The sequence below is a fragment of the Salmo salar genome, chromosome ssa19, assembly GCF_905237065.1.
Source record: "Salmo salar chromosome ssa19, Ssal_v3.1, whole genome shotgun sequence".
Taxonomy (NCBI): Eukaryota; Metazoa; Chordata; class Actinopteri; order Salmoniformes; family Salmonidae; genus Salmo; species Salmo salar.
Genome location: NC_059460.1, coordinates 70,056,890 through 70,128,525, shown reverse-complemented (window position 1 = coordinate 70,128,525; position 71,636 = coordinate 70,056,890). Strand labels below are relative to the sequence as shown.

Here is a 71,636-nt window from a genome sequence, read left to right as displayed (position 1 = left end):
TTTCCTATGGAGAGGCATGTTGGTATATTTCGCCAAATATCTTGCAATGTGTATATTTCGAATTGTTCAAGTTGGACACCGTTTTAATCAGGGTATTCTCCTCTTTCTAATTACATACGATTGGGCAGCGTACTCTGCTGTCATCGATTGCCAGACCAGAAATAGTCAAAAGCTGCAATTTTTTCCAAGTACACTTGGCACGATCGAGGTGCGGATGTTTATTTCTACACAAGTTGTTATTTTTCAGTTTCGTCCTTAGAAGAGATCGTAGTGGTAAAATAAAAAGGGCAAAAAAAAATTGTGCCATTTAGGCGAAATGGAATTCCAAGCGTCACTCCAGTCAAAACATGCTTGCAAACGTATTGATTCCATTGCTATGGGCTCGCGCTAGTGTTCCAGCTTAGCCAACGTTCTTTTGGCATTTTTCAGTCTTGGGTGAATTTTGACTCGTTTTATTGTCCAGCATACAGTGAGGGAAAAAAGAAATTTGATCCCCTGCTGATTTTGTACGTTTGCCCACTGACAAAGAAATGATCAGTCTATAATTTTAATGGTAAGTTTATTTGAACAGTGAGAGACAGAATAACAACAAAAAAATCCAGAAAAACGCATGTCAAAAATGTTATAAATTGATTTGCATTTTAATGAGGGAAATAAGTATTTGACCCCCTCTGCAAAACATGACTTAGTACTTGGTGGCAAAACCCTTGTTGGCAATCACAGAGGTCAGACGTTTCTTGTAGTTGGCCACCAGGTTTGCACACATCTCAGGAGGGATTTTGTCCCACTCCTCTTTGCAGATCTTCTCCAAGTCATTAAGGTTTCGAGGCTGACGTTTGGCAACTCGAACCTTCAGCTCCCTCCACAGATTTTCTATGGGATTAAGGTCTGGAGACTGGCTAGGCCACTCCAGGACCTTAATGTGCTTCTTCTTGAGCCACTCCTTTGTTGCCTTGGCCGTGTGTTTTGGGTCATTGTCATGCTGGAATACCCATCCACGACCCATTTTCAATGCCCTGGCTGAGGGAAGGAGGTTCTCACCCAAGATTTGACGGTACATGGCCCCGTCCATCGTCCCTTTGATGCGGTGAAGTTGTCCTGTCCCGTTAGCAGAAAAACACCCGCAAAGCATAATGTTTCCACCTCCATGTTTGATGGTGGGGATGGTGTTCTTGGGGTCATAGGCAGCATTCCTCCTCCTCCAAACACGGCGAGTTGAGTTGATGCCAAAGAGCTCCATTTTGGTCTCATCTGACAACAACACTTTCACCCAGTTGTCCTCTGAATCATTCAGATGTTCATTGGCAAACTTCAGATGGGCATGTATATGCTTTCTTGAGCAGGGGGACCTTGCGGGCGCTGCAGGATTTCAGTCCTTCACGGCGTAGTGTGTTACCAATTGTTTTCTTGGTGACTATGGTCCCAGCTGCCTTGAGATCATTGACAAGATCCTCCCATGTAGTTCTGGACTGATTCCTCACCGTTCTCATGATCATTTCAACTCCACGAGGTGAGATCTTGCATGGAGCCCCAGGCCGAGGGAGATTGACAGTTATTTTGTGTTTCTTCCATTTGAGAATAATCGCACCAACTGTTGTCACCTTGTCACCAAGCTGCTTGGCGATGGTCTTGTTGCCCATTCCAGCCTTGTGTAGGTCTACAATCTTGTCCCTGACATCCTTGGAGAGCTCTTTGGTCTTGGCCATGGTGGAGAGTTTGGAATCTGATTGATTGATTGCTTCTGTGGACAGGTGTCTTTTATACAGGTATCAAACTGAGATTAGGAGCACTCCCTTTAAGAGTGTGCTCCTAATCTCAGCTCGTTACCTGTATAAAAGACACCTGGGAGCCAGAAATCTTTCTTATTGAGAGGGGGTCAAATACTTATTTCCCTCATTAAAATGCAAATCAATTTATAACATTTTTGACATTAGTTTTTCTGGATTTTTTTGTTTGTTTGTCTTTCACTGTTCAAATAAACCTACCATTAAAATTATAGACTGATCATTTCTTTGTCAGTGGGCAAACGTACAAAATCAGCAGGGGATCAAATACTTTTTTCCCTCACTGTATTTTTGGCAGCATTTACATCCTAGAGTCTTCTTGGGTATGATGCTACAAGTGTGGCACACCTGTATTTGGGGAGTTTCTCCCATTCTTCTCTGCAGATCCTCTCAAGCTCTGTCAGGTTGGATGGGGAGCGTCTCTCCAGAGATGTTCGATCGGGTTCAAGTCCGGGCTCTGGCTGAGCTGCTCAAGGACAATCAGAGAATTGTCCTGAAGCCACTCCTGCGCTGTCTTGGCTGTGTGCTTAGGGTCGTTTTCGTGTTGGAAGGTGAACATTTACTCCAGTCTGAGGTCCTGAGTGATCTAGAGCAGGTTTTCATCAAGGATCTCTCAGTACTTTGCTCCGTTCATCTTTCCCTCGAGCCTAATTAGTCTCCCAGTCCCTGCTGCTGAAAAACATCCCCACAGCATAAAACTACCATGCTTCACCGTAGGGATGATGCCAGGTTTCCTCCAGATTTGCCACTTGGCATTCAGGCCAGAGTGTTCAATCTTGGTTCCATCAGAACAGAGAATCTTGTTTCTCATGGTCTGAGAGTCCTTTTAGGTGCCTTTTGGCAAACTCCAAGCGGGCTGTCATGTGCCTTTTACTGAGGAGTGGCTTCCGTCTGGCCACTCTACCATAAAGTCCTGATTGGTAGAGTGCTTCAGAGATGGTTGTTCTTTGGAATGTTCTCCCATCTCCACAGAGGAACTCTGGAGCTCTGTCAGAGTGACCATCAGGTTCTTGGTCACCTCCCTGACCAAGGCGCTTCTCCCCTGATTGCTCAGTTTGGCCGGGCGGCCAGCTCTAGGAAGAGTCTTGGTGGTTCCATATTTCTTCCATTTAACCTCTATGGGCTAGGTGGGACGCTTGCCTACTCAACAGCCAGTGTAATCCCGTTATTCAAATTCCTAAAAAATGCAAAAACTTCAATTTTTCAAACATATGACTATTTTACACCATTTTAAAGACAAGACTCTCGTTAATCTAACCACACTGTCCGATTTCAAAAAGGCTTTACAACGAAAGCAAAACATTAGATTATGTCAGCAGAGTACCCAGCCAGAAATAATCAGACACCCATTTTTCAAGCTAGCATATAATGTCACATAAACCCAAACCACAGCTAAATGTAGCACTAACCTTTGATGATCTTCATCAGATGACAACCCTAGGACATTATGTTATACAATACATGCATGTTTTGTTCAATCAAGTTCATATTTATATCAAAAAACAGCTTTTTACATTAGCATGTGACGTTCAGAACTAGCATACCCCCCGCAAACTTCTGGTGAATTTACTAAATTACTCACGATAAACGTTCACAAAAAACATAACAATTATTTTAAGAATTATAGATACAGAACTCCTCTATGCACTCGCTATGTCTGATTTTAAAATAGCTTTTCGGTGAAAGCACATTTTGCAATATTCTCAGTAGATAGCCCGGCATCACCGGGCTAGCTATTTAGACACCCACCAAGTTTAGCACTCACCAAAATCAGATTTACTATAAGAAAAATGTTATTACCTTTGCTGTCTTCGTCAGAATGCACTCCCAGGACTTCTACTTCAATAACAAATGTTGGTTTGGTTCAAAATAATCCATAGTTATGTTCAAATATCCTGTTTTGTTTGTGCGTTCAAGACACTATCCGAATGGTAAAGAAGGGTGACGCGCATGACGCATTTCGTGACAAAAAAATTCTAAATATTCCATTACCGTACCTCGAAGCATGTCAACCGCTGTTTAAAATCAATTTTTATGCCATTTTTCTCGTAAAAAAGCGATAATATTCCGACCGGGAATCTGTGTTTAGGTTCAAAGACGAAAGAAAATAAAAACATGGGGTCGACTCGTACACGCGCCTCAGCCCATTGTCCTCTGATAGAGCACTTGCCAAAAGCGCTAATGTGTTTCAGCCAGTGGCTGGAATTACATCATTCAGCTTTTTCCCGCTTTCTGAGAGCCTATGGGAGCCGTAGGAAGTGTCACGTTACAGCAAAGATCCTCAGTCTTCAATAAACAGAGTCAAGAAGCTCCAGGAATGGTCAGAGAGGGCACTTCCTATACAGAACCTTCTCAGGTTTTTGCCTGCCATATGAGTTCTGTTATACTCACAGACACCATTCAAACAGTTTTAGAAACTTTAGGGTGTTTTCTATCCAAAGCCAATAATGATATGCATATTCTAGTTTCTGGGCAGTAGTAATAACCAGATTAAATCGGGTACATTTTTTATCCGGACGTGTAAATACTGCCCCCTACCCCCAACAGGTTAAACTCTTAGATATTGATACCGACAGAATAATAACAAGTCTTTGATATTAATTACTAGTCTGCAGCTAGGAATTCGGTATCATTGAACGCGAAGACCAACGAAACACCCGTCCTATAACGACATTAATGAATGTCACTTTGAAATTACCATTCTAACCGAGAGAGAGAGAGAGAACGCGAGGACAAAACTCTCCAACAGAGAGTTAAACTCTTAGATATTGATACCGGCAGAATAATAACAAGTCTTTGATATTAATTACTAGTCTGCAGCTAGGAATTCGGTATCATTGAACACGAAGACCGACGAAACACCCGTCCTATAACGACATTAATGAATGTCACTTTGAAATATCCATTCTAACCGAGAGAGAGAGAACGCGAGGACAAAACTCTCCAACAGAACAGAACTTTTCAACAAAGATCCCGACGACACACTGAGTGTAAATATATATATTGATTGCAATTGTTCCCGAATGAGTGAGCGTTCATGTGCAAAGGATTAGCATTTAAATTGTTAATATTTATCAACTCTGTAGTGCCTTCTCAGCTGACCCACACTCCCCTTTTGTCTAACAAGCCGCCATGCCGGTTTAGCCCACTAGGGCACATTCTCCTATAATTTCCTTTTAACCATATCTGTGTTATGCATTTCTGTGAATTATTTAGTTAGTAAATAAATGATTTTAAGACAATTGATGTATGGATGACTCATAGTGAAGACTGGGTTCATGCAGATAACCAACAATTTACGACGTTTGGAATGAGACTGACGAGGTAAAGAATACGTCATTAAATCAGAAAACTCAGAGATCAGATATTATGATATCTGAAAGTTATATTAGGAAAATTATAACTTTGTAATCTGAATATTTTCCTTGGTGCCCCGACCTCCTAGTTAATTACAGTTACACAATTAATCAGTTTAATCGCGTAATAATAATTACAGAGAGTTATTTGATAAACATGTCTTCTGTTTTAATGATGCCAAAGACACGACAATTGGAAAAACGCTGGTTGACTTGGAAACATACAAGACCAACTGGCACAGAGAGACAGGAAACACAGGGATAAATACACTGGGGAAAACAAGCGGCACCTGGAGGGGGTGGAGACAATAACAAGGACAGGTGGTACAGATCAGGATGTGACAGTCACCATCAGTCCAAACGATTAGCCAAACAAGGGAAGTTCGCAACGTAAGTTCCTCAACCCTTGTTTTTGATCGAGTTTGCGAGTGTACAGTTATGTTCACTTCAGGGTTCTGAAACGCCCCATAATTCAATTTGCGATGATTGTACATCCACTAACAAAAGTGAGCCAAAACTTAAAACCTAAACATCAATATGGAGAAGTCAACATACAAGTGTAAGTAAAAACGAATGTAAATAAGTTAGAAATTGTGCTACTAATGCACGACAGCACAAACACATCTCATAAAAGTAATTATGTTTTTGTTCGGTTATCTTTTGTAAATTGTATAAATAAAACATTTTCCTGGTTTACGGTCGGATATACCACAGCTGTCAGCCAATCAGCATTCAGGGCTCGAACCACCCAGTTTATAATAATAATTATATAGTTAATATAAGTAGACATGCAATCATAATTGACTGTAGCGCATATAAAGCACCCACAAGCTACCGGTGGCTGAAAACACATGAACGGATGATGAATTTCCAGGCAAGGGCGGTCCATTTAAAATGAATTCCTTCCTCCCTCCCCCCTTGCCCCCATGATATGTCATCAGAAGTGTCCACTTAATTTGAAGGCTGAGGGGAAAGGGTGTGTCTTCTCAGTGTTTGTAATGCAGCTATAGTGTTTGTTGTAAATGCAGTTAGACGGTTGAGCCCTCAGGCTGTCAACCTTGTGCTATCTTAAGTCTACACAGACAACGAATTACCTTTTACACACTATCTGCTGACTGCCACGTATACAGAAAGGGGTTGTATTTTCTCTATAAAAGCAGACTCGGCTATGTTTGTTAAGCTTTCAACTCCGAGCCATTCTTGGTGATGGTTGATATGCTTCATTTTTGCAAATCGTGTAATAAAGTGTTGTTTGAAAGAATCTGCAGTCTCTCTTCCCTTTTGATTAGATATTCCACGACACGTCTTATTTTACATTTTCGTAGCAGATTAGGAGAATTTAAGCAGCAGGTTAGGAGAATTAGGTTAAGGTTATGAAAGGGTTAGGGTTTGTTAAAATGAAAAACAATTACTTTTGACAATTTGACCAAAGCTGGATCCCTTTTAGCTAGGACCCCTTTTTCAGAGACGTTTCCTTTGCACAGGACAAATGTGGCCTTTGATAACATTTAATGGAATTCTACTACACATTATATGACTGGAGAAATTAGCTGAATCTCTTTTAATACGATGGTAGCATATGCCACTAAATTAAGCGCTTAGTGATAATTTAGGCTATTAATATCTAATCTATTCATAACATTAAGAATAGTAGGCTTACATTTGTCTGCAAATGCAATGATAGAGGCACGCAATCCGTTCTTATAAAGGTGCATTTTAATGGTGAAAAATAGCTTCCCCAAAACTTTAAACTCACACGACACATGCTAATTGCTAGACTACAAGCTATCTAGCTAATTTGGTGTACAAAAGGCTGTGAAGTATTTGGAGATAATCATATCAGTAATATTAATTCATCATATGAGAGTTGTAGCTCCGCCCACCGGTGAAGTGGAGCAGAGCATGCTTGGGGATCTCCAGCTCAGAGAAGAAGATTAGCTCGAGAGAAGTCAAGTGAGACAAAGTTCTAGCCATCCTTGTGTTTTCCCACCAGTTATCTTTCATTGTGTTAGCCAAGGCCAGTGTGCATCCTTGTTGATATTTAAGTACATATTTCATATCTTTCAGGTGTTTATGTCTGAAAATGCACTGTGACATTGTCATATTTATGGTTATTGTAGTTTCTACTGCTAGCTGTTGTGAGCTGGCTAGCTCTGTAATGCTTGTCTTATCATTTCGGACATTTAATCCAGTATTTGTTTAGGATAATGTCCCCCGGTGCGTCGTTTATATGCCCTGTAATTGTATATGTGTATGCTAAATCATTATTTTTTTTATTTTATTTTACCTTTATTTAACCAGGTAGGCAAGTTGAAACCAAGTTCTAATTTATAACTGCGACCTGGCCAAGATAAAGCAAAGCAGTTCGACACATACAACAACACAGAGTTACACATGGAGTAAAACAAATATACAGTCAATAATGCAGTCCAAAAACAAGTCTATATACAATGTGAGCAAATGAGGTGAGATAAGGGAGGTAAAGGCAATAAAAAGGCCATGGTGGCGAAGTAAATACAATATAGCAAATAAAAACACTGGAATTGTAGATTTGTAGTAGGTGAATGTGCAAAGTAGAAAGTAGAAATACTGGGTTGCAAGGGAGCAAAATAAATAAATACAGTAGGGGATGAGGTAATGTAATGGAAATTCTATGATTAAAGGTTTGACTAAATGATTTCACCCTGAAAATGTATAACCGAGTGATTATAAGATGAATGTACTAATGTGTGTGTGTGTATAGGAAAAGTTTAAGCTTAATGATTTAGCAATGTAAGCAAGACATTCAAGGAAAAGGAGAACTGTTAACAGACAGCAGACAACTTGTGACTACTGTGAAACTGATAAGCCGGAAGGTCTCCCCACCCAGGGACAGAACCAAATTGTGAAGTGTTTGAATTGGCAACCATTGATTTGGCATGACAACAGGAACAGAAACCACATTTGATATTGACGGTAATGGGAAAGAAAATAAAATGTCTTTGTGACACAGGAGCATGCCATACAGCGATCTGTGCTGCTGATAAACCTGAGGGAGTAAGAATAGATGGGGAAAAGATTATAGTTCGCTCAGCTTCAGGACATCAATTCATGGAAAGGTTCTCCTCACCAATCAATTTAAAACATGAGCAGTCTGGAGGGGAGGCAACCGTCCCTGTCTTGATATCCAAATTGTGCTCTGTGAACCTGCTGGGACGTGATGTAATGACCAAATTAAATGTAGCCGTCACTCACATTGAACGGGGAATGATGGCATACATTGTTCAAGATAACATGGTAGTTTGTGGGGATGGGAAACCGTGCTATTGGTATAGTCAAGATCTGTTAAGGGGGGGAGTAACGGATATTCCTAAAACCTTGATGGAACTTGCGGATGATGTAGTACCAGGCCTCACTACGATGCCTCCCGATGACTTACACTGTACTCTCTGGTATAATAGACACCCAGGCCCCGATCCAGTCTATGAGGAAGCATTACTTAAAACCACAGAGAGAATTATAGGGCTAAAGTGGTTTCACTATGACAGTACACACGCCGCAGTGGAAGTAGAGCTACAGCCTCAGACACAAAGACTGTTCAGGGAAAGGTGTGGCCCCCATGTCTCTCTTGCGAAATAACCTTCAGAAGGGTGGGAGGACATGGGTCAGTGGATATCTAAGGGAAAGAGAATCACAGACTGGGTAGACATGATGAGTGGAGATCAGCATAGTCCATCAACCGATAGATATCGTAGGAAGCTAAATTGGAGAGCAAATAGTGTTCCTGGGGTACATCTGAGTGAATGTGGGAAGTACTAAGGAGAGGCATACCTGTTAACAGAAGAACAGGAATTAGAATTACAAATAGTCCCTGAGCACAAGGTCCAGCAGATGTAGGATTAATTAAAGGGGTAATTCCAATACAGGTAGTGCCGAAATCTAATCATGGACCATACCAGAAGTAAAATGTAATGAAGCCCGAGGTTATAAAAGGTATTACTCCCAGATTTGAGGAATTGGTAAAAGGGGGAGTAATCAGAGAAGGAGATGAAGCATAGTGCAATTCTCCAATGTTTTTCGTATAGAAAGCAGCGCCGAGTAATGACTGGAGGATGTTATATCTACTCGGCTACTATAAGAGGTGATTTAGAGTGTAATACCTGGATCATTATGTTACCAGATTTTGGTTAATTTATTTTTATTTTAGTATAAGTAGTATATCCTGATAGCCAAGGTTGGTTTGGCTTTACCTTTTAACCTGTTATGGATAGGGGGCAGTATTTTCACGGCCGGATAAAAAACGTACCCAATTTAATCTGATTATTACTCCTGCCCAGAAACTAGAATATGCATATAATTATTAGCTTTGGATAGAAAACACTCCAAAGTTTCTAAAACTGTTTGAATGGTGTCTGTGAGTATAACAGAACTCATTTGGCAGGCCAAAACCTGAGAAGATTCCAAATAGGAAGGGCCCTCTCTGACCATTTCTTGGCCTTCTTGATCATCTCTATCCAAAACAGGGGATCTCTGCTGTAACGTGACATTTTCTAACGCTCCCATAGGCTCTCAGAAGGCGGCAAAAAGCTGAATGATGTCTTTGCAGGCCCAGGCTGAAAAACAGTAGCGCATTTAGATAGTGGTCGATCAGAGAACCATGAGACTGAGGCGCGTGCACGAGGCGACACCACGTTTTTATTCTTTCGTCTTTGAACGAAAACAACGACTCCCGGTCGGAATATTATCGCTTTTTTATGAGAAAAATAGCATAAAAATTGATTTTAAACAGCGATTGACATGCTTCGAAGTACGGTAATGGAATATTTAGAATTTTTTGGTCACGAAACGCATCGGGCGCGTAACCCTTCGTCACCCTTCGGATAGTGTCTTGAACGCACAACAAAACGCCGCTATTTGGATATAACTATGGATTATTTGGAACCAAACCAACATTTGTTATTGAAGTAGAAGTAGAGTGCATTCTGACGAAAAACAACAAAGGTAATCCAATTTTTCTTATAGTAAATCTGAGTTTGGTGAGGGTCAAACTTGGTGGGTGTCAAAATAGCTAGCCTGTGATGGCGGGCTATCTACTCAGAATATTGCAAAATGTGCTTTCACCGAAAAGCTATTTTAAAATCGGACACCTCGATTGCATAAAGGAGTTCTGTATCTATAATTCTTAAAATAATTGTTATATTTTTTGTGAACGTTTATTGTGAGTAATTTAGTAAATTGTTAGTAAATTCCCCGGAAGTTTGCTAGTTCTGAACATCACATGCTAATGTAAAAAGCAGTTTTTTGATATAAATATGAACTTGATTGAACAAAACATGCATGTATTGTATAACATAATGTCCTAGGCGTGTCATCTGATGAAGATCATCAAAGGTTAGTGCTGCATTTAGCTGTGGTTTGGTTTTTTGTGACATTATATGCTAGCTTGAAAAATGGGTGTCTGATTATTTCTGGCTGGGTACTCTGCTGACATAATCTAATGTTTTGCTTTTGCTGTAAAGCCTTTTTGAAATCGGACAGTGTGGTTAGATAAAGGAGAGTCTTGTGTTTAAAATGGTGTAAAATAGTCATATGTTTGAAAAATTGAAGTTTTCGGATTTTTGAGGAGTTTGTATTTCGCGCCACGCCTATCATTGGATATTGGAGCAGGTGTTCCGCTAGCGGAACGTCTAGATGTAAGAGGTTTTAAGGGAGGGAATGGATATATACTAGGGTATTATATGATTTTTTTAAGTAATTAGGAGTAATTTAGGAAGATTTGACCCTCCAGAGGAGAGACAAATTTTAATATATGAAGATGACATATTGGTGGCGAATCCCTCCCAGGGGGGCTGTAAAGCGGACACTCTAGCTCTGTTAGTGTTCTTAGCAGAACAAGGTCATAAAGTTAATAAGAGGAAGTTACAGCTCTGGCAGGAACAGGTCATTTATTTAGGACACACCATAAGACAGGAAGGGAGAACACTTAATTCCACCAGAAAGACAGCCATTCTAGAAGCACCTAAACCACTCAATAAGAAACAGATGAGTTTTCTTGGAATGATTAACTATTGTCGTGCGTGGATTCCCCACTTTGCATTACATACAGGGAAGCTCAGTGAGTTGATATATGGTAAAGCTATGGCAGCAAAAGATAAGATCAAGTGGACAGATGAGGCTGAAAACCAGTTTGTAAACATTAAAAAGTTATTAACCTCTATGGGCTAGGCGGGACGAATTCGTCCCACCTACGTAACAGCCACTTGAAGCCTGTGGCGCGATTGTCAAAACCTTAAAAATGCAAAAACTTCAATTTCTCAAACATATGACTATTTTACAGCTATTTAAAGACAAGACTCTCGTTAATCTAACCACACTGTCCGATTTCAAAAAGGCTTTACAACGAAAGCAAAACATTAGATTATGTCAGCAGAGTACCAAGCCAGAAATAATCAGACACCCATTTTTCAAGCTAGCATATAATGTCACATAAACCCAGAAGACAGCTAAATGCAGTACTAACCTTTGATGATCTTCATCAGATGACAACCCTAGGACATTATGTTGTACAATACATGCATGTTTTGTTCAATCAAGTTCATATTTATATCAAAAACCAGCTTTTTACATTAACATGTGACGTTCAGAACTAGCATACCCCCCCGCAAACTTCCGGAGGAATTCGCTAACATTTTACTAAATTACTCACTATTTAGACACCCAGCAGGTTTAGCCTTCACCAAAATCAGATTTACTATTATAAAAGTTTGATTACCTTTTGTTGTCTTCGTCAGAATGCACTCCCAGGACTGCTACTTCAATAACAAATGTTGGTTTGGTCCAAAATAATCCATCGTTATATCCAAATTGCGGCGTTTTGTTTGTGCGTTCCAGACACTATCTGAAAGGGTAAATAAGGGTCGTGCGCATGGCGCAATTCGTGACAAAAAAAATCTAAATATTCCATTACCGTACTTCGAAGCATGTCAACCGCTGTTTAAAATCCATTTTTATGCCATTTTTCTCGTAAAAAAAGCGATAATATTCCGACCGGGAATGTCCATTTAGCTAAACAGAGGAAAGTAAACAAAGCTTTCGGTCGACGCGGGCACGAGCCTGAGTCTCACAGTACTGTAACCAGCCACTACCCAAACGCGCTAATTTTTTTCAGCCAGAGCCTGCAAAGCCACGATTCAGCTTTTTACCGCCTTCTGAGACCCTATGGCAGCCGTAGGAAGTGTCACGGGACAGCTAAGATCCTCACTCTTCAATAAACAGAGACAAGAAGAACGACACCTTGTCAGACGGGCCACTTCCTAAATGAAACCTTCTCAGATTTTGGCCTGCCATATGAGTTCTGTTATACTCACAGACACCATTCAAACAGTTTTAGAAACTTTAGGGTGTTTTCTATCCATATGTAATAAGTATATGCATATTCTAGTTACTGGGTAGGAGTGGTAACCAGATTAAATCGGGTACGTTTTTTATCCAGCCGTGAAAATACTGCCCCTAGCCATAACAGGTTAAGAAAGACTCACATAAGCACAGGTAGAAATTGGGTACAATGCTTACCCATAGTGTTAATGACCATAAGGATAACCCCTGATAAAGATGGATTATCCCCATTTGAGAAGGTGTTTGGAAGGCCTTATAGAATGCCAGAACTAGGAGGACCGGAACAAGGTGATGTAGAAGCAGAAAATACTATAACAGAACACATGAGAAAGTTGTTTAGTAACCACACCTGTATGTCAAAGATTTTATGCCCAACAGGAGAACTACAGAAGGAGGTAACACACAAGATTCGGCCAGAAGACTGGGTCTGGGTCCAATCCCTAAAGAAAAAGGACTGGAAGCAGCCACGATGGGAGGGGCCATACCAAGTACTTCTGGTGACAGCCTTCGCGGTGAGAATAGCTGAAAGAGCTACCTGGGTTCATATCACACATTGTAAGAGGGTAAGACACACTGACACTGTCGAACAATCACAGAGTTAGGAGAAGAACCGAATACCAATAAGGTTCGGGGGTTACCTCTCTAACGAAGATTCCCTAACCCGCCCGATCCTCACTGTGTATGTTCATAGAAGTGAAAGTATGGGTTGGCCTCTAGCCAATGATATGTTCTCCGGGAGGGGGTGCGGCTTTACAGAGGTACTGGTCGGTCTGAGCTGTCTGATTGTGGGAGCCATATTCCTAATACACCATGCACCACTCGAGAAGTAAGAAGGTGGTAACTTAACCCATAGTGTAGAAAAGGAGGATTTTGTATTACCTAAGTTCAAAAGGTCACTCAATCTGGATAAAAAGGAAGTGAGAGTAGAGTTAGGGAAGGATGTCTCAATAGAGTTCTATGTAGACCAAATGGGGTCCCTAACCTCCTGGCAGTCTAGGACTCTGACTTCATGGGGAAGATATCTGTGCAAACCCCCGTGTAACTCATGGAATCAGGTCATAGCTCACACAGAAAGAGAGGGCTATGTCAATCCACACACCCAATATAGAAACAGATGGAGCATCGTAAAGGTCAGGGTTTTTGACCGTAATCCGGAACGAGGGAAGTATTGCATAAAGGTACGAATAGCCATTAAAAGTGTAAAGAAAGAGGATTTAGGGTTATGGTATGTTGGATTTGACCAGACTTCGGTTGACACTATGGTACCATTCAGAGTAGCAAAGCTTGAGGTAGGAGATGGTTCCATGACTAGCCAGAATACAAGCACAACCCCTGAGGACATTGACGTCCCCCATGGTGCTGTCCAGAGTCAAGGACCTGTAAGGATAATTTAGACGAAAAATCTTAAGGAAGTGATTGAGGTGGAAACTGGGTTTGGGGATTCCAACCTATGGTTGGAATGGATTCAGTATACAGCTAGATCAGTAGCCAAAGAAGAATGTTATGCCTGTGCCACAGCCAAACCTCAGTTGACAACCATCCACTTTCCACTCGATGGAATTAATTTATCCAGGTGAATGGCCTGTATGGTAAAGCTGTTCATGATAGCAGGGAAGCCAGACAATAACAGTAACTGATCTGCATTATCTGTATCCCCATGTGCCCATTAGATCCAGACTTCCCCTTTCACTGTCACAGGAGGAGACTATTATTGTATGACTCGACACAAGACACACGGACGGGACGTAGGGGAAGTAAGAACATGCAATAGGACAGAGAATGTTACAACTGACGAGACAATGAGGGACCTGACTGGGTGGTTGAGTTCCAAGGACTTTAGTAAGATAAAAAGGCCTAGAGTGGATGTCTGGTGGTTGTGTGGAGGTATGAAGCTGTGGCCTAACCTGCCTGCAAATTGGACCGGTATTTGTGCATTGGTACAGTTAGGCATGCCCTTCACCCTTATACAACACAAAGACCTAGTGCCAGGTAAAAGAGAGAGGAGGAGTGCTCCGTCAGGGTCCTTCAACGATAGAATTTACATTGATAGCATTGGGGTTCCAAGGGGGGTGCCTGATGAGTTCAAAGCTAGGAATCAGATATGGGCTGGATTGGAATCAAGTCTTTTTTGGTGGTCAACTATCAATAAGAATGTGGACTGGATAAATTACATCTATTATAACCAGCAGCGTTTCATCAACTATACCAGAGATGTGATTCAAGGGTTAGCAGAACACACAGCTGTGACTACTTTGATGGTATTACAGAATAGAATAGCTTTGGATATGCTTCTGGCTGAGAAGGGTGGTGTGTGTGTGATATTCGGGCCTGAGTGCTGTACTTTCATCCCCGATAACACAGCTCCAAATGGATCAGTGACCAAGGCCCTGGCCGGTCTAAATAATTTAGCTCAAGAGTTAGCAGAAAACTCCGGGGTGGACACTGCACTCACGGGGTGGTTCAAGAGTACCTTTGAAAAATTGAAAAATGTTGTAATCACTGTGGTGTGGGCTGCTTTCACCTGTATGAGTGTGTTCGTATTGTGTGGTTGTTGTTTAGTCCCTTGTGCGAGAGGTCTCATTTCTAGGGTTCTGGAGAGATCGATAACGGAGCAGATGGTGAGATACGGACCGATTCCAAGTTCAGACCAATGGGACGACAAATACCTACTGCCGAGCCTAGTGGAGGATTCATTCAATTATGAGGAACCCATGTTAGATGAGACCATCTTTAGTGTTTAGGAAGACTGTTTCTCTAAATGAAAGTCATAGCGAAAATCCTAATCCGAAGAGTTATGACTGGATATAGGCCTAGAACAGTCATTGATAAGTATGTGATGAAAGTACATGTATTTGTTTTCTTTTATCTAGTTTGATTTTGTGTGACATTTCTGAATCCAATAAAAATAGATGTGTTATAGTGTATGTGAAATATTTAGCCAATAGGGTGGATTGTAATGGAAATTCTATGATTAAAGGCTTGACTAAATGATTTCACCCTGAAAATGTATAACCGAGTGATTATAAGATGAATGTACTAATGTGTGTGTGTAGGAAAAGTTTAAGCTTAATGATTTAGCAATGTAAGCAAGACATTCAAGTAAAAGGAGAACTGTTAACAGACAGCAGACAACTTGTGACTACTGTGAAACTGATAAACAGGAAGGTCTCCCCACCCAGGGAGTAGATTATGTAACATGGGGCAAGATATGATTAGCAATGTATGTGATGGAGAAGACTTGTAAATAAGCATTGACAGTGTTAAAGAAGAGGAGGGGCATTTGTAAGGGGTATGACATATGGTATGACCAAATGTTAGGTATAAAAGGCTGTGTACATTGTATGATATGGAGAGCTCTCTGAAAAAAGAACTAACCTTTTGCAGACTTCTGGGATTTTGTCAAATTCGTCTATTAACCAGGGCCTTACAACCCCCGGGGAATTGGTCAAAGCATATAGTGAGTTTTAAGTTAATAACATTGGGATGAAAATTCTCGTGACAGGTAATTGTTTGGGCTATTTATAGATGGGCTATGTACAGGTGCAGTGATCTGTGAGCTGCTCTGACAGCTGGTGCTTAAAGCTGGTGAGGGAGATAAGTGTTTCCAGTTTGAGATTTTTGTAGTTCGTTCCAGTCATTGGCAGCAGAGAACTGGAAGGAGAGGCGGCCAAAGGAGGAATTGGCCCTGGGGGTGACCAGTGAAATACACCTGCTGGAGCGCGTGCTACGGGTGGGTGCTGCTATGGTGACCAGCGAGCTGAGATAAGGCGGGACTTTACCTAGCAGGGTCTTGTAGATGACCTGGAACCAGTGGGTTTGGCGACGAGTATGAAGCGAGGGCCAGCCAACGAGAGCGTACAGGTCGCAGTGGTGGGTAGTATATGGGGCTTTGGTGACAAAACGGATGGCACTGTGATAGACTGCATCCAATTTGTTGAGTAGGGTGTTGGAGGCTATTTTGTAAATGACATCACCGAAGTCGAGGATCGGTAGGATGGTCAGTTTAATGAGGGTATGTTTGGCAACATGAGTGAAGGATGCTTTGTTGCGAAATAGGAAGCCAATTCTAGATTTAACTTTGTATTTCACTGTTTAGAGGTATTCAAGTTCATTGTGCATTTGTTGCCCTGTACTGAAGATGATGGTGCTATGCTTTGTAGTACATGTGCGGCAGCACCCCTTAGATCTAAAATTAGAGTCATGTTGTATTGCGCTGTATGGTCCTGTATAACATTGTCATCATAGTCATGTTCTAGCCATGCATATTGTTTATAAGAGATGTGAATTGGAGATTATATTCTGTCATTCACTATTTATCTTTATTTCTCTCTTGCAGACCACACACACACTTTGGTTGAAGCATGTTGCCAGACCACTAAGTGCCTTCGCCCATCCATACTACATACACTGTGCAGTGCTGTTCCGTGCCTGTGCATCTTCAGCGTTATTAAACCACCTCAACTGGAATCCTACCTGTCTGTCATCTGTGCCCTTACCAGCACATGGGAGCGAACACATGAAGTAAAACCTAACCTAAAGAATATACAGTTCATCAAGTCCTCACTTACACCTGGTTAGCATAACAGCTTAACTAAACTCGAAATCGATCAGACTTGACTTACCAGTGATGAAATGAATGTAGCAGACCCGTTATTGACAGCTGTCTGGGTTCAGGTCTTGACGGGCAAATAGGTTTCTTTGCTTTTCTGACAATTCTTGAGTCTTATCTTGGTTTCACCAACGGTGTTTCATGATTGCGGGGAATCTGTAAACATATTTTTTCCCCGTTGTCTGTCCTGCCTTGTTAGAGCAGCCAAATACTTTACAGAAAGTTACCGTGGTGACGAATCAACTCGTTTTAGGCACTGTTATCATGCTGTTTGGGGTAGCCACTCGGCTGTTATTGTCAGAAGAATTAATGCGGGGGTCTTCCAACATGGCTGCCAGGAGGCGTCGTACGTCAACTGCAAGCCCTCTAAAGTCACTCTAGTAGCTAAAGATCCTAAAAGCACATTATCAGGGTGGTGTGTGGGGAGGGGAAGGGGAGCCTGGGAGGAGGCTGCTACCACAGATAGAACAATGAGACAGATGTTTCACTTGATGTATAAATCTAAAACACCCTGTTGGCATTTCCACTCACCCCAGATATGGTGATGAGAGAAAGCTCAGTGCCAAGCAGTGTGAGAAGATGGAGCGAGATGGCATTTGCCCGACATTCTGCACATTTTATCATCATGGAACATTTGAATTTCGTTATTGCACATGCGCACATAGTAGGCATTCCTTAACGGAAAAAAGCTAATACATGCTCGAACGCGCCAATAGGATCTTGCTAACTCGTGCATGGCTCTGCCCACTTCCTTGCTTGTTCTGCCCACTATGATGTATTTGCTCCGCTGTGCTCTATCTTCAGATAATTATAAAACATATTTTTTTCCACTAACCTCATTGTTCTATCTGTGGTGGTACCAAAGATTTTTATAACTAAAAGACAATTTATAACTGGGCTCATCTGCATATATCCGTTAGGGAACGCCTACTCTGTGAAATGTGCGCAATAACTCAATTCACCTTTGCACTCCTGAACAACGTGATTTTTTTAAACTTGCAAAAGGTAAAGTCTACAAACTTTAGTCCACTCTGTACATAACATATTTTAGTTTTGGGAACAGAAAACTATTGACATCAAATGTTTGATCGATGAGAGAATTTGCAGAATGTCAACCAAAATCCATTTCGTCCCATAATTTTTTGGCGGTAGCGGTACTGTACAACATACCGGAAGTACGACATAGCGGAAGTACCGCTAGGCACTCATCCAGTGAAGGTTGCCAGTTCGGGTGAAGAGGGCAGAGCACGTGGATAGGAGGAGAGAGGTGAGAATATGACTGTAGCAAGCTAGCTAACTAAATATAGTTTTATTCAACAGTCACTTTTATTGCTTTGTTTTTATCTACTGATAAGCTGTAGATAGCTGAGCTGATTTATCTATAAATTAGCTTCGATGCAACCGTGAGGGTTTTTACATTGTCCTGGACTGTAAAAACCATTGGTTGCATCGAGGTTAGCTACTGTGTCTGTCTACAACGTTAGCTAGTTAAAGTTAACTATAGCTAGCTAGCATTTTATCGATAAGTCCATTTCAAGTTGTCATAATGACAGGCATGAAAATAATAATGTAGCTAGCTGTCTATGCTATGGTTATTATTAGCCATAAAAGCAACATGGTCGCTTAGGCAGGCCTGCCAGTCAATGTCCTTGCCATAGACGTTTTAAACCGTCTCAGCCTCTAATCAAACTAGGTACGTCTTTTAGCTAGCTCCTACTACAGTATTTCAATCTGCACTGTTAAATTGTAGATTGGTGTAGAAGTCTTTCTATGGACATCTGGCAGATTAATTTTATAGCAATGGCTTCCTCTATGTGCACAGTCATTGACGATCAGGAAGTGACAGCTCTGACCTTGATGGTATAGTTAAGGCGTGTCAAAGCCATACCATAGATTATCTCAGCTGACGTGCAGTGTTAGCTTGTTAGCAACCATAGGAAATATCATACATAATGTAGCCATGAGAGAGACATCTCAATTTAATTATTATTAGCTAACATAAACTGGTTTAGCTGGACATGATGAAGATGGGGATTACTGTGTTTTAACTCCTCATGATTCAAATAAGTGCGTCTGTATATTTGGTATAGGGGTCCTGGTTCTCTAAAGCCTCTAATCCCTGAGCCGACTAGGTGAAAAATGTGTAGATGTGCCCTTGAGCAAGGCACTTACAAAAAAAAAAAAAGTTTTACCTATATTTAACTTGTAAGTCGCTTTGCATAAGAATGTCTGCTAAATGAGTAAAATGTAAACATTTCTTATGTGTGCTATACTTGTGACACTGGATGTGTGTGTTGGGGTGTAGAACTGTTTCTGATGGGTGTGTGTGTTCTCTCTTGCCAACCACAAGGAAACGGCGGGAGAAATGTATGTATAGTTTCCTGGTTCTGACTTGGCTACGCCCCCCCTCAGAGGCAGATTAAAGAAACATAATTTTCAGTTGATGCAGTGAGTTTCTTAGCCTTGCCCCAGATCTGTTTGTGCTGTACGGACTTTGATGCTGTGACTATCAGTTTCTCAAGTTTAGTTATTTGTGTGTGTGTGTGTGTGTGTTTTGTCTCCAGTGTGAGAGGTCTAGTGTTGAGGGAGAGAGGAGAAGGGATAGGGAGGTCTGCCTGCATGTCTGTGTGTGATCATTTCTTGTGTTGGTTGGTAGCAGAAGTATTTCTGTGTCCGTTTGTGGCTTTGATTGTAACTTCCTGCCTGAAGCAACCTGTGCTTGACACAGCTAAACTGTATTTGCACAACAAATATTCCTTGGCCTGATACGCATCACTGGTTCAGTGAATGACTGATCTGTTTTGTGTCTACAGTACAGCCCCATTCTCCATGAAGGGTTTATTCATTCCCTCCACCTTAAAGTGTTAAACATGATGGAAATTCTATATTGCCTATTACTTACACCAATCCAATGATTTTAAACCATGAGGGGGAGTGAAGAGGTGCAGACTAGAAGTCTTCATGGATCCACCTGTACTCGAATACCCAGACCCAATCCGGGACTCAAGCGGGTCTGGATCCAGAATTCTAAAGAATGTTGTGGTTCTGGGTTGGATCTGATATGATTGTCACACATCTCGGGTATATGTCGTTTTAGCTGACTTGTCCGGAAGGGCCTTTACAGATCAGAGAGAGAGAGAGAGATTTATGCAATTGCTTTTCACGAGAGTGGAGCATAGTAGCTTGTTGTTGGCCAATCATGAGTTATCATATTGGAATTAAAAGGAGAAGAATAGGCTACAATGACCAAGAGCCAACAGGCAGGCTACTTAATATTCAGAATGGAGTTCTTGTTATTTGTACCCGTATGGATCAGAAAGCGCAGGCACTGCAGCCTCAGCTAGCCTAGCTTGCCTACGTTAGCTACCGTAACTAACTTCTCCCGGTTTGATGCAGTCAAGATGGGTACTACATAATCATATTTGATGATAAATAACCTAGCTATGGCAGCTATTAGTTTACTATAGCACGAGTTGGCTTGTTGGTTGCTGTCTTTTGTCTCTCGCTTGTATGGCACGTCTCACGCTTTATCAGCTCCGGTTAACAAAGTAGTTTATAAAATTACTTTTCTGCAGCTTCCCTCACTCTGATCGGGTCTGGATCCAACCGGGCCTCGTTGTCCTCAGGTTCCTTTGGGTCTTTTTATATTTTATGATTTTTATTTATGCATATTGGGTCCGGGTGAGAAAGCCCCGGGTTCTTATTGGAACGGCTCCAACTTTCTTTTTGGACCCGTGGACACCTCTAATGCAAACTTCAGGGAGAAGGGAGAGGAACGGAATGAGGATATAAGCTCAAAAATGACTTTAGACTAACCTTCCCTGTTTCTTTCAACTCCCTTCTCACCCTCTGTCTTCTACCTCCCTCTCATTGCTTCTCTCTCCTCCAGATTTACCATGGCAGCAACTATTAATCAAGTGAGGTCGTCGCTTTCCAAAATGGTGAGCATCTCTCTAATACGCGCACACAATATTGGCCTCAGACCCCAACAAACACATAATTTCTCAATTTTCTCTCCCCCACTTTCTTTTGTGTGTGTAGTTTAAGAGTGAGCGGTACAGCCCCTTCACTCTGCAGTCAGACGGAGAGAGCCACGTGGAGGTGAAGCTGTCTGATGACATAGATGTCCACGCCCCCTCTGAGCAGGCAGGCCAACCAGGGGGCTCGCCCTCCTACAGGCCCCGCCCCAAGCGGAACTACCACAACGTGTGTTACCTGGCCCTTGGAATCCTCTTTATCTTCATCATCGGTGCATAGTCTTCTTCACTCTCTCATGTCTTTGTCACACTTGCCCTCGCTCCCTTGGCGAATTCGTCTGGCATTGCCCGGTGCCCAGGGTGGGCGGAGTTTGCGTGTTTTAGACCATTCCATTGGTCCTAAAGTAAAATCTTCACCCACCCAGGGAACTGGGTGATGCAAAACAAACCTTTTCTCTCTCTTTAACCAATCCCTGCCTTGTCTCTGTTTCAGGTTATCTGATTGGCTATGTGAGCCACCGTTCTCCTCTCCAGGAGCCAATCCCTTGTGATCCTGAGCAGGAAGAGGGCGTGGCTAAGGAGGCTGTAGTAGAATACTCTCTATCCTGGACCAACATCATCGGCCTGCTGGCACAGAGACTGACTCCTGATGCCTTCAACAGCAGACTGAGGTACACACACCTGAAAAGACTGACTAAACTGTCCTGTCTGTCTCTCTCTTTGTCTGTTTCTTTCTGTGGGTTTCTCTGTCTCTCTCTGACTTTCTCTGTCTGTCTCTCTGTCTCTGTGCAGTGGTGTTGAACAGACAGATCACACAGCAGGGAGCCCTGGAGACAACATTCTGGGAAATCATGTGTTGGACAGCTTTAAGAGTCTGGAGATGGAGCCCTGGACTGACATGCACTATGTCCAACTACAGACGCCCAACAGGTACACACACATACTCTGTCTCGTACACACACACGCAAAATTCCACTTTGCTTCTAACGGTCTCCCCTCCAATCCCCTTTCCCCACAGTGAGAAGCCAAACCGTGTACTGATTGGCCAAGATGAGGTGTGCCAACCTAAGGGCTACCTGGCCTATAGCGCCACAGGAAAAGCTAAGGTCAGCCAATCAATGTCCACATTGACTGATGATCTTTTGGCCCAATATAATCTAAGGTTAAATGCTTGGAAAGGGACATGTTGTAACTAGAGGTCGACCGATTATTGGAGGACCAAAAAAAGCCGATACCGATCAATTGGCCATTTTTTTGGTTTATTTATTTATTTATTTTTTTAAATATATATTTATATTTTTAACTTTTTTTTGTAATTATAATTTATTTGTAATAATGACAATTACAACGATACTGAATGAACACTTATTTTAACTTAATATAATACATCAATAAAATCAATTTAGCCTCAAATAAATAATGAAACATGTTCAATTTGGTTTAAATAATGCAAAAACAAAGTGTTGGAGAAGAAAGTAAAAGTGCAATATGTGTCATGTAAAAAAGCTAACGTTTAAGTTCCTTGCTCAGAACATGAGAACATATGAAAGCTGGTGGTTCCTTTTAACATGAGTCTTCAATATTCCCAGGTAAGAAGTTTTAGGTTGTAGTTATTATAGGAATTATAGGACTATTTTTCTCTATACCATTTGTATTTCATATACCTTTGACTATTGGATGTTCTTATAGGCACTTTAGTATTGCCAGTGTAACAGTATAGCTTCCGTCCCTCTCCTCGCCCCTACCTGGGCTCGAACCAGGAACACATCGACAACAGCCACCCTCGAAGCAGCGTTACCCATGCAAAGCAAGGGGAACAACTACTCCAAGTCTCAGAGCGAGTGACGTTTGAAACGCTATTAGCGTGCACCCCGCTAACTAGCTAGCCATTTCACATCGGTTACACCAGCCTAATCTCGGGAGTTGATAGGCTTGAAGTCATAAACAGCACAATGCTTGAAGCATTGCGAAGAGCTGCTGGTGCCTACCATCGCTCAGTCAGACTGCTCTATCAAATCATAGACTTAATTATAACGTAATAACACACAGAAATACGAGCCTCTGGTCATTAAAATGGTAGAATCCGGAAACTATCATTTCGAAAACAAAACGTTTATTCTTTCAGTGGAATACGGAATCGTTCCGTATTTTATCTAACGGATGGCATCCCTAAGTCTAAATATTGCTGTTACATTGTACAACCTTCAATGTTATGTCATAATTAATTACGGCCTTTGTTAGGAATAAATGGACTTCACACGGTTCGCAATGAGCCAGGCGGCCCAAACTGCTGCATATACCCTGACTGCTTGCACGGAAAGCAAGAGAAGTGACACAATTTTCCTAGTTATAAGAAATTCATGTTAGCCGGCAATATTAACTAAATATGCGGGTTTAAAAATATATACTTGTGTATTGATTTTAAGAAAGGCATTGATGTTTATGGTTAGGTGAACCCGTTTGGCGAAGTAGGCTATGATTCAATGATAAATGAACAGGCACTGCATCGATTATATGCAACGCAGGACACGCTAGATAAACTAGTAATATCATCAACCATGTGTAGTTAACTAGTGATTATGTTAAGATTGAGTGTTTTTTATAAGATAAGTTTAATGCCAGCTAGCAACTTACCTTGGCTTCTTGCTGCCCTCGCGTAACAGGTAGTCAGCCTGCCACGCAGGCTCCTCGTGGAGTGCAATGTAAGGCAGGTGGTTAGAGCGTTGGACTAGTAACCGGAAGGTGCAAAAACGAATCCCCGAGCTGACAAGGTAAAAATCTGTCGTTCTGCCCCTGAACAAGGCAGTTAGCCCACTGTTCCTAGGCCGTCATTGAAAATAAGAATGTGTCTTTAACTGACTTGCCTAGTTAAATAAAAAAACAAAAATGGCAAATCGGTGTCCAAAAATACCGATTATCGGTTGTTATGAAAACTTGAAATCGGCCCTAATTAATCGTCCATTCCGATTAATCGGTCGACCTCTAGTTGTAACATATTTTCTGCCACTTAATGTTTGCAATCACAGTTGTTGCCTGAATCTCACAAGGGGGAATTGTTTTGTGTGTCTGCAGGGCAAGGCAGTGTATGGTAACTATGGGAGTCAGGAGGACTTGGCACTGCTACAGACTCTGAAGGTTGAGCTGAACGGCACCGTGATTCTACTGAGAGCTTCAGGACAGATCAGCCTGGCACAGCAGGTATTGTGTGTGTGTGTGTGTGTGTGTGTGTGTGTGTGTGTGTGCGCGTGCGAGCGAGCGATACAATATGTAACAGTGGATTTTGGTGTTCTTACCTGCGTTTGTGTTTCAGGTGGCTAATGTAGCTGCATTGGGAGTATCTGCTGTGTTGATTTACCCTGAACACAAGAATCAAACTACTGAACTATATGGACATGTGAGCACACACACACACACACACCACTCCAGGGTGAATCTTATTTAGTGATGATTACTGAGCCTGATCCAGAGGTGCTGCTTCAACTGCAGCCCTTTAGTTCTGATGTCGTAGCTCTGATTGTGTGACTTTCTCCTGTAGGTCCATCTAGGTTCTGGAGACCCCTATACTCCAGGGTTCCCCTCCTTCAACCACACCCAGTTCCCTCCCACCCAGTCCTCTGGTCTGCCCAATGTACTGGCCCAAAGCATTACTGTTCAGGCTGCTGTCAAGATACTAAAGTAAGATCTCTCTCTCACTCTCTCACACACACACACACACACGTGCACACTTACGCCTAACTGTGTGTCTGTCTCTCCCCAGACGTATAGGTGGGCCTGATTGTCCTCCCAGTTTTAAAGGAAATCTGGACAATGTGAAGTGCACCCTGGGAGGGGCCAGTAGTGAGGATGTCACAGTGGAGGTGAACAACATGCTGCAGGACACCGAGATCCACAACGTCTTTGGAGTCATCAAGGGCTTCATTGAGCCAGGTACGTGTGTGACCCCAGCAGGAATGGAGCCTAGGACCCTGGCGTGGCTAACACCATGCTCTTTCCAACTGAGGCACACAGTCTTTGAGTGGTCTATCTATGAACGCTACAGTTTTAGGAGCAATGTTTCATCTCTATGCACAGTGTTTGTACTAGTGACAGGGTTTTGTGTTTATTTTCTTGTGTGTAGATCGGTACGTGGTACTGGGGGCTCAGAGGGATGCGTGGGGTCCAGGCTACGCTAAAGCCACTGTCGGGACCACACTGCTGCTGGAGCTGGCTAGAGCTGTGTCTGAGATGGTGCACATAGGTAACACACACCAATGCATTAACCTCTCTGGGACATGTGGCGTCGCACCCGCGGTACACACTATTCAACAGCCAGTGAAATAGCAGGGCGGCAAATTCAAAACAACAAAAATCTCATCATTCAAATTTCTCAAACACACAACTATTATATCCCATTTTAAAGTTAATCTTCTCATTAATCCAACCACATTGTCCGATTTCAAAAGGCTTTACGGCGAAAGCATAACATTAGATTATGTTAGGACAGCACCTAAACAAGAAAAACCACACAGCCATTTTACAAACAAGGAGAGGCGTCACAAAAACCAGAAATACAGCTAAAATGAATCACTAACCTTTGATCTTCATCAGATGACACTCCTTGCTTGGAAAATGGCTGTGGTTTTTCTTGTTTAGGCGCTGTCCTAACATAATCTAATGTTATGCTTTCGCCGTAAAGCCTTTTGAAATCGGACAATGTGGTTGGATTAACGAGAAGTGTATCTTTAAAATGGGATATAATAGTTGTATGTTTGAATGATGTTACGCTAGCGTCCCACATAACCTCTCTGGGGTAACACACACACACACACACCAATGCATTAACACACACACCAATACACACACACACACACACCAATACACACACACCAATGCATTAACACACACACACACACACCAATGCATTAACACACACACCAATGCATTAACACACACACACACACACCAATGCATTAACACACACACACATTCTGACATCTGTGTGTAGATGGTTTCCGTCCCAGGAGGAGTCTGGTGTTTGCCAGTTGGAGTGCAGGAGAGTACGGCAGTGTTGGAGCTACAGAATGGCTGGAGGTGAGCCCTGCACACATGCACTATGGGTGGAAAGTTCCTCATCAGGACAAGGCAGTGTTTCAGCTAACGGCATTTGATGAGAAAAATATGTCGCTGGACGGCACTGATTGGACCAGCCTCTAAAGTAGCAGTGTGTGATATTTAACGTGGTGTGTTCCTCTCCAGGGTTACCTCTCCTCTCTGGACAGAAGAGCTATCACCTACATCAGCCTGGACGGAGTAGTCACAGGTGAGTGTGTACACACACACACCACCAAAATACTTCATAAAGTATATTTTTAATATACGTGTGTGGATGTGATCCTCAGGAAATTATGCCGTCAACGCGTCTGCCAGCCCCTTGCTCTACAGCCTTCTGGAAAGAACCATGAAGGAGGTGAAGAATCCCATTGGTTTTGGAGAGTCTGGGAAGTCTCTGTATGATCAGGTGTCTGGAGTCAACTTTGAGAGGGCAGTGTGAGTACAACTCGCATATCACTCCAATGATATATCACACCAAACATGTGTACAGTAGGTCTAATGTGTGGTGTGTGTGATATCAGGTTTAAGCCCATGCAGATGGAAGACTCTGCATATCCGTTCCTGGCCTTCTCTGGAATCCCCTCTCTCTCCTTCCGCTTCGTCTCTCAGGAGGTGAGACACACACTGTCAGGTTTGGATGTTTACAGATGGTTCTCAAACCATCTGTAATACAGGGGTGGGTAACCTAGATAGATGTAACATTGTCTGTCTCCATGTGTGTCTATGTTGTAGGTCTACCCTCACTACGGCACCTCTTTTGACAACAAGGAATACCTTGGTTTCACCACCGCCCATCACCTTGGTTCCATAGCCACTGGGGCGGGATTGGTCGCAGGTCAGCTGGCGTTACGACTGGTCCACGATCACGTGCTGTGTCTGGACGTGCAACGCTACAGGAAGGTTCTCACCCAATCGGTGGTCAACATCATCCAGCGCCTCAAACAAGTCACCCGGGTTTGTTTCCATGGTTGATTTTGTTGACATTGTAGTTGTTTTTGCGCACAGCCCTAATTATGTTGTTGTGTTACAGGATGGTTCTGCCGAGGGTCTGTCAGCTCGTTGGCTCATCATGGCCTTAGGGTCCTACAGTAGAGCTGCTACTGACCTCAACACTGAGCTACTCAACACCGACCTCACTGACACACTGGCCTGCCACAACATCAACGACCGCATCATGAGGGTGAGACACACAAACCCGTGTCATCTAAACCGATCAAGGCCATACGGCTCCCGTTTTATAGTGAACACAAGTCAATCAGTAGTGGTTCTGTCTTGATTCATAAACTAACATTGGATTCTCCTCTCTCTGCCCAGGTGGAACACAACCTCCTGTCTCCGTATGTCTCCCCCAAGGAGGTTCCGTTCCGCCACCTGCTGTTTGGCCGTGGTTCCCACACCCTGGCAGCCCTGTTGGAGGGGGAGGACAGGGAGGCGCTGCGGACCCAGCTGGCCCTGGCCACCTGGACGCTACAGGGTTGTGCCAACGCTCTCTCTGGAGACGTCTGGGACAGAGACAACCAGATCTAACGCGGTCTAAGTGTGTGTGTGTGTGTGTGTGTGTGTGTGTCAGGGGGTTCAGCCTCATCCTTGTTCACTTTAAAACCCAGGATTAGATAATGAGGGATTTGTCGGGGGATTATGTCATAACGGAGACCAGGAAGTACTGTTTTCAAGTTGATCCTTCCAGTGTCAGTCACTGGGTTGTCACTATTATCACAGCCACAAAGTCAATTGTCCTGCATAATGTTAGCAGTGTGGTTAGGTTTAAAATCAGATGTTAAGAAGACAAATTATAGAAATAGGTGGGGTTTAGCCGTAATTACGGCCATGTGACTGTAGTAACGAGTGATGACCCAGTCACTGGACTTCCTGAAGAATGTTGAGATTGGTGACATCACTGTCTGATCCCTCTTCATCTCACCCCCCCCCAAAACTAAAGCCTTGTTCACTACCACAGAGACGACCTCTAACCCCTTGGAGCCTATTTATATTTTATTTATCAGTGGCAGAGACCACTATAAATGTTATCAGTTTAAAGATATTGTTTATATTTATGACGTTATCGGAAGCAGTGCCTTCCAGATGTATGGCAGTTTCATGTCGTTAGTTTGGGTTAAGAGTTTATTTATTTATTTATCAGTGCCAGTGCTCACTATAAATGTTTAAATGTCGTTTCATTTTTTATAAAAGTTATCGGGAGCTGTGCCTTCCAGACTTATGACGGGTAGGCGTTTGTTTGGCTTTTGATGAATTTATCGTTTAATTTGATAAAGTTATCGGAAGCAGTGCCTTCCATACTTATGACGGTTATACTGTCTCCTACTACGGCAGCATCTGCTGAAGCAACAGAGTCACGTAAACACAGTCTGACCACCATGACAGTTGGTTTAAATGTTCAGTTTGCCTTGCCGTTTAATATTGAGACCGACACGGAACCGCTTTAATACGGATGAAACATTCTGAAAACTGTCCAGATGGTCAGACTTTCTCTGTATACACAACTCTGTTAACAGAAATACACCACCTGCTGCTACCACGCTACTATGGAAACAGAAACCCGCAGCAACAGGGCATCACCACGGAAACGTTGGGTACCCGACAGCGGCGGTTGTCATGACTGTCACATTTTGATTGGCTGAAATGCATGCACTTAAATTCAGAGTGTTGAATTTGGCATGTTTATAAATGTCTAGCTGCTTGGGCCACATCTGAGATGTCTCCCTGTTTTATATATGGCCTTAAGACTGGTTGAAAGTAGTGAACTGAATAGGGTGTCATTTGAGATGCAACATGAAGGAAAACAGGCTGAAATCTCAGCTCTCAGAGATGAACTTGTTAAAGGAGCTTTATGTAGGTTATATAGAGCTTTATATCCTGAAATAATATCACTCAGACAGCGAAAGAGCTTTATGTAGGTTATATAGAGCTTTATATCCTGAAATAATATCACTCAGACAGCGAAAGAGCCATTTCTGTTAACCAGTCTTATTTTGGAGCGGTTTATATTTCTGATCTCAACCATTATCGGGGGCAGTGTCTTCCATAATGACAAGCATTGATGGTAGTTTTTGCCTACCAGTGTGTGTTTTGTATGTATCGGGGGCAGTGACTCCCATATTTCACTGAAGGGTGGAGTAACTTATCGGGAACAGTGTTTCCCAGAGTTTTATAACTCTTTTTCTTTGTGTTCAGTCTTTCTGTGTGTGACCTGCTACTGCTCTTGTTCCCCTCTGAACTACTTGTAATGGATAGGGCCCACCTACCAGTGGAGGTTGCTGAGGGGGGCCGGCTCATAATAATGGAGCGAATGGAATGGCATCAAACGCATAGAAACCATGAGCCCGTCCTCCCCAATTAAAGTCCCACCAACCTCCTGTGCGTCCTACGGCATGTTACTGTATTTTCCCTTAGAAATGCAAATCCCTACGACAGGTATTCCCATTCAGGCCAACAGGATTCTATTCCTGTGTATTTTCCCATGCAGTGAATTATCAGACAAACTCCTGTTGTAGCCGTCCACTAAATATTATTCTTCTTTAGATTATTGATCACACTGTCAATCAGGTAACTAGTAACATTTGTGTTAGACTTGTCAGTGCTAGTCTGAACTCATACATGTTCGTCTGACTTCTACTACTCACTTGGTGTGTGTTACAATGCTGTAGAGGACAGAGTATGGGTGCTTTTAGACGTTTTGGTACTATTGAGTTATATTTTCCTGTTGTGCTTCAATAAACCTTTTGGCTTAGCATACGGGACTGTGTGTGTGTGTGTTTATTGATCATTAATTGTGGTTGTTAGCTAACTATCAAATCATGACTAGCCTAGCTGCTTTTAGCAACGCTAGTATTTACACACTGTTGCTGGGAATTGGCAACAAACAAAATTATATTTCAACTTAATCTGTCGATTGTGTGTGGGCTTGGTCCTTATGCAGTGGGGAATTTGAGAAAACATCTAATGGAACATAAAACTGAATTTCTAAACCTGGGTCTGTTGTAAACCCATGCAGTTCTTTTCTGTTTACCTTGTCAAAATAAAAATCCCTCACAAATTCTTGCTTTTTTTTTTTATGCAGATATGGCGCACGTTTGATTTTATTTTTACAGGGACAGTGCACATTAATCAACGTTTCATTAAATGTGCCGGTTTTAGTCAGCCGGCTAATTTTCAACCGCAGTCAGGTTGTTTAAAACAATTACAATATAGACAATCATTGAGCAGTGAGCACACGCAGAGCAACATAGGACAAGCAAGACGTAGCATACAGACAGAGCAACATAGGACAAGCAAGACGTAGCATACAGACAGAGCAACATAGGACAAGCAAGATGTAGCATACAGACAGAGCAACATAGGACAAGCAAGATGTAGCATACAGACAGAGCAACATAGAACAAAAAGCAACAAGACAAAATCCATAAAAGCAAAGTGTTTCCACACCTCACAAGCTACAGACATGGAAAGCGGCAATACACAGCTAGGGATTATGTTCACAAATCTGATTGACCTTTAGCCATGTCTTCATGCATTTTGTGAAATTGTGATATGTGGTGCAGTTATGTGTGTCTGATGGCAGTGTATTCCAGACATGGGAAGCTCTCACAGAAAGCAGATTTACTAAAGGTGCTTTTCCTTAAGGGAACTATAGTCACCTCTCATGACAGACCTTGTGGATCTGCTGCCATATGTTTGGGTTTTCTGTAAAAGTACTGAGTGGAGGGGGAGCCAGGCCATTTAGGATCTTGAATACAAGACATGCGTCGGTGTATTGCACAAGATTTTCCCAACTCAGGAGCTCATGCTTTCTGAGGATGTAACAGTGATGATCCTATCAACCACTTTGAGAGCCTGTTTGTAGACAGACTGAATAGGTTTTAATGTTGTACAGCAAGCTTGGGCCCAACTAGTCAAGCAGTATGTTAAGTGGGGGAGTATCATAGATTTGAAGTACAGTTTTGATATCTCTAGTCTGTAGTTTTGCTATCTCTGCAGGACTTTTCTTTTGACGAGGTAAACGGAGAGGAAGTGGGTCTACAACAGACCCACATTTGGAAAGGCCGTTGAATTTACATTCTGTTACATGTTTTTTTTTAATCAATTTACCCCCTGCTAAAGGACCAACCTTACAGACAATCAGCAGAGTAAAATGCAATGTTACTTAATTTCTGGCTTCCGGCGGGCTATTCCGTTTACATTCAAACTAATTCCTAGCAACACTAGTATGTAAATCATAGCAACGCGTAAATACTAGCGTTGCTAAAAGCAGCTAATTTCTACCCAATCGATCATTTGTGCAGCGCGCTGGCCGCTGCAATGTTTGCGGCCTGGAACGTACCGTCTCTGACGCGGTGACGCAACGCCTGTAATCCCAGCAGTACGCTACCAGGAATTAACGGAGAGAAGAGAAAACCGACAGGAATCAACTGGGTGCTTCTGTTACCAAGGTGAAAACAACCGATTAATGCGAGTTTTGGCGAGGTTGAGAAAATAGGGAGACTCTCTTTCTCCATCTCTGAGTGCCGGCATGAACTACACCGTTATCTTCATTCAGATCTTTGTCACTAATTAGGTTACCTTTAGTAGGCTAATCAGTGTCTGTATGGTCCACTGATGCGACATGTTATGTTTAACACTTCAGTCGATTAGTTGAAAAGCAGAAGTGTACGTGTTAGATTCGATGCGCATGTCTGTTATTTAGCCTAGGGTCATGTATGGGTATTTAACAAGAGAGAAGGTAGAGTACTGTATTTTCCCTATAGCAACAGAAGTCTGCACTGCAGTGCTGTTTGATAATCCAGAGAGAAGAGGAATACGGGCTATATTTAGCTTTCGATATTCAGAGTGCCCTCAATAAAACAGAGACAGAGAGTAAGCACTGTTTCTCCTCTCATTTAGTGTGTGTGTGTTCATACCTCACAAGTGTTGAGCTGAATGAGTCCAACAGGGGAGAGTCATTGGCACCATCTTCTTCCATATCTCAGTCTCCCTCTTACCCTCTGATATGCACAGTACTCACTTGTCACTCACTGGTCCTGTCAGCTGTCATCACTCAGGATGGTAATAGCTCACTGAGTTGTCATGGTTACCTGGTCTCTGCATCAACTGCATCTCTCTCCTCTCTCCTCTCTCTCCAGAGATGTTGTCTTATTCAGCAGTAGACAGAGGATGCTAAGAGTCAGAGGGAGAGGAGTATAACGGATAGAGGGTAGGGAGGAATAGAGAGGAGGGAGGGTAGGGAGGAATAGAGAAGAGGGAGGGTAGGGAGGAGGAGAGAGGGTAGGGAGGAATAGAGAGGGTAGGGAGGAATAGAGAGGGTAGGGAGGAATAGAGAGGGTAGGGAGGAATAGAGAGGAGGGGGGAATAGAGAGGAGAGAGGGTAGGGTGGAATAGAGAGGGTAGGGAGGAGGAGAGAGGGTAGGGAGGAATAGAGAGGAGGGGGGAATAGAGAGGAGAGAGGGTAGGGTGGAATAGAGAGGGTAGGGAGGAATAGAGAGGAGGGGGGAATAGAGAGGAGAGAGGGTAGGGTGGAATAGAGAGGGTAGGGAGGAGGAGAGAGGGTAGGGTGGAGGAGAGAGGGTAGGGAGGAATAGAGAGGAGGGAGGAATAGAGAGGGTGGGGAGGTAGGGAGGAGGAGAGAGGGTAGGGAGGAATAGAGAGGAGGGAGGAATAGAGAGGGTAGGGAGGAATAGAGAGGAGGGGGAATAGAGAGGGTAGGGAGGAATAGAGAGGAGGGGGGAATAGAGAGGAGGGAGGAATAGAGAGGGTAGGGAGGAATAGAGAGGAGAGGGGAATAGAGAGGAGGGGGGAATAGAGAGGGTAGGGAGGAATAGAGAGGAGGGAGGAATAGAGAGGAGGGGGGAATAGAGAGGGTAGGGAGGAATAGAGAGGAGGGAGGAATAGAGAGGAGGGAGGAATAGAGAGGAGGGAGGAATAGAGAGGGTAGGGAGGAATAGAGAGGAGGGGGGAATAGAGAGGGTAGGGAGGAATAGAGAGGAGGGAGGAATAGAGAGGAGGGAGGAATAGAGAGGGTAGGGAGGAATAGAGAGGGTAGGGAGGAATAGAGAGGAGGGAGGAATAGAGAGGAGGGAGGAGGAGAGAGGGTGGGGAGGTAGGGAGGAGGAGAGAGGTTAGGGAGGAATAGAGAGGGTAGGGAGGAATAGAGAGGAGGGAGGAATAGAGAGGAGGGAGGAATAGAGAGGGTAGGGAGGAATAGAGAGGAGGGAGGAATAGAGAGGAGGGAGGAATAGAGAGGAGGGAGGAATAGAGAGGAGGGAGGAATAGAGAGGAGGGAGGAATAGAGAGGGTAGGGAGGAATAGAGAGGAGGGAGGAATAGAGAGGAGGGAGGAATAGAGAGGGTGGGGAGGTAGGGAGGAGGAGAGAGGTTAGGGAGGAATAGAGAGGAGGGAGGAGGAGAGAGGGTGGGGAGGTAGGGAGGAGGAGAGAGGGTAGGGAGGAATAGAGAGGGTAGGGAGGAATAGAGAGGAGGGAGGAATAGAGAGGGTAGGGAGGAATAGAGAGGAGGGAGGAATAGAGAGGAGGGAGGAATAGAGAGGAGGGAGGAATAGAGAGGGTAGGGAGGAATAGAGAGGGTAGGGAGGAATAGAGAGGGTAGGGAGGAATAGAGGAGGGAGGAATAGAGAGGAGGGAGGAGGAGAGAGGGTGGGGAGGTAGGGAGGAGGAGAGAGGGTAGGGAGGTGTGCTGTGCAGGGGTGAGTCAGTATAGAGGGAGAAAGGGAGAGTGTATAGATAGATAGCTTAGCTTGGCTGTTAGAAACAGATATAGAGAGGAGAGAGTGGAGTCTCCTTGTGTGTGTGAGGGGCGATCAACACTGGGCAGACTTGGAGCAGAATGACGCAGAGAGGAACTTAGACTTAACACTGCTCTAATACAGACACATACTCACACACGGCTGAAGCCAGGACAAAATCAAAGAGGACCGAGAGAGAGGGTGAGGGAGAGATTGTAGGACGAGTGTGGGGTGAGCAGCAGCCATGGCAGAGAACTCTATGTATCAGCGTCTGTCCTACGAGAGAGAAGAGGAGGAGGAGGAAAAGAAGGAAGAGAGAAAGGAGGGATTAATGAAGGAGAGAGGGGAAGAAGAGATGGTAAAGTATTTTATATACTGTGTAAGAGACTGGTTGATTTAGTTGTTAGTTTATTGACTGTGTGTGTGTGTAGATGACGGAGGAGGGGACAGAGTGGTTGGTAGATCTGTTAACAGACGTTCAGCTGCAGCAGTACTTCCTGCGTATTCGTGATGAGCTGAACGTGACGCGCCTGTCACACTTCGACTACGTGAAGAATGAAGACCTGGAGAAGATCGGCATGGGGCGCCCAGGTATGTAAAATATATCCTATTTTAAAAATCAAGGAAAGTTCAAAGTCTATTCCTCCAGAAACGGTAATAACAATCACAACATAGTCATAACACGGTCACAACGAGGTCATAACACGGTCAAAACGAGGTCATAACACGGTCACAACATAGTCATAACACGGTCACAACGAGGTCATAACACGGTCACAACATAGTCATAACACGGTCACAACATAGTCATAACACGGTCAAAACGAGGTCATAACACGGTCACAACATAGTCATAACACGGTCACAACGAGGTCATAACACGGTCACAACATAGTCATAACACGGTCAAAACGAGGTCATAACACGGTCACAACATAGTCATAACACGGTCACAACGAGGTCATAGACGGTCACAACAAGGTCATAACACGGTCACAACCAGGTCATAACACGGTCAAAACGAGGTCATAACACGGTCACAACATAGTCATAACACGGTCACAACGAGGTCATAACACGGTCACAACATAGTCATAACACGGTCACAACGAGGTCATAACACGGTCACAACATAGTCATAACACGGTCAAAACGAGGTCATAACACGGTCACAACATAGTCATAACACGGTCACAACGAGGTCATAACACGGTCACAACGAGGTCATAACACGGTCACAACGAGGTCATAACACGGTCAAAACGAGGTCATAACACGGTCACAACATAGTCATAACACGGTCACAACGAGGTCATAACACGGTCACAACATAGTCATAACACGGTCACAACGAGGTCATAACACGGTCACAACATAGTCATAACATGGTCAAAACGAGGTCATAACACGGTCACAACATAGTCATAACACGGTCACAACGAGGTCATAACACGGTCACAACGAGGTCATAACACGGTCACAACGAGGTCATAACACGGTCACAACGAGGTCATAACACGGTCACAACGAGGTCATAACACGGTCACAACGAGGTCATAACACGGTCACAACGAGGTCATAACACGGTCACAACGAGGTCATAACACGGTCACAACATAGTCATAACACGGTCACAACGAGGTCATAACACGGTCACAACATAGTCATAACACGGTCACAACGAGGTCATAACACGGTCACAATATAGTCATAACACGGTCACAACATAGTCATAACACGGTCACAACGAGGTCATAACACGGTCACAACGAGGTCTTAACACGGTCACAACATAGTCATAACACGGTCACAACGAGGTCATAACACGGTCACAACAAGGTCATAACACGGTCACAACGAGGTCATAACACGGTCACAACATAGTCATAACACGGTCACAACGAGGTCATAACACAGTCACAACGAGGTCATAACACGGTCACAACGAGGTCATAACACGGTCACAACATAGTCATAACACGGTCACAACGAGGTCAATATGCCTTATTGCATCTCCTCTACACCCTGTTCTGTTCTCTGTCCTTTAACCAGGGGATGGGGTGGCAGTATGCCAGAGGAGGCTGACGGTGTGTAATGTATTCTCTGTGTGTTGCAGGACAGAGGAGGCTGACAGTGTGTAATGTATTCTCTGTGTGTTGCAGGCCAGAGGAGGCTGACAGTGTGTAATGTATTCTCTGTGTGTTGCAGGACAGAGGAGGCTGACAGTGTGTAATGTATTCTCTGTGTGTTGCAGGCCAGAGGAGGCTGACAGTGTGTAATGTATTCTCTGTGTGTTGCAGGCCAGAGGAGGCTGACAGTGTGTAATGTATTCTCTGTGTGTTGCAGGACAGAGGAGGCTGACAGTGTGTAATGTATTCTCTGTGTGTTGCAGGACAGAGGAGGCTGACAGTGTGTAATGTATTCTCTGTGTGTTGCAGGACAGAGGAGGCTGACAGTGTGTAATGTATTCTCTGTGTGTTGCAGGACAGAGGAGGCTGACAGTGTGTAATGTATTCTCTGTGTGTTGCAGGACAGAGGAGGCTGACAGTGTGTAATGTATTCTGTGTGTGTTGCAGGACAGAGGATGCTGACAGTGTGTAATGTATTCTCTGTGTGTTGCAGGACAGAGGAGGCTGACAGTGTGTAATGTATTCTGTGTGTGTTGCAGGACAGAGGATGCTGACAGTGTGTAATGTATTCTCTGTGTGTTGCAGGCCAGAGGAGGCTGACAGTGTGTAATGTATTCTCTGTGTGTTGCAGGACAGAGGAGGCTGACAGTGTGTAATGTATTCTCTGTGTGTTGCAGGACAGAGGAGGCTGACAGTGTGTAATGTATTCTCTGTGTGTTGCAGGACAGAGGAGGCTGACAGTGTGTAATGTATTCTCTGTGTGTTGCAGGACAGAGGAGGCTGACAGTGTGTAATGTATTCTCTGTGTGTTGCAGGACAGAGGAGGCTGACAGTGTGTAATGTATTCTCTGTGTGTTGCAGGACAGAGGAGGCTGACAGTGTGTAATGTATTCTGTGTGTGTTGCAGGCCAGAGGAGGCTGACAGTGTGTAATGTATTCTCTGTGTGTTGCAGGCCAGAGGAGGCTGACAGTGTGTAATGTATTCTCTGTGTGTTGCAGGCCAGAGGAGGCTGACAGTGTGTAATGTATTCTCTGTGTGTTGCAGGCCAGAGGAGGCTGACAGTGTGTAATGTATTCTCTGTGTGTTGCAGGACAGAGGAGGCTGACAGTGTGTAATGTATTCTCTGTGTGTTGCAGGACAGAGGAGGCTGACAGTGTGTAATGTATTCTCTGTGTGTTGCAGGCCAGAGGAGGCTGACAGTGTGTAATGTATTCTCTGTGTGTTGCAGGCCAGAGGAGGCTGACAGTGTGTAATGTATTCTCTGTGTGTTGCAGGCCAGAGGAGGCTGACAGTGTGTAATGTATTCTCTGTGTGTTGCAGGCCAGAGGAGGCTGACAGTGTGTAATGTATTCTCTGTGTGTTGCAGGACAGAGGAGGCTGACAGTGTGTAATGTATTCTCTGTGTGTTGCAGGACAGAGGAGGCTGACAGTGTGTAATGTATTCTGTGTGTGTTGCAGGCCAGAGGAGGCTGACAGTGTGTAATGTATTCTCTGTGTGTTGCAGGACAGAGGAGGCTGACAGTGTGTAATGTATTCTCTGTGTGTTGCAGGACAGAGGAGGCTGACAGTGTGTAATGTATTCTCTGTGTGTTGCAGGACAGAGGAGGCTTTGGGAGGCAGTCAAGAGGAGGAGAGCTCTCTGTAAACGCAAGTCCTGGATGAGCAAGGTACAGCACACAGTGAGTTTGAATCCCTCTTAGCTGTACTGTGTGTATGTATGTATGTATGTATGTATGTATGTATGTATGTATGTATGTATGTATGTATGTATGTATGTATGTATGTATGTATGTATGTATGTATGTACAGTTGAAGTCGTAAGTTTACATACACTCAGGTTGGAGTCATTAAAACTTGTTTTTCAACCACTCCACAAATTCCTTGGTAACAAACTATAGTTTTGGCAAGTCAGTTAGGACATCTACTTTGTGCATGACACAAGTCATTTTTCCAACAATTGTTTACAGACAGATTATTTCAATGTGCCACAATTCCAGTGGGTCCGAAGTTTACATACACTAAATTGACTCGGCCTTTAAACAGCTTGGAAAATTCCAGAAAATGATGTCATGGCTTTAGAAACTTCTGATAGGCTATTTGACATCATTTGAGTCAATTGGAGGTGTACCTGTGGATGTATTTCAAGGCCTACCTTCAAACTCAGTGCCTCTTTACTTGACATCATGGGAAAATCAAAAGAAATCAGCCAAGACCTCAGAAAAGAAATTGTAGACCTCCACAAGTCTGGTTCATCCTTGGGAGCAATTTCCAAACGCCTGAACGTACCACGTTCATCTGCACAAACAATAGTACGCAAGTATAAACACCATGGGACCACGCAGCCGTCATACCGCTTAGGAAGGAGACGTGTTCTGTCTCCTAGAGATGAACACACTTTGCTGCGAAAAGTGCAAATCAATCCCAGAACAACAGCAAAGGACCTTGTGAAGATGCTGGAAGAAACAGGTACAAAAGTATCTGTATCCACAGTAAAATTAGTCCTATATCAACATAACCTGAAAGGCCACTCAGCAAGGAAGAAGCCACAAAACCAGCCATAAAAAAGCCAGACTACGGCTTGCAACTACACATGGGGACAAAGATCGTACGTTTTGGAGAAATGTTCTCTGGTCTGATGAAACAAAAATATAACTGTTTGGCCATAATGACCATCGTTATGTTTGGAGGAAAAAGGCGGAGGCTTGCAAGCCGAAGAACACCATCCCAACCGTGAAGCACGGGGGTGGCAGCATCATGTTGTGAAGGTGCTTTGCTGCAGGAGGGACTGGTGCACTTCACAAAATAGATGGCATCATGAGGGAGGAAAATTATGTGGATATATTGAAACAACATCTCAAGAGATCAGTCAGGAAGTTAAAACTTGGTCACAAATGGGTTTTCCAAATGGACAATGACCCCAAGCATACTTCCAAAGTTGTGGCAAAATGGCTTAAGGACAACAAAGTCAAGGTATTGGAGTGGCCATCACAAAGCCCTGACCTCAATCCTATAGACAATTTGTGGGCAGAACTGAAAAAGCATGTGCGAGCAAGGAGGCCTACAAACCTGACTCAGTTACACCAGCTCTGTCAGGAGGAATGGGCCAAAATTATCCCAGCTTATTGTGGGAAGCTTGTGGAAGGCTACCCAAAACGTTTGACCCAAGTTAAACAATTTAAAGGCAATGCTACCAAATACTATTTGAGTGTATGTACATTTCTGACCCACTGGGAATGTGATGAAATAAATAAAAGCTGAAATAAATAATTCTCTCTACTATTATTCTGATATTTCACATTCTTAAAATAAAGTGGTAATCCAAACTGACCTAAAACAGGGAATTTTTACTAGGATTAAATGTCAGGAATTGTGAAAAACTGAGTTTAAATGTATTTGCCTAAGGTGTATGTAAACTTCAGACTTCAACTGTATGTATGTATATATATAGTCACTCTGAGCAGTAGTCTCTGTGTTTGGGCCAGCAGGTGTTTCCAGGGAAACGAACTGACTCTGACTCGGACCCCCAGCAGCTCCGGGGGACGTTGCCCATCTTAACAACTCCAGGGTGTGTGTGTGTGTGTGTGTGTGTGTGTGTGTGTGTGTGTGTGTGTGTGTGTGTGTGTGTGTTTGATATGTTACTTACTCAAGATTAGTTTTATCATTGATAGGATTCTGACCTACTCATGCTTATTTGTGAACTACAGTATAAACAGTATTGTTGTACGGAGTTATAATTGGAGTATGCTAACTCGCATAATTCTATTATATTAACTGTTATTGTGCCTGGTGTTTGAAGGGTTAACCCCGTCCAGCGATGGGATGGGGGCAGCCCTGACCTGTCTGATCCGAGAGGCGGAGCTACAGCTGTGTGAACGACTGGGAGACGGAACCTTCGGAGTCGTCAGGAGAGGAGAGTGGACTGGAACCACTGGTCAAATGGTGTGTGTGTGTGTGTGTGTGTGCGTGCGTGCCCAGGAAACCGGAAAATACAAGTATTTGAACAACAATAGGAGAGGATTTCATCTGAGAGCTGGTTCAAAAAGTAACGTCTTTCTCTTCTCTCTCCCTCCGTCCGTCCCTCCGTCTCTCCCTCCGTCCCTCCCTCTCCCGCCGTCCCTCCCTCCCTCTCCCTCCGTCCCTCCCTCCCTCCCTCTCCTGCCGTCCCTCCCTCCCTCTCCCTCCGTCCGTCCTTCCCTCTCTCTCCCTCCGTCCGTCCCTCCGTCTCTCCCTCCGTCCCTCCCTCCCTCTCCCTCCGTCCCTCCCTCCCTCCCTCTCCCGCCGTCCATCCCTCCCTCCCTCTCCCACCGTCCCTCCCTCCCTCCCTCTCCCTCCGTCCCTCCCTCCCTCTCCCTCCGTCCCTCCCTCCGTCCGTCCCTCCCTCCCTCCCTCTCCCGCCCTCCCTCCCTCCTTCCCTCTCCTGCCGTCCCTCTCTCCCTCCGTCCGTCCTTCCCTCCCTCTCCCGCCGTCCGTCCCTCCCTCCCTCTCCCGCCGTCCGTCCCTCCCTCCCTTCCTCTCCCGCCGTCCCTCCCTCCCTCCCTCTCCCGCCGTCCCTCCCTCTCCCTCCCTCCGTCCCTCCGTCCCTCCCTCCCTCCCTCTCCCACCGTCCCTCCCTCCCTCTCCCTCTGTCCGTCCCTCCCTCCGTCTCTCGCTCCATCCCTCCCTCTCCCGCCGTCCCTCCCTTCCTCTCCCTCCGTCCCTCCCTCTCCTTCCGTCCGTCCCTCCCTCCCTCCCTCCCTCTCCCTCCATCTCTCGCTCCGTCCTTCCATCCCTCCCTCCGTCCCTCCCTCTCCCTCCGTCCCTCTCTCTCCAGCTGTCAGTAGCAGTGAAGTGTCTAAAGACAGACAGTGTGTTGGACACTGAGGGGTTGGATGATTTCATCAGAGAGGTGAACGCCATGCACTCCCTCAACCACCAGAACCTCATACGGCTCTATGGAGTGGTGCTCACACACCCCATGAAGATGGTGAGACATACACACACACACACAGATACACATACACATACTCCATTAAGATGGTGAGACACACACACACATACATGCATACACACACAGATACATATACATATACACATACACACACAGATATACATATACACACACACACATATACACAGATACACATAAACACTCACATACATATACACACACATACACACACTTACCATACATGGTATTACTTAATGTATCTCTAACGTGTGTGTAGGTGACGGAGCTGGCTCCTCTTGGTTCTCTGTTGGATCGTCTGAGGAAACGACAGGGACACATCCTCATCTCCTCTCTGTGTGGCTACGCTGTACAGGTCAGTGTGGGGGGGGGGACATCCTCATCTCCTCTCTGTGTGGCTACGCTGTACAGGTCAGTGTGGGGGGGGGACATCCTCATCTCCTCTCTGTGTGGCTACGCTGTACAGGTCAGTGTGGGGGGGGACATCCTCATCTCCTCTCTGTGTGGCTACGCTGTACAGGTCAGTGTGGGGGGGGACATCCTCATCTCCTCTCTGTGTGGCTACGCTGTACAGGTCAGTGTGGGGGGGGACATCCTCATCTCCTCTCTGTGTGGCTACGCTGTACAGGTCAGTGTGGGGGGGGACATCCTCATCTCCTCTCTGTGTGGCTACGCTGTACAGGTCAGTGTGGGGGGGGACATCCTCATCTCCTCTCTGTGTGGCTACGCTGTACAGGTCAGTGTGGGGGGGACATCCTCATCTCCTCTCTGTGTGGCTACACTGTACAGGTCAGTGTGGGGGGGACATCTCCTCTCTGTGTGGCTACGCTGTACAGGTCAGTGTGGGGGGGGACATCCTCATCTCCTCTCTGTGTGGCTACGCTGTACAGGTCAGTGTGGGGGGGGGACATCCTCATCTCCTCTCTGTGTGGCTACGCTGTACAGGTCAGTGTGGGGGGGGGACATCCTCATCTCTCTGTGTGGCTACGCTGTACAGGTCAGTGTGGGGGGGGACATCCTCATCTCCTCTCTGTGTGGCTACGCTGTACAGGTCAGTGTGGGGGGGGACACATCCTCATCTCCTCTCTGTGTGGCTACGCTGTACAGGTCAGTGTGGGGGGGGACACATCCTCATCTCCTCTCTGTGTGGCTACGCTGTACAGGTCAGTGTGGGGGGGGGACATCCTCATCTCCTCTCTGTGTGGCTACGCTGTACAGGTCAGTGTGGGGGGGGGACATCCTCATCTCCTCTCTGTGTGGCTACGCTGTACAGGTCAGTGTGGGGGGGGGACATCCTCATCTCCTCTCTGTGTGGCTACGCTGTACAGGTCAGTGTGGGGGGGGACATCCTCATCTCCTCTCTGTGTGGCTACGCTGTACAGGTCAGTGTGGGGGGGGACATCCTCATCTCCTCTCTGTGTGGCTACGCTGTACAGGTCAGTGTGGGGGGGGACATCCTCATCTCCTCTCTGTGTGGCTACGCTGTACAGGTCAGTGTGGGGGGGGGGGGACATCCTCATCTCCTCTCTGTGTGGCTACACTGTACAGGTCAGTGTGTGTGTGTATGTGTGTGAAGCTACTACATGATTAGCTAGTGCTCACTAGCTAGTTAGTTCACATCTGCTAAGGTGTGTGTGTGTGTGTGTGTGTGTGTGTGTGTGTGTGTGTGTGTGTAGGTGGCGTGTGGCATGGCATATCTAGAACAGAGGCGATTCCTCCACAGAGACCTGGCGGCGAGGAACGTCCTGCTATCAACCAATGAGATGGTGAAGATTGGTGACTTTGGCCTAATGAGAGCACTGCCATCACACCAGGATACATACGTCATGGAGGAGAGCCACAAAGTGCCCTTTGCATGGTAGGTTGGTGACTGTGTGGGTGTGTGTGCATTCTCACCGCATGATCCTTTTCTAAACAATATGATCTCCTTCTATCCTTACCCCCATCTCTCTATGTCTCTCTCTCTCATTGTCTCTCTCTCATTCTCTCTCTCTCATTGTCTCTCTCTCTGATTGTCTCTCTCTCTCATTATCTCTCTCTCTCTCCCTCATTGTCTAACTTTCTCTCCCTTATTGTCTAACTTTCTCTCTCTCATTGTCTAACTCTTTCTCTCTCTCATTGTCTCTCTCTTTGTCTCTCTCTCTCCCATTGTCTCTCTCTCTGATTGTCTCTCTCTCTCATTATCTCTCTCTCTTTCTCATTGTCTCTCTCTCCCATTGTCTCTCTCTCATTGTCTCTCTCTCTCATTGTCTCTCTCTCTGATTGTCTCTCTCTCTCTCATTATCTCTCTCTCTTTCTCATTGTCTCTCTCTCTGATTGTCTCTCTCATTGTCTCTCTCTCTCATTATCTCTATCTCTCATTGTCTCTCTCTCTCTCTCTCCCTCATTGTCTAACTTTCTCTCTCTCATTGTCTCTCTCATTGTCTAACTCTCTCATTGTCTAACTCTCTCTCTCTCTCATTGTCTAACTCTCTCTCTCTCTCGCTCTCATTATCTCTCTCTCTTTCTCATTGTCTCTCTCTCTGATTGTCTCTCTCATTGTCTCTCTCTCTCATTATCTCTATCTCTCATTGTCTCTCTCTCTCTCCCTCATTGTCTAACTTTCTCTCTCTCATTGTCTCTCTCATTGTCTAACTCTCTCATTGTCTAACTCTCTCTCTCTCTCATTGTCTAACTGTCTCTCTCTCTCTCTCTCTCTCTCTCTCATTGTCTAACTCTCTCATTGTCTCATTGTCAAACTCTCTCATTGTCTCATTGTCTAACTCTCTCATTGTCTCATTGTCTAACTCTCTCATTGTCTCATTGTCTAACTCTCTCATTGTCTCATGGTCTAACTCTCTCATTGTCTAACGCTCTCATTGTCTAACGCTCTCTCTCTCTCATTGTCTAACTCTCTCTCTCATTGTCTCTCTCTTTGTCTCTCTCTCTCTCTCTCATTGTCTAACTCTCTCTCTCTCTCTCTCTCTCATTGTCTAACTCTCTCTCATTGTCTCTCTCATTGTCTAACTCTCTCATTGTCTCTCTCTTTGTCTCTCTCTCTCTCTCTCTCTCTCATTGTCTCTCTCATTGTCTCTCTCTCTCTCTCTCTCTCTCTCTCATTGTCTCTCTCATTGTCTCTCTCTCTCTCTCATTGTCTCTCTCTTTGTCTCTCTCTTTGTCTCTCTCATTGTCTCTCTCTTTGTCTCTCTCTTTGTCTCTCTCTCTCTCTCTCATTGTCTAACTCTCTCTCTCTCTCATTGTCTCTCTCATTGTCTAACTCTCTCATTGTCTCTCTCTTTGTCTCTCTCTCTCATTGTCTAACTCTCTCTCTCTCTCTCTCTCTCTCTCATTGTCTAACTCTCTCTCTCTCTCGCTCTCATTATCTCTCTCTCTTTCTCATTGTCTCTCTCTCTGATTGTCTCTCTCATTGTCTCTCTCTCTCATTATCTCTATCTCTCATTGTCTCTCTCTCTCTCCCTCATTGTCTAACTTTCTCTCTCTCATTGTCTCTCTCATTGTCTAACTCTCTCATTGTCTAACTCTCTCTCTCTCTCTCATTGTCTAACTGTCTCTCTCTCTCTCTCATTGTCTAACTCTCTCATTGTCTCATTGTCAAACTCTCTCATTGTCTCATTGTCTAACTCTCTCATTGTCTAACTCTCTCATTGTCTCATTGTCTAACTCTCATTGTCTCATGGTCTAACTCTCTCATGGTCTAACTCTCTCATTGTCTAACGCTCTCATTGTCTAACGCTCTCTCTCTCTCATTGTCTAACTCTCTCTCTCTCATTGTCTCTCTCTTTGTCTCTCTCTCTCTCTCTCTCATTGTCTAACTCTCTCTCTCTCATTGTCTCTCTCATTAACTAACTCTCTCATTGTCTCTCTCTTTGTCTCTCTCTCTCTCTCATTGTCTAACTCTCTCTCTCTCTCATTATCTAACTCTCTCTCTCATTGTCTCTCTCATTGTCTAACTCTCTCATTGTCTCTCTCTCTTTGTCTCTCTCTCTCTCTTTGTCTCTCTCATTGTCTCTCTCTTTGTCTCTCTCTTTGTCTCTCTCTCTCTCTCTCTCTCATTGTCTAACTCTCTCTCATTGTCTCTCTCATTGTCTAACTCTCTCATTGTCTCTCTCTTTGTCTCTCTCTCTCTCTCTCTCTCTCTCTCATTGTCTCTCTCATTGTCTCTCTCTCTCTCTCTCTCTCTCATTGTCTCTCTCATTGTCTCTCTCTCTCTCATTGTCTCTCTCTTTGTCTCTCTCTTTGTCTCTCTCATTGTCTCTCTCTTTGTCTCTCTCTTTGTCTCTCTCTCTCTCTCTCATTGTCTAACTCTCTCTCTCTCTCATTGTCTCTCTCATTGTCTAACTCTCTCATTGTCTCTCTCTTTGTCTCTCTCTCTCATTGTCTAACTCTCTCTCTCTCTCTCTCTCTCTCTCTCATTGTCTAACTCTCTCTCTCTCTCGCTCTCATTATCTCTCTCTCTTTCTCATTGTCTCTCTCTCTGATTGTCTCTCTCATTGTCTCTCTCTCTCATTATCTCTATCTCTCATTGTCTCTCTCTCTCTCCCTCATTGTCTAACTTTCTCTCTCTCATTGTCTCTCTCATTGTCTAACTCTCTCATTGTCTAACTCTCTCTCTCTCTCTCATTGTCTAACTCTCTCATTGTCTCATTGTCAAACTCTCTCATTGTCTCATTGTCTAACTCTCTCATTGTCTAACTCTCTCATTGTCTCATTGTCTAACTCTCTCATTGTCTCATGGTCTAACTCTCTCATGGTCTAACTCTCTCATTGTCTAACGCTCTCATTGTCTAACGCTCTCTCTCTCTCATTGTCTAACTCTCTCTCTCTCATTGTCTCTCTCTTTGTCTCTCTCTCTCTCTCTCTCTCTCATTGTCTAACTCTCTCTCTCTCATTGTCTCTCTCATTAACTAACTCTCTCATTGTCTCTCTCTTTGTCTCTCTCTCTCTCTCTCATTGTCTAACTCTCTCATTGTCTCATTGTCAAACTCTCTCATTGTCTCATTGTCTAACTCTCTCATTGTCTAACTCTCTCATTGTCTCATTGTCTAACTCTCTCATTGTCTCATGGTCTAACTCTCTCATGGTCTAACTCTCTCATTGTCTAACGCTCTCATTGTCTAACGCTCTCTCTCTCTCATTGTCTAACTCTCTCTCTCTCATTGTCTCTCTCTTTGTCTCTCTCTCTCTCTCTCTCTCTCTCATTGTCTAACTCTCTCTCTCTCATTGTCTCTCTCATTAACTAACTCTCTCATTGTCTCTCTCTTTGTCTCTCTCTCTCTCTCTCATTGTCTAACTCTCTCTCTCTCTCATTGTCTAACTCTCTCTCTCTCTCATTGTCTCTCTCATTGTCTAACTCTCTCATTGTCTCTCTCTCTCTTTGTCTCTCTCTCTCTCATTGTCTCTCTCTTTGTCTCTCTCTTTGTCTCTCTCTTTGTCTCTCTCTCTCTCTCTCTCTCATTGTCTAACTCTCTCTCATTGTCTCTCTCTTTGTCTCTCTCTCTCTCTCTCTCTCTCTCATTGTCTCTCTCATTGTCTCTCTCTCTTTGTCTCTCTCTTTGTCTCTCTCATTGTCTCTCTCTTTGTCTCTCTCTCTCTCTCTCATTATCTCTCTCTCTCTCATTGTCTCTCTCATTGTCTAACTCTCTCATTGTCTCTCTCTTTGTCTCTCTCTCTCTCTCTCTCTCATTGTCTAACTCTCTCTCTCTCTCTCATTGTATCTCTCTCTCTCTCTCTCTCTCTCGTCTCTCTCTTTGTCTCTCTCATTGTCTCTCTCTGTCTCTCTCTTTGTCTCTCTCTCTCTCTCTCTCTCTCTCATTGTCTAACTCTCTCTCTCATTGTCTCTCTCTTTGTCTCTGTCTTTTTCTCTCTCTCTACATCTCTCTCTCTCTCCATCTCTCTCTCTCCCTCCATCTCTCTCTCTCTCTCTCTCTCCATCTCTCTCTCTCTCTCTCTCTCTCCTCTCTCTCTCTCTCTCTCCCTCCATCTCTCTCTCTCTCTCTCTCTCTCCCCATCTCTCTCTCTCTAGGTGTGCTCCAGAGTCATTGAGGAGCAGAAGTTTCTCTCATGCTTCAGACACTTGGATGTTTGGAGTCACTCTGTGGGAGATGTTTACACACGGACAGGAGCCATGGCTAGGACTCAACGGCAGCCAGGTACACACACAGACACACACATACACACACAATGTGTCTGTCGGCAGTGCTTGATAAGTTTGTGTGTGCAGATTCTCCATAAGGTGGATGTGGAGGGGGAGAGGCTGGTGAAGCCAGAAGACTGTCCCCAGGATGTTTACAACGTGATGCTGCAGACCTGGAGCCCTCAGCCTGATGACAGACCAACATTCACCGCCCTCAGAGACTTTCTATTGGAGGTAGGGACCAGACTAGAGATGCGCAGGTTGACCTATAACCCACAGTTATATCCGCAGTGCGGGTAGGCAGGTTTAGGGTTGGGTGACCACATCTCCCGGATTGTGCGGGACAGTCTCATATTTTGGCCCTTTGTCCTACAACAAAACAATCTTGTCCCGTATTTTAGAAAATACAGTTGATTTGTAATGTATTTCAGTCACATTCCAACCTGTTACTTGCAGTCACGTTGCGCTTATGATTTTAAAAAAAAATTGTATATATATACATACATATACACTACCGTTCAAAAGTTTGGGGTCACTTAGAAATGTCCTTGTTTTTGAAAGAAAAGCTAATTTTTGTCCATTAAAATAACATCAAATTGATCAGAAATACAGTGTAGACATTGTTAATGTTGTAAATGACTATTGTAGCTGGAAATGGCTGATTTTTTTTAATGGAATATCTACAGATCTTCAGTTTCTTGGCAATTTCTCGCATGGAATAGCCTTCATTTCTCAGAACAAGAATAGACTGACGAGTTTCAGAAGAAAGTTATTTGTTTCTGGCCATTTTGAGCCTGTAATCGAACCCAGAAATGCTGACGCTCCAGATACTCAACTAGTCTAAAGAAGGACAGTTTTATTTCTTCTTTAATCAGAACAACAGTTTTAAGCTATGCGAACCTAATTGCAAAAGGGCTTTCTCATGATCAATTAGCTTTTTAAAATGATAAACTTGGATTAACTAACACAACGTGCCATTGGAACACAGGAGTGATGGTTGCTGATAATGGTCCTCTGTATGCCTATGTAGATATTCCATAAAAAATCTGCCGTTTCCAGCTACAATAGTCATTTACAACATTAACAATGTCTACACTGTATTTCTGATCAATTTGATCTTATTTTAATGGACAAAAAATGTGCTTTTCTTTCAAAAACATGGACATTTCTAAGTGACCCCAAACTTTTGAACGGTAGTGTATGTATACAGTACCAGTGAAACGTTTGGACACACCTACTCATTCAAGGGTTTTTCTTTATTTTCACTATTATCTACATTGTAGAATAATAGTGAAGACGTCAAAACTATAAAATAACATATGGAATCATTTAGCTGTCTTCTGTATACCACCCCTACCATGTTACAGCAAAAGTGATTGGCTCAAACGCATTAAAAACGAAAGAAATTCCACAAATGAACTTTTAACAAGGCATATCTGTTAATTGAAATCCATTTCAGGTGACTACCTCATGAAGCTGGTTGAGAGAATGCCAAGAGTGTGCAAAGCTGTCATCAAGGCAAAGGGTGGCTGTTTGAAGAATCTAAAATATAAACTATATTTTGATTTGTTTAACACGTTTGGTTACTACATGATTCCATATGTGTTATTTTCGACAATGTAGAAAATAGTAAAAACAACAACAACAACAAAAATACTTGAATGAGTAGGTGTGTCCAAACGTTTTGACTGGTACTGTATATGTCCATATACTGCATATGTCATAAGGATGTGGTACCGGTGATTTTAAACACTTCTCAAATCTTTGTTGAGATCTGATATTCTGCGCAGCGCAAGACGGAGACATAGACCAATATCATTGGCTTATCGTCAACCAGTCATGTTTCTCAAATCCTTTTGGGCTAAATTCCAGCTAAACTTGGAGAGAACAGTTTTTTTTAATTTTTTATTTATTTCACTTTTATTTAACCAGGTAGGCAAGTTGAGAACAAGTTCTCATTTACAATTGTGACCTGGCCAAGATAAAGCAAAGCAGTTCGACAACATACAACAACGCAGAGTTACACATGGAGTAAAACAAATATACAGTCAATAATACAGTAGAAAAATAAGTCTATGTACAATGTGAGCAAATGAGGTGAGATAAGGGAGGTAAAGGCAAAAAAAGTCCATGGTGGCAAAGTAAATACAATATAGCAAGTAAAACACTGGAATGGTAGATTTGTAGTAGAAGAAAGTGCAAAGTAGAAATAGAGATAATGGGGTGCAAAGGAACAAAATAAAATAAATAAATACAGTAGGGGAAGAGGTAGTTGTTTGGGCTAAATTATAGATGGGCTATGTACAGGTGCAGTGATCTGTGAGCTGCTCTGACAGCTGGTGCTTAAGGCTAGTGAGGGAGATGTGTTTCCAGTTTCAGAGATTTTTGTAGTTCGTTCCAGTCATTGGCAGCAGAGAACTGGAAAGAGAGACGGCCAAAGGAGGAATTGGCTTTGGGGGTGACCAGAGAGATATACCAGCTGGAGCGCGTGCTACAGGTGGGTGCTGCTATGGTGACCTGTGAGCGGAGATAAGGGGGGACTTTACCTAGCAGGGTCTTGTAGATGACCTGGAGCCAGTGGGTTTGGCGACGATTATGAAGCGAAGGCCAGCCAACGAGAGCGTACAGGTCGCAGTGGTGGGTAGTATATGGGGCTTTGGTGACAAAACGGATGGCACTGTGATAGACTGCGTCCAGTTTGTTGAGTAGGGTATTGGAGGCTATTTTGTAAATGACAACGCCAAAGTCAAGGATCGGTAGGATGGTCAGTTTTACGAGGGTATGTTTGGCAGCATGAGTGAAGGATGCTTTGTTTCGAAATAGGAAGCCAATTCTTGATTTAACTTTGGATTGGAGATGTTTGATGTGAGTCTGGAAGGAGAGTTTACAGTCTAACCAGACACCTAGGTATTTGTAGTTGTCCACATATTCTAAGTCAGAACCGTCCAGAGTAGTGATGCAGGACAGGCGGGCAGGTGCAGGCAGCGATCGGTTGAAGAGCATGCATTTAGTTTTACTTGTATTTAGGAGCAGTTGGAGGCCACAGAAGGAGAGTTGTATGGCATTGAAGCTCGTCTGGATGGTTGTTAACACAGTGTCCAAAGAAGGGCCAGAAGTATACAGAATGGTGTCGTCTGCGTAGAGGTGGATCAGAGACTCACCAGCAGCAAGAGCGACATCATTGATGTATACAGAGAAAAGAGTTGGCCCAAGAATTGAACCCTGTGGCACCCCCATAGAGACTGCCAGAGGTCCGGACAACAGGCCCTCCGATTTGACACACTGAACTCTATCAGAGAAGTAGTTGGTGAACTAGGCGATGCAATCATTAGAGAAACCAAGGCTATTGAGCCTGCCGATGAGGATGTGGTGATTGACAGAGTCGAAAGCTTTGGCCAGGTCAATGAAAACGGCAGCACAGTATTGTTTCTTATCGATGGCGGTTACGATATCGTTTAGGACCTTGAGCGTGGCTGAGGTGCACCCATGACCTGCTCTGAAACCAGATTGCATAGCGGAGAAGGTGCGGTGGGATTCGAAATGGTCGGTAATCTGTTTGTTGACTTGGCTTTCGAAGACCTTAGAAAGGCAGGGTAGGATGGATATAGGTCTATAGCAATTTGGGTCAAGAGTGTCCCCTCCTTTGAAGAGGGGGATGACAGCAGCTGCTTTCCAATCTATGGGAATCTCAGACGACACGAAAGAGAGGTTGAACAAGCTGGTAATAGGGGTTGCAATAATTTCGGCAGATAATTTTAGAAAGAAAGGATCCAGATTGTCTAGCCCGGCTGATTTGTAGGGGTCCAGATTTTGCAGCTCTTTCAGAACATCAGGATTTGGGAGAAGGAGAAATGGGGAAGGCTTGGGCGAGTAGCTGTGGGGCGTGCAGTGCTGTTGACTGCAGTAGGGGTAGCCAGGTGGAAAGCATGGCCAGCTGTAGAAAAATGCTTATTGAATTTCTCAATTATAGTGGGTTTATCGGTGGTGACAGAGTTTCCTATCCTCAGTGCAGTGGGCAGTTGGGAGGAGGTGTTCTTATTCTCCATGGACTTTACAATGTCCCAGAATTTTTTAGAATTTGTGTTGCAGGAAGCAAATTTCTGCTTGAAAAAGCTAGCCTTAGCTTTTCTAACTGCCTGTGTATATTGGTTTCTAACTTCCCTGAAAAGTTGCATATCACGGGGGCTGTTTGATGCTAATGCAGAACGCCATAGGATGTTTTTGTGTTGGTTAAGGGCAGTCAGGTCTGGGGAGAACCAAGGGCTATATCTGTTCCTGGTTCTACATTTCTTGAATGGGGCATGCTTATTTAAGATGGTGAGAAAGGCATTTAAAAAAAATAACCAGGCATCCTCTACTGATGGGATGAGGTCAATATCCTTCCAGGATACCAGGGCAAGGTCGATTTAGAAAGGCTTGCTCGCTGAAATATTTCAGGGAGCGTTTGACAGTGATAAGTGGAGGTCGTTTGACCGTAGACCCATTACGGATGCAGGCAATGAGGCAGTGATCGCTGAGATCTTGGTTGAATACAGCCGAGGTGTATTTAGAGGGCAAATTGGTTAGGATGATATCTATGAGGGTACCAGTGTTGTATCTGGTGGGTTCATTAATAATTTGTGTGTAATTGAGGGCGTCAAGCTTGGATTGTAGGATGGCTGGGGTGTTAAGCATGTCCCAGTTCAGGTCACCTTGTAGCACGAGCTCTGAAGATAGATGGGGGGCAATCAGTTCACATATGGTGTCCAGAGCACAGCTGGGGGCCGAGGGTGGTCTATAGCAGGCGGCAACGGTGAGAGACTTGTTTTTAGAGAATTGTTTGGGTACAGACCTGGATAGTAGGACAGAACTCTGCAGGCTATCTCTGCAGTAGATTGCAACACCGCCCCCTTTGGCCGTTCTATCTTGTCTGAAAACGTTGTAGTTAGGGATGAAGATTTCAGAGTTTTTGGTGGACTTCCTAAGCCAGGATTCAGACACGGCTAGGACATCACTGCTAAAGCAGTGAATAAAACAAACTTAGGGAGGAGGCTTCTAATGTTAACATGCATGAAACCAAGGCTATTACGGTTACAGAAGTCATCAAATGAGAGCGCCTGGGGAGTAGGAGTGGAGCCAGGCACTGCAGGGCCTGGATTCACCTCTACATCACCAGAGGAGCAGAGAAGTATGAGGATAAGGGTACGGCTAAAAGCTATAAGAATTGGTCGTCTGTGACGTCCGGAATAGAGAGAAAAAGGAGCAGGTTTCTGGGGGCGATAAAATAGCTTCATGGTATAATGTACAGACAGGTATGGTTGGATGTGAGTACAGTGGAGGTAAACCTAGGCATTTAGTGATGATGAGAGAGATATTGTCTCTAGAAACAGCATTGAAACCAGAAGATGTCATAGCATGTGTGGGTGGAGGAACTGAGAGGTTGGATAAGGTATAATGAGCAGGGCTAGAGGCTCTACAGTGAGTTAGGCCTAACTACTAACCAAAATCCTGCTTCAGACGAGGAGCTACAAAGTAGTATTAAACTAAAAGATATCAGGTAATTTCGTCAAACTTGTGAGGCTCTCCATGCTCATTAGTTGCTCATTCAACATACTTTCTGCTACTTCACTCAATTCCGTTTGAACAAAAGGCTCCTTTAGCAGTAGCAGACCACTGTTTTACGATCCCTGAGACCAACCAGAAATGTTTTCTTGGCCAAATATTCCAAAGTGTTCATAAAACAGCCACACATGTGGTCTCTAGTTTCTGAATCACCACATTTTGCGTGAGGCCAAAGAGTAGACTAGGTGCGCTTCAATTTTCCTGTTGGGTGCAGTGGACTGCAGCGGTGTAATGCTGCCGGAACGCACCAGAGCGTTGCTCTGCCAGTTCGCACTATGGTGCTCATTTAGTAAAGTTAGATTAGATCAAACCTGAATCAATGTCTTGCAAGATCACATAATGATTAATTAGTATATTACATTACAGACCCAAATATAATAGCATAGTAGCCTATACCATTACTGTTATACCAAGAACACCACATTAGTAATTTATTTTCTTATGAGATTTTAGGAATGGTTAGCTTAAAACAGAAATGATCATGCTGGCAAAACTCAACAGATTGCGCCACTAGGCAGAAATATGCTTAGAATGAAACAAAATACAGGAAGGCTATTTACTGTATATTGAACAAAAATATAAACTGAGTTACAGTTCATAAAAGGAAATCAGTCAATTGAAATACATTCATTTGTCCCTAATCTATAGCTTTCACATGACTGGACAGCCATGGTGGGCCTTGGAGGGCATAGGCCACCCACTTGGCAGACAGGCCCAACCACTGGGGAGCCAGGCCCAGCCAATCAGAAGTGGCTTTATTACAGACAGAAATACTCCTCAGCACACCCCAACCCCCCTCAGATGATCCCGTAGGTGAAGAAGCCGGATGTGAAGGTCCGGGGCTGGCGTGGTTACACGTGGTTTGTGGTTGTGAGGCCGGTTCGACGTACTGCCGAATTCTCTAAAACAATGTTGGCAGCAGCTTATGGTAGATAAATTAACATTCAGTTCTCTGGCAACAGCTGTGGTGGGCATTCCACGCTCCCTCAAAACTTGAGACATCTGTAGCATTGTGTTGTGTGACTAAACTGCACATTTTAAAGTGGTATTTTATTGTCCCGAGCACAAGGTGTACCTGTGTAATGGTCATGCTATTTAATCAGTTTGGATGGATTATTTTGGAAAAGGAGAAATGCTCACCAACAGAGATGTAAACAAATTTGTGCACAAAAATTAAGCTTTTTGTGCGTCTGGTAAATATCTGTGATTTTTATTTCAACTCATGAAACATGGGACCAACACTTTACATGTTGCGTTTTATATTTTACTTCAGCGTAGTATATTAACACCATCTGCTCTAATCTGCTCACAAGAAATGTCATTGAAGACAATATAAATGCATATTCACATGAAACTGATTGTGGTTAAATGATTGGCATGCAGATGGATTTTTGGATATTTCACCGGTAAAATGTGAGTAATTATCATTCACGATGGACAGTGATGATGGCCTATTTTGAAATTAAGTAGGTATGCCTAATTTATAGACCTCTGCTACCCGACCCGAGCCCGACGAACCCTGACATTTTACATTGGGTTAGGGCAGGAAGGGCCTGTTTTTCATCAATAACTAGGGTAACTCAGGGCGGCAGGTAGCCTAGTGGTTAGAGCGTTGGGCCAGTAACCGAAAGGTTGTTAGATCGAGTTCCCGAGTTAACCCACTGTTCCTAGGCCGTCATTGTAAATAAGAATTTGTTCTTAACTGACTTGCCAAGTAAAATAAAAAGGGTATGGACAGGGCTCGATCCATAACTAGGGTCCAGACAGGGCTCAGGTTTCACTAAATTGATCACTGACATTTTGAAGCTGAGCCGTTTGTTCGTGCTCTGATGCGCAGCACAGTTATATCTGACTAAGATCATAAGATGGTCAGAAGTCCTTCAACCTCATCAAATATAAACAGGAGAGATTATTTCACAGAAAATAATAATGTTCCTTGAGTTTTGTCTGAGTTTAGAGTGACGAAAAGTAGCTAAAAGTCCACTGCTCTCTCATGTCTCGTCATTGAGCAGAGCAGGCCAAGCGGAGCCGTTGGATACTCTCAAATCAAATGTTATTGGTCAGATACAGGTGTTTAACAGATGTTATTGTTGGTGTAGCGAAATGTTCTCAGACGCCACGAGCAGAGTGCATGCAGAGCGAGCTGCGAGTAGGGAATGCGTGACAGACAGAGGAGCAGCTAATGGATTTACTAATGGAGGAAGTTATTTCGAGTTTCGAGCAGTGTCGGGCCTGGGTAGGGTAGGTCCTGAACATTGTGGGCATGGGTAGGGCTCGGCATTAGCGGTGTGTGGGTGAAATCACTGGGGAAGCCAAGCCAGAAAAAAATGGCCATATTACAACCTAATTGCAATGTTTACTCTGTAACCCGTTAGTTCAAATGCCGTGCGACCGTGATATATAGGCCTAAGGCCGAGACAATAAGAAGACGCAGTGGCAGAATAAATTCAACCACACCTTACTTTCATCACAAAACCAGAGAGTAAGCGCTGTCCAGTGAAGTCCACAAACCACATTGCATGTAACAAACAGTCGAATAAGTTAATGTTTCTGGCATTTTCGGACCACTAAACAACTATTGATTTAGAACTACGGAGAGTTACCGCAAGTCGCAAAGAAAACAGGAGCTGCCTCCACTATTCCAGCACCATTTCAGCTTCAACATCATCAAATCACCTCTGCTTTGTCTAATACAGTGACAACTAAAAGATACAAAAAAATTATTTGGTCCAATCAAAGTAAGCTAAATATGATTTGGCTGTCCATGGTTCTGATTTGTGTGTGTGTGTGTGTGTGTGTGTGTGTGTGTGTGTGCGCGTGTGTGTGTGTTCAAGTAGAAAATATATGTTGACACCCTACTTGTAGAGAAACACCAATTCCATCATCTTCTCTTTCATGTTGAGGAAATGGTCTATGACTCAGTCATACAGCACGTTTTTAGTTTTTGTGGTCATAGGCTACCTGGCTAAAATGCTTGTTCACTAGCCTAACTTCCTTTCATGGGCAATGATGAGCCAGCTAGCCAGCTTCCATCCTCTCAGGTCAGGGGCACAATGTATGAATTTATGGTTGAGTCAGAATCACCATTATAATCATTGGCCAGTACGGAGAATTAGGTAAAACCACAAGTTCAAATCCCTATGTCCATCCATGGCTCATTTAGGAAAGGGACCATTTTAGCTAGCTAGCTAGCCACCGGAGGACAACAACACAACAAGATGCAACAATTCAAGTTTTTTCTGTAAATTATGTTTTGCTCTCAATGTGATTGGTGTGAAGACAAATCCAAACAGGTTTCCCTTGACACTTTTTGTTGTTGCGCCAGGACCATTCACAGTTGAGCTCACTCAGTTTAGCTCAACGCTGATTTGCTATTAATTTATACTTTTTTTAATCAAGAGAGGCCAAATGCTCGCTGGGTTCCCTTGCATTCAATGCTACGGGCGGCAACAATGTCATACTTTTTTTGACCAGACAGCATCAGATAGATGGGCGACACATACAGAGACATGCTGTTTCGCTCGCTTGGATGCTTTCTCCGGTGAGATACATTCAGCCTCTTGCGAATTGAAGGAAACTGATGAAACAGAGAGATGAAATATACATTATTTTATTTTTTTATTTTATTGGTAAATGTTTTGGGGAAGCCTGTCTTCCCTTGGCATCCATGAATACACACCACTGGGGCTCGGACTCAAAATTCATGCCCGTGCAGGGCTCTACTAACTTGTTGTTGAAGGGGATTAACTTGTTTGGGGTAGGGGGCAGTATTTTCACGTCTGGATGAAAAGCGTGCCCAGAGTAAGCTGCCTGCTACTCAGGCCCAGAAGCTAGGATATGCATATTATTAGTAGATTTGGATAGAAAACACTCTGAAGTTTCTAAAACTGTTTGAATGATGTCTGTGAGTATAACAGAACTCATATGGCAGGCGAAAACCTGAGAAAATCCAACCAGGAAGTGGGAAATCTGAGGTTTGTAGTTTTTCAAGTGATTGCCTATCCAATATACAGTGTCTGTGGGGTCATATTGCACTTCCTAAGGCTTCCACTAGATGTCAACAGTCTTTAGAACATTGTTTCAGGCTTCTACTGTGAATGGGGAGAGAATAAGAGCTATTGGAATCAGGTGTCTGGAAAATTGGCATGAGCTCAGTCATGCGCACGGCCGTGAGAGCGAGCTGAGTTCCTTTTCCGGTTGGAATATTATTGAAGATTTATGATAAAAACATCCTAAAGATTGATTCTATACATAGTTTGACATGTTTCTACAAACTGTAATGCAACTTTTTTGACTTTTTGTCTGGCCTTGTGCATGCGCCTTCTGCATTTGGAATAGTGAACTGAACGCGCGAACAAAAAGGAGGTATTTGGACATAAATATGGACTTTATCGAAACAAAACGAACATTTATTGTGGAACTGGGATTCCTGGGAGTGCATTCTGATGAAGATCATCAAAGGTAAGTGAATATTTATAATGCTATTTCTGACTTTTGTTGACTCCACAACATGGCGGGTATCTTGTTTTGGTGACTGAGCGCTGTACTCAGATTATTGCAAAGTGTGCTTTCGCCGTAAAGCTTTTTTGAAATCTGACACAGCGGTTGCATTAAGGAGAAGTGTATCTTTAATTCTATGCATAACAGTTGTATATTTTATCAACGTTTATGATGAGTATTTCTGTAAATTGATGTGCTCATTCACCGGAAGTTTTGGAGGCAAAACATTTCTGAACATTACATGCCAATGTAAAATGTTTTTTTGTTGTTGATATAAATATGAACATTATCGAGCAAAACATACATGTATTGTGTAACATGAAGTCCTATGAGTGCCATCTGATGAAGATCATCAAAGGTTAGTGATTAATTTTAGCTGTATTTCTGGTTTTTGTGACGCCTCTCCTTGATTGGAAAATGGCTGTGTGGTTTTTCTTGTCTATGTGCTGTCCTAACATAATTTAATGGTATGCTTTCGCCGTAAAGCCTTTTTGAAATCGGACACTGTGGTTGGATTAACAAGAAGTTAATCTTTAAAATGGTGTATAATACTTGTATGTGTGAGAAATTTGAATTATGAGATTTTTGTTGTTTTGAATTTGGCGCTCTGCTATTTCACTGGCTGTTGGCGAGTGGGACGCTCCCACATACCCCAGAGAGGTTTTAATAGAGGGTTCTGACAAATTATTTAATTTTATGGAGGCTACACTGTCCTGAGAATGTCCCACAAAATCATCCTGTTGTCCCGCATTTAGGTATTTTAAATGTGGTCACCCTAGTTTAGTGTCATGAAATATTGTGTGGATGAAGGGCGGGTTGTTGGCGGGCAGGTTGAATAAAGAGAAAACAATGCGTTAAAAAAACATAAATGTTTCACTCTTGTGCAATTCATATCTATAGGCTACATTATTTTCATCGCGAGTTAGTGTGCAGCCTAAGCTTTAGGGCCTAACTGTAGCGCGCCAAATACACGCCAATCGCCAAATGCTTTTGGGAACTTGGCCAGAAAAGGTTAACGTTGATCCACTGAGGTGAAAATGACAATGTTGGAGTTTAATTCAATAAGAGAAAAGCTCCGAAATAGAGAGTTGAAAATAAATAGGAGGGCCAGAACAGTAGTCTAACGTTTGGGAAAGATTTGGTGAATTGGTAAAAGAGGATGATAGCAGTGCTAACTATGTTACGTGTGATGATTGTGAGGCGCTATACGAATTCTACAGTCACAGGACGGAGACTTCGAAATTACTGTTCAGATGGGTTAAATGGAACAGTAGCCTGAAATCTGGACTGACTGTAGGTCTATAACCTCTCACATAGTCTAATATAATATAATATTAACTCCTGTAGAATTAAGCATTTCTTGCACTAAAATGATACATCAAATGTAAAACAGGAGTGGAGAAATCTTGAGAGAATGAATGCGTGGTTAGGGACTGTGTGTAAAGGTGTTATCTTTATCAGCATCATAAAATCTGATAGTATTTCAACCACATAAAATAGGCATCCAAACCAAACTGAAATCTTATCCGAAACATGTTAGGTAGTTTTCGCCGCTTTTAATTTCCTTAAACCGGTCAAACTGATGTTGTGAAAATGTTGCAATAATCAGTATTATTGCATTTTCTCCCCGGTCCTTAAACCTTGTTGTGCGAGAGAAAACTAGATTGAAGTATTCATTCTATCGATTTAAGACATTCTATAACCTAATTATCCTACTCCTGTCTATAGCTTACAAAAATAAATAAAATCATTCAAAATAGGCTACTACACCAAAAATCATGATTTGGCCAAAAAGGATCGGAAGGGCCTGCAGTTTGGGTAGGCTGCGCAGCAAATACCGAATAGATGTTTGTTGAGTTGCGACTGTCAGTGAAAAGTAGAGGCACAGCCAGGCATATGGCATTATTTCAAAATACAGAAACATAGTTTGGAAAGCAAATGGCTACTACTGTAAAGAGAAGACAAAAAACCCTCATCTGTCTTTTAGTTAGGCCTATCAAAATTCTCAAATGAATTGAGCGAACGGTATAGCCTATCTTATTGGCCCCAGCAGAGAGCACTGTCCGTATCCCTGGTGCGCATATTCACTCTTTGTCATTGTTGGGTCAGTGCCTCTTAAACGGTTTTTGTTCGGACAAGGTTAGAGGGACATCATATTGTAATTGTGTCTCCCCTTCTCGTTAGCCGATTTAATAGATCAGAAAACATCGCTTTTATTCATTTGTTTGTCAGTGTTCGCAGAGAAGACTACCCTGTCATTTTTGTTATATTAAAAAAGATTGTGTCCAGTCATATAAAGTGTAGTAGAGTTGCATGAATTGTGTTTACAAAAGGCCACATTTTTCCTGTGCAAAGAAAGGAGAAGAAACGTCTCTGATATTGCCTATAGCATAGGTCACTCTTCACCACTACGTGCTCAGACATGCATTTTTGGCAAACAATGATTGAGTTATATTATTAGCCTAAATTAGGACAATCCAATCTACTTATCACATTAGGAATAGTAGGCTTGCATAAGTCTGCAAATGTGATGATGCATGGAATGTGATGATGCATGGAATGTGATGATGCATGGAATGTGTTGATGTAAGGGTGCATTTTTCTGGTAATTTGCTTCCCCAAACTTGAAACTCACCACCTCCTATGTCTAACAAGTAGTGAAGCCGCATGTATCTAATTGTAGACAAGTTGACTAACAAACAGTCTACCAAAATGTCTGAAATTATAAGCAGAAACATAGGTCTATCTATAGACAGGCCTGTCAAAATATTACTCCACCATCTCTGACTGTACAGAGCATTTTCTATTTTAGCGGGTCGGGTGCTGGCCTCAGATTTTCACTATCACATATAGTCGGGCAATTGTGGGTGCGGGTGAAGAAACAGGTGAACCGTGCATCACTAGAATACACATTCATGCATGTTTCACCAAGTGTCCAGCAGAGAGCGGTGTAGGTACACGAGTGATTGCAAGACTGCAGGTGCAAAGGAAAAATGTATGTTGGTTTTATAAATCTTGGGGCAGATTTCCCAGACACAGATTAAGCCTAGTCCTGTAGAATCCTTCCATGTAGAATCATGCTTTTTAGTCCAGGATTCGGATCAATCTGTGTCTGGGAAAACTGCACATGACATTCTCCACCTAGTAGTCATAATCGTGTGTGTGTGTGTGTGTGTGTGTGTGTGTGTGTGTGTGTGTGTGTGTGTGTGTGTGTGTGTGTGTGTGTAGACCATGCCTACAGACATGAGATCACTGCAGGACTTTGAAGAACCAGACAAACTTCAGATCAACATGAATGACATCATCACCGTCATCGAGGGCAGGTCAGTGGGTGTGTGTGTGTACAGTGAGGGGGAAAAAGTATTAGATCCCCTGCTGATTTTGTATGTTTGCCCTCTGTCAAAGAAATTATCAGTCTATAATTTTAATGGTAGGTTTATTTGAACAGTGAGAGACAGAATAACAACAAAAAAATCCAGAAAAACGCATGTCAAAAATGTTATAAAATGATTTGCATTTTAATGAGGGAAATAAGTATTTGACCCCACTGCAAAACATGACTTAGTACTTGGTGGCAAAACCCTTGTTGGCAATCACAGAGGTCAGACGTTTCTTGTAGTTGGCCACCAGGTTTGCACACATCTCAGGAGGGATTTTGTCCCACTCCTCTTTGCAGATCTTCTCCAAGTCATTAAGGTTTCGAGGCTGACATTTGGCAACTCGAACCTTCAGCTCCCTCCACAGATTTTCTATGGGATTAAGGTCTGGAGACTGGCTAGGCCACTCCAGGACCTTAATGTGCTTCTTCTTGAGCCACTCCTTTGTTGCCTTGGCCGTGTGTTTTGTGTCATTGTCATGCTGGAATACCCATCCACGACCCATTTTCAATGTCCTGGCTGAGGGAAGGAGGTTCTCACCCAAGATTTGACGGTACATGGCCCCGTCCATCGTCCCTTTGATGCGGTGAAGTTGTCCTGTCCCCTTAGCAGAAAAACACCCCCAAAGCATAATGTTTCCACCTCTGTGTTTGACGGTGGGGATGGTGTTCTTGGGGTCATAGGCAGCATTCCTCCTCCTCCAAACACGGCGAGTTGAGTTGATGCCAGAGAGCTCCATTTCGGTCTCATCTGACCACAACACTTTCACCAGTTGTCCTCTGAATCATTCAGATGTTCATTGGCAAACTTCAGACGGGCATGTATATGTGCTTTCTTGAGCAGGGGGACCTTGCGGGCGCTGCAGGATTTCAGTCCTTCACGGCGTAGTGTGTTACCAATTGTTTTCTTGGTGTTACTATGGTCCCAGCTGCCTTGAGATCATTGACAAGATCCTCCCGTGTAGTTCTGGGCTGATTCCTCACCGTTCTCATGATCATTGCAACTCCACGAGGTGAGATCTTGCATGCAGCCCCAGGCCGAGGGAGATTGACAGTTCTTTTGTGTTTCTTCCATTTGAGAATAATCGCACCAACTGTTGTCACCTTGTCACCAAGCTGCTTGGCGATGGTCTTGTTGCCCATTCCAGCCTTGTGTAGGTCTACAATCTTGTCCCTGACATCCTTGGAGAGCTCTTTGGTCTTGGCCATGGTGGAGAGTTTGGAATCTGATTGATTGATTGCTTCTGTGGACAGGTGTCTTTTATACAGGTAACAAACTGAGATTAGGAGCACTCCCTTTAAGAGTGTGCTCCTAATCTCAGCTTGTTACCTGTATAAAAGACACCTGGGAGCCAGAAATCTTTCTGATTGAGAGGGGGTCAAATACTTAATTCCCTCATTAAAATGCGAATCAATTTATAACATTTTTGACATGCATTATAGATTATATAGACTGATCATTTCTTTGTCAGTGGGCAAACGTACAAAATCAGCAGGGGATCAAATACTTTTTTCCCTCACCGTAGGTATGTGTGTGAGTGGGTGGGTATGTGTAAGAAGAATGATTCATCATTCAGAAAGGCAGATAGATATCTAATATGAAGAACATATATCCTTATTTGTAATGTGCAATAGGGAATCAGATCCGTGTGTGTTCATGTGTGTCTCCAGAGCAGAGCTCTATTGGTGGAGAGGTCAGAACAGAAGGACGTTGCGTGTGGGACAGTTTCCTCGCCACGTGGTCACGTCGGTCAGCGGCCTGTCGGCCCAAGACATCAGCAGACCACTCACACACTCCTTCATTCACACTGGACACGGAGACACTGACCCACACAGGAGCTGGGGGCACGCTGACCGCATAGACAGGTACACACACACACACACACACACACACAGAGACCTGGCTGTTACCTGCAGGTACAGTGTCTGACAACTGGAGTAAAGCATAGCCCTGTTAGCAGTGCTATTGCTCTTTAGCTTGTCAGGCACAATAAAACCAATGGAAAAGTCCCCAAATACACCTGAAGTACTGTGTTAACACCGTGTTTAAACTCCACTATGTCCCTGGTCTTTACCCCTCCCCAGCCTGTACTTGGGAAACCCCATGGACCCCCCTGATGTTATGGGAATGGATCCTTCCACTGCCCGGCCCACCAAACTACCCAGCCGCACCAGGAGTGAGTAGACTACACAAACTAACACACATTTATTCTCTCCTTACAAATATCTTCCTACCTTTTTATTCATTCATAGTCTCTCCCTCTTTCTGTTTTTGTCTCTCAGAGAAGCCTCCTCCTCGTCCTCCTCAGCCTGCTGTCCTGATCAAGAGTACGTCTCCCATGCTGAGTGTGTTTACCTGTATATGTTGAGCTGTCTATGACTCTCTGATTGATGATAATGGTGTGTGTGTGTGTGTGTGTGTGTGTGTGTATGTATGTGTGTGTGTGTGTGTGTGTGTAGAGCCGTTCTATGACTCTGTGTTAGATGATGATGATGAATATGAAGGTGCTTCGTCGGGGCTGAAGAGGCTGGGCGCGGCTATAGGCCTTAAACTCCGCCCGGGGGAGGGGTCAGGTGTGAGGTCGGCCAAAAGCGAAGTCTCGCTCATCGACTTCACCGATGACAGCTTCAGCTCGGCCACGCCCTCCCCTCTCACTGAGACATGCATACCTGACCAGGACACACTCCAGGTACACACACACACACACACACACACACACACACACACACACACACACACACACTCAGACGGCAAAATAACCTTCTTCTCTCCCTCCAGGACCTTCCTTCCATCCTGGACTGGCCCCTCCCTCTTCCTGCCTACGACGAGGTTGCCTCAGAGGCCGAGGGTCAATTGGCAGACCAGGAGGTTCGATCTATCACTGGATTACCAGAGGGCATGTTGGCTCCGCCCAACACTGATGCAGAGAGAAGGGGCTTAACTCAGTCAGCTGATCTGTTCCAGGAGCTGCAGAGAGAGGTACGACACACACACACACACACACACACACACACACACACACACACACACACCACATGTTAGTCATTTGAGACTGGAGTTTTAACGTTGTTTTTCTCTCTTCCTGCTGACCTGCAGGTGATGGTGAAGCTGCGTGTTCCCATGACAGCCGGCCGTTCCCTCCCCTCCTCCCCCCTCCCCCTCTCCCTGGCCCCTCACAGACAGATCTACCTTCCTCCCCCCTCCTCTTCCTCCTATGAGGACAGACCCATGCTACCTCCACGCTCCCCCATCCCACCGCTCCGCTCCTCCAAACGCGTTTCCCTATGTGAGAGGGAAAACACGCCCCCTCAGATCCCTCCCAGAGACCACGCCTTCTCTCAGCCCTCCTCACGCTCCTCCTCCCCTCTTCCTTTAGTGCTTCCCCTCTCTGTCTCCCCTCTCTCCTCCTCCCTTTGTCTCCCCCCTCCTCCCCTCTCCTTCTCTCCTCGTCAGAGGACTGGACTATACGGGGTTGTTGGTCCTCTCGGCTCTCTAATCTCCTCCCCCTCTTCCTCTCCTCCCTCCTCCTCCCTCTATTCCTCCATGCTTATGGCTGCCCCTCCCCCCAGTTCCTCGTTGGATCCCCTCTCTGAGGGGCGTGGCCTGTCAATACTTATTGACAACTCTCAGAGTTCTGAACGCCCCGTCTACTTAGAGAGGTATGGAGCCACCAAAATGGCCACCGTCCGACCCATGGTGCAGCAGCAGCCAGGTGGGAGTGGGGCCAGGCCTAACTCCTCCCACAACAACAACAACCACAGGACTCAACATTTAACTACAGCTCCCAGCAGGCAACGGGAGAACGGCCTCATTCAGGTTAGAGATGTTCAGAACAATGAGGCTGCATTCAAGTGCAAGACTTCTGAACCTATGAGATGCTTAAACGTGTGTGTGTGTGTGTGTGTGTGTGTGTGTGTGTGTGTGTGTGTGTGTGTGTGTGTGTGTGTGTGTGTGTGTGTGTGTGTGTGTGTGTGTGTGTTTACACGCACACAAACACACACACTCTCTCTAACATCTGTCTTTCCCTCCCTCTCTCTCTCTATAACATCTGTATTCTCTCTAATAGCTGTCTTTCCCTCCCTCTCTCTCTCTCTATAACATCTGTATTCTCTCTAACCTCTGTCTTTCCCTCTCTTTCTAACATCTGTATTCTCTCTAACATCTGTCTTTCCCTCTCTCTCTAACATCTGTATTCTCTCTAACATCTGTCTTTCCCTCTCTCTAACATCTGTATTCTCTCTACCATCTGTCTTTCCCTCTCTCTCTAACATCTGTATCTCTCTGTTGTAGGTAGAACAGTTGTTCCAGCTGGGTCTGCGTTCTAGAACAGAGTGCCAGGAGGTTCTAGAGCGTTGCCAGTGGAACCTAGAACAGGCAAGCACCATGCTACTGGACTCTTGTGGAAAAGTAGGCAGAGACAGACTCCAGGACTACTAACCCTACAGACCTACTGTTCTAAAAACTACAGACCTGAAACAACAAACCTTTACCTATTACTACAGACCTTTAACTACAGACCTGAAACAACAAACCTTTACCTATTACTACAGACCTTTATCTACAGACCTGAAACAACAAACCTTTACCTATTACTACAGACCTTTATCTACAGACCTGAAACAACAAACCTTTACCTATTACTACAGACCTTTATCTGCAGACCAGCCACCTATATACTAGAGAACTCTGACAATGAGGTGAAGCCAACAGATTTAAGGCTGGAGACTAGTAGCTCACTGAGGGGGGGGGGTCACAGAACAGACGTTCCCTTGCTGGAGACTATAGGACCTGGTTGAGTCCTACGGAGGGAAACACTGGACGAACACAATACTGCATGTTCAGTAGTTAAGTTATTATATTGTATAGATGCAGTGCCTTCAGAAACTATTCACACCCCTTGACCTTTTCCCGCTTTGTTTGTGTTACAGCATGAATTGAACATGGAGTAAACTGAGATTTTGTGTCACTGGCCTACACACAATACCCCATAATGTCAAAGTGGAATTATGTTTTCAGAACTTTTTACAAATTCATTAAAAATGAAAAGCTGAAAGGTGTCGAGTCAATAAGTATTCAACCCCTTTGTTATGGAATGCCTAAATAAGTTCAGGAGGAAAAATGTATTTGCTTAACAAGTCGCATAATAAGTTGCATGGACTCACTCTGTGTTCAATAATAGTGGTTAACATGATCATCTCTGTACCCCACACAGACAATTATCTGTAAAGTCCCTCAGTCGAACAGTGAATTTCAAACACAGAATCAACCACAAAGACCAGGGAGGTTCTCCAATGCCTTGCAAAGAAAGGCAGCTATTGGTAGATGGAGAGAAAAAAGCAGACATTGAATATCCGTTTCAGCATGGTGAAGTTATTAATGACACTTTGGATGGTGTATCAATACACTCAGTCACTACAAAGATACTGGTGTCCTCCCTAACTCAGTTGCCGGAGAGGAAGGAAACCTCTCAGGGATTTCACCATGAGGCCAATGGTGACTTTAAAACCGTTGCAGAGTTGAATGGCTCTGATAGGAGAAAACTGAGGATGGATCAACAACATTGTAGTTACTCCACAATACTAACCTAATTGACAGAGTGAAAATAAGGAAGCCTGTACAGAATAAAAATATTCCAAAACATCCATCCTGTTTGCAATAAGGCACTAAAGGAAAACTGAAAAAATGTGGCAAAGAAATTAACTTTATTTCCTGAATACAAAGTGTTATGTTTGGGGCAAATCCAACACAACATATCACTGAGTACCACTCTTCATATTTTCAAGCATGGTGGTGGCTGCATCATGTTATGGGTATGCTTGTCATCGGCAAGGACTAGAGAGTTTTTTTAGGATTAAAAAGATCAATTCAAATTTGATTTGATTTGAATAAAGCTAAGCACAGGCAAAATCCTAGAGGAAAACCTGGTTCAGCCTGCTTTCCAAAAGACACTGGGAGACAAATTCACCTTTCAGCAGGACAATAACCTAAAACACAAGGCCAAATATACACTTGAGTGTACAAAACATTATTAGCACCTGCTCTTTCCATGACATACACTGACCTGGTGAATCCAGGTGAAATCTATGATCCCTTATTGATGTCACTTGTTAAATCCACTTCAATCAGTGTAGATGAAGGGGAGTAGACAGGATAAAGAAGGATTTTTTAAGCCTTGAGACAATTGAGACATGTATTGTGTATGTGTGTCATTCAGAGGGTGAATGGGCAAGACAAATTATTTAAGTGTCTTTATACGGGTATGGTAGTAGGTGCCAGGTGCACCGGTTCATGTCAAGAACTGCAACGCTGCTGTGTTTTTCACTCTCAACAACTAACTTGACAGAGCTTGAAGAATTTTTTAAGGAATAATGTGCAATCCAGGTGTGCTAAGCTCTTAGACAATTACCCAGAAAGACTCACAGCTGTAATCACTGCCAAAGGTGATTCTAATGTATTTACTTAGGGGTGTGAATACTTATGTAAATTAGATATTTCTGTATTTAATTTTCTATAAATTTGCTAAAAATGGTCAAAACATGTTTTAATTTTGTCATGATGGGGCATTGTGTGTAGATGGGTGAGAATTCTTTTTTATTATTAAATGTTGAATTCAGGCTGTAACAGCATGTGGGATAAATCAAGGGGTATGAACACTTTCTGACGGCACTGTTAATCATTGTTAGTTATATTTTCTCACAGGATCAAATGTGAAGTATGAATATTTATTGTTTGGATATTTAAGGATTATTTATGTTACTTTAATTACTTCAGCTCGTGTGTGTGTGTGTGTGTGTGTGTGTGTGTGTGTGTGTGTGTGTGTGTGTGTGTGTGTGTGTGTATGTTGATAGCTACTGTAGATGCTCATGCTGTCACTGTTAATGATATGTATATCAGGGATATAAAATGATACTTTCTGTTTTATTTCATGACTACTACAACACTACAGACAATGAGTCCAGATGAAGTGTTCTGCACAGATATGTGTCATTGTAAAGTATGATAATAATGTTGTATATTAGATACAAAGTAAAGTAAAGTAAAAATGGTATAATACGTATTAAGTATTTAAGTGTAAAGTTTAGTAAAATGTTGTGTATACAGTATAGTGTTTTACAGAAGATTTAACATGATGATAACCGTGTGTGTGTGTGTGAATAGTGATAATAATGACTTTAATCATGAAACATTCTGGAGCAGCCACACACCATATTACAGACCTACCTAGCTACACGGAGGTTCAGACACTACAAGGTGTGTGTGTGTGTGTGTGTGTGTGTGTGTGTGTGTGTGTGTGTGTGTGTGTGTGTGTGTGTGTGTGTGTGTGTGTGTGTGTGTGTGTGTGTGTGTGTGTGTGTGTGTGTGTGTGTGTGTGTGAGTGAGTTATTGAGTGAGAGAGAGTGTTAATTCATGTGTGTGTTGGCTCTTGCTTCGTGGTAGTGCTATAAACTGACAGTCAAGTGGTAGTAGGGTAATGTTGACTACAGGAGAACAGATAACCCAACATGTCTGATATTTTATAATAAACAGGTTTTTGGATCAACTCTGTATTCTATTCTGGTTTCCATCTTGTCTTGGAACATGTAGACACGTAACAGAACAAAGAAACAAGACAGAGAGGGAGGATTATGAGGGAGAGAGAAAAAGAGGCAGGATAATGAGGGAGAGAGAGAGAGGATAAAGAGGGAGAGAGAAAAAGAGAGGCAGGATAATGAGGGAGAGAGAAAGAAATGCAAGATAATGAGGGAGAGAGTAAAGAGAGGCAGGATAATGAGGGAGAGAGAAAGAAATGCAAGATAATGAGGGAGAGAGAAAAAGAGAGGCAGGATAATGAGGGAGAGAGAAAGAGATGCAAGATAATGAGGGAGAGAGAGAAAGACAGAGGATAAAGAGGGAGAGAGAGAAAAAGAGAGAGGATGAAGAGAGAGAGAGGATCACGAGGGAGAGAGAGAGGATAAAGAGAGAGAGGATGAAGAGAGAGAGGATCATGAGGGAGAGAAATAGAGAGGATAAAGAGAGAGAGGATAAAGAGGGAGAGAGAAAGAGACAATGAGAAGCGACACAGTAGAAGAAGAAAAGAGCTATCTACACAGTAGAAGAAGAAAAGAGCTATCTACACAGTAGAAGAAGAAAAGAGCTATCTACACAGTAGAAGAAGAAAAGAGCTATCTACACAGTAGAAGAAGAAAAGAGCTATCTACACAGTAGAAGAAGAAAAGAGCTATCTACACAGTAGAAGAAGAAAAGAGCTAGATTAAAAGAAAGATGAGACTGTTACTCATCCTTGAACTGGACAGAAATCAATGGGATCAGGTGGTTAGAGAAGAGATGGGGAAGGGGAGAGGAGAGGGAGGGAGGGGAGAGGTGAGAGGGGAGACGTGAGACAAGAGAGGGGGTAGGGGAGAGGGGAGAAGAGGGGGAAAGGGAGAGGTGAGAGAAGAGATGGGGAGAGGTGAGAGGGGAGAGAAGAGATGGGGAAGGGGAGAGGAGAGAGAAGAGATGGGGAAGGGGAGAGGAGAGAGGGGTAGGGGAGTAGAAGAAGTGATGAGTGGGGGAGGGAAGAGGAGGGGTAGATGTGAGGAGTGGAGGAGGGAAGATGAGGGAAGAAGGAGAGAGGGAGGAAGAGTTAATGGGGCTGACAGACGCACACATGAAATGCAACTCAGGGCTGAGGAACACAAAGTGAGTGATGAGTAACAGGCAGCATAGTAATTCAGCAGTGAGAATAACGACTGAACTCTTCTGTCCTCATCAAACACCTGCTCTCTCCCTCTGTCTTTGTCTTTCGCTCTCCTTCTGTCTCTGTCTCTCTTTCTCTCTCCCTTTCACTATACCTCCCTCTCATCTCTCAATTGCTCACTTTCTCTTTGTACTTACTGTTCCTTGTCAGTAGGACAGTCTAGCCAGCAGGGACAGTCTAGCCAGCAGGGACAGTCTAGCCAGCAGGGACAGTCTAGCCAGCAGGGACAGTCTAGCCAGCAGGGACAGTCTAGCCAGCAGGGACAGTCTAGCCAGCAGGAACAGTCTAGCCAGCAGGGACAGTCTAGCCAGCAGGAACAGTCTAGCCAGCAGGGACAGTCTAGCCAGCAGGGACAGTCTAGCCAGCAGGAACAGTCTAGCCAGCAGGAACAGTCTAGCCAGCAGGGACAGTCTAGCCAGCAAGGACAGTCTAGCCAGCAAGGACAAGTCTAGTCAGCAGGGACAGCCCAGTCAACAGGGACAGCCCAGTCAGCAGGGACAGTCCAGTCAACAGGGACAGTCTAGCCAGCAGGGACAGTCTAGCCAGCAGGGACAGTCTAGCCAGCAGGGACAGTCTAGCCAGCAAGGACAGTCTAGCCAGCAAGGACAAGTCTAGTCAGCAGGGACAGCCCAGTCAACAGGGACAGCCCAGTCAGCAGGGACAGTCCAGTCAACAGGGACAGTCCAGTCAACAGGGACAGTCCAGTCAACAGGGACAGCCCAGTCAGCAGGGACAGTCCAGTCAACAGGGACAGCCCAGTCAGCAGGGACAGTCCAGTCAACAGAGACAGTCCAGTCAACAGAGACAGTCCAGTCAACAGGGACAGTCCAGTCAGCAGGGACAGTCCAGTCAGCAGGGACAGTCCAGTCAACAGGGACAGTCTAGCCAGCAGGGACAGTCTAGCCAGCAGGGACAGTCCAGTCGGCAGGGACAGCCCAGTCAGCAGGGACAGCCCAGTCAACAGGGACAGTCCAGTCAGCAGGGACAGTCCAGTCAGCAGGGACAGTCCAGTCAACAGGGACAGTCCAGTCAACAGGGACAGTCCAGTCAACAGGGACAGCCCAGTCAGCAGGGACAGTCCAGTCAACAGGGACAGCCCAGTCAGCAGGGACAGTCCAGTCAACAGAGACAGTCCAGTCAACAGAGACAGTCCAGTCAACAGGGACAGTCCAGTCAGCAGGGACAGTCCAGTCAGCAGGGACAGTCCAGTCAACAGGGACAGTCTAGCCAGCAGGGACAGTCTAGCCAGCAGGGACAGTCCAGTCGGCAGGGACAGCCCAGTCAGCAGGGACAGCCCAGTCAACAGGGACAGTCCAGTCAGCAGGGACAGTCCAGTCAGCAGGGACAGCCCAGTCAACAGGGACAGCCCAGTCAGCAGGGACAGTCCAGTCAACAGGGACAGTCCAGTCAACAGGGACAGCCCAGTCAGCAGGGACAGTCCAGTCAACAGGGACAGTCCAGTCAACAGGGACAGTCCAGTCAACAGAGACAGTCCAGTCAACAGAGACAGTCCAGTCAACAGGGACAGTCCAGTCAGCAGGGACAGTCCAGTCAGCAGGGACAGTCCAGTCAGCAGGGACAACCCAGTCAACAGGGACAGTCCAGTCAGCAGGGACAGTCCAGTCAGCAGGGACAGTCCAGTCAACAGGGACAGTCCAGTCAGCAGGGACAGTCCAGTCAACAGGGACAGTCCAGTCAGTAGGGACAGTCCAGTCAACAGAGACAGTCCAGTCAACAGGGACAGTCCAGTCAGCAGGGACAGTCCAGTCAGCAGGGACAACCCAGTCAACAGGGACAGTCTAGCCAGCAGGGACAGTCCAGTCAACAGGGACAGTCCAGTCAGCAGGGACAGTCCAGTCAGCAGGGACAGTCCAGTCAACAGGGACAGTCCAGTCAGCAGGGACAGTCCAGTCAACAGGGACAGTCCAGTCAACAGGGACAGTCCAGTCAGCAGGGACAGTCCAGTCAACAGGGACAGTCCAGTCAGCAGGGACAGTCCAGTCAACAGAGACAGTCCAGTCAGCAGGGACAGTCCAGTCAGCAGGGACAGTCCAGTCAACAGGGACAGCCCAGTCAGCAGGGACAGTCCAGTCAGCAGGGACAGTCTAGCCAGCAGGGACAGTCCAGTCAGCAGGGACAGTCAAGTCAGCAGGGACAGTCTAGTCAACAGGGACAGCCCAGTCAACAGGGACAGCCCAGTCAACAGGGACAGTCCAGTCAGCAGGGACAGTCCAGTCAGCAGGGACAGTCTAGCCAGCAGGGACAGTCTA

General features: G+C 44.2%; 2 protein-coding genes across 4 annotated transcripts; both read left to right on the top strand.

Moving 5' to 3' along the window:
• Positions 1–18,175: 18,175 nt before the first annotated feature.
• LOC106579454 (transferrin receptor protein 1) lies at positions 18,176–29,944 on the top strand. 2 transcript variants are annotated; one of them, XM_014159377.2, is made up of 18 exons: positions 18,176–18,390; positions 21,013–21,064; positions 21,165–21,372; positions 21,594–21,771; positions 21,893–22,030; positions 22,119–22,206; positions 24,173–24,298; positions 24,411–24,494; positions 24,636–24,775; positions 24,858–25,027; positions 25,218–25,337; positions 26,085–26,170; positions 26,336–26,399; positions 26,479–26,626; positions 26,713–26,803; positions 26,924–27,145; positions 27,222–27,371; positions 27,506–29,944. In XM_014159377.2, exons 2-18 carry the CDS (start codon positions 21,020–21,022, stop codon positions 27,716–27,718), a joined length of 2,271 nt encoding a protein of 756 aa, XP_014014852.1. In that variant the 5' UTR covers positions 18,176–18,390; positions 21,013–21,019; the 3' UTR covers positions 27,719–29,944. The 2 variants fall into 2 exon arrangements, with proteins under 2 accessions (XP_014014852.1, XP_045558605.1); XM_045702649.1 differs by lacking the exon at positions 18,176–18,390 and adding an exon at positions 19,547–19,571.
• A 3,872-nt stretch (positions 29,945–33,816) lies between these two features.
• On the top strand, positions 33,817–65,681 carry tnk2a (tyrosine kinase, non-receptor, 2a). Of its 2 annotated transcripts, none has more exons than XM_045702648.1 (18): positions 33,817–34,301; positions 34,375–34,534; positions 37,670–37,740; positions 39,559–39,638; positions 39,871–40,012; positions 40,884–41,036; positions 41,278–41,373; positions 42,695–42,876; positions 47,041–47,167; positions 47,239–47,385; positions 60,481–60,575; positions 62,300–62,494; positions 62,714–62,805; positions 62,912–62,956; positions 63,089–63,318; positions 63,408–63,608; positions 63,726–64,445; positions 64,920–65,681. In XM_045702648.1, the coding sequence occupies exons 1-18, from the start codon at positions 34,188–34,190 to the stop codon at positions 65,064–65,066; spliced, it is 2,997 nt and encodes a 998-aa protein (XP_045558604.1). In that variant the 5' UTR covers positions 33,817–34,187; the 3' UTR covers positions 65,067–65,681. The 2 variants fall into 2 exon arrangements, with proteins under 2 accessions (XP_045558604.1, XP_045558603.1); XM_045702647.1 differs by having other exon boundaries at positions 37,670–37,752; positions 64,920–65,680.
• The last annotated feature ends 5,955 nt before the right edge of the window (positions 65,682–71,636 follow it).

Excerpts from the sequence above, each read along its gene's own strand:
- tnk2a (XM_045702647.1), top strand. The coding sequence starts at position 34,188 with ATGGCAGAGAACTCTATGTATCAGCGTCTGTCCTACGAGAGAGAAGAG. Across the intron at positions 42,877-47,040 it reads CACAAAGTGCCCTTTGCATG|GTGTGCTCCAGAGTCATTGA; the intron begins GTAGGTTGGTGA and ends CTCTCTCTCTAG. Across the intron at positions 63,609-63,725 it reads TCCAGGAGCTGCAGAGAGAG|GTGATGGTGAAGCTGCGTGT; the intron begins GTACGACACACA and ends GCTGACCTGCAG.
- LOC106579454 (XM_045702649.1), top strand. Across the intron at positions 24,776-24,857 it reads GCTGCTGTCAAGATACTAAA|ACGTATAGGTGGGCCTGATT; the intron begins GTAAGATCTCTC and ends GTCTCTCCCCAG. Across the intron at positions 25,028-25,217 it reads CAAGGGCTTCATTGAGCCAG|ATCGGTACGTGGTACTGGGG; the intron begins GTACGTGTGTGA and ends TCTTGTGTGTAG.